This window comes from Cannabis sativa, chromosome 6 (genome assembly GCF_029168945.1).
Source record: "Cannabis sativa cultivar Pink pepper isolate KNU-18-1 chromosome 6, ASM2916894v1, whole genome shotgun sequence".
Taxonomy (NCBI): Eukaryota; Viridiplantae; Streptophyta; class Magnoliopsida; order Rosales; family Cannabaceae; genus Cannabis; species Cannabis sativa.
In genome coordinates this window covers 75,276,706-75,339,880 of record NC_083606.1, presented here as the reverse complement: position 1 = coordinate 75,339,880, position 63,175 = coordinate 75,276,706, and the positions used below count along the sequence as shown (strand labels likewise).

Below are 63,175 nucleotides of genomic sequence, written 5' to 3'. Positions count from 1 at the left end.
ATTTGATATTTCTTATTATGGTGTGATAAATTATTCTATTTTTGACATATAAAAAGGGAAAATAGTGTGATTAATTGTAATAAGTTTTCTATATCAGAACTAAAGTTGTTTGGTGTTGAATTCTTGTGTATTGAAAAATAGATGAGTCAGATGGAATGATAAAATTGCAACTTATTAAATTATTTCGATTGGAAGCAAGTGGTGGAGGATTTGGTTAAAGATTTATATAAGTTTATTAAAGGTAGTAAAAAGGTATCTAAGTTAGATGAGGAATGAAGATTTCAAATAAAAAAGTCATTGTTTATATTACGAATGGATATAAATTTTTATGAACATGAAACCAAAACTGATGTTTTTGAAGACTATATATATAATAAACAAACATGTTTTAATTAATGTTACGCGGTATTTTTTCATTAAGTAACAATAATTATTTTACCAATTAATAAATAAAGTAACCAAATTGCAGCATTATTAATTTGATGAGTAGCTAAAAACTGACGAGAAAAGTGAATAAAGGTACATATATGTACATATATTAAAAGTACCCGATGATCGTGAAGATGAACATATGAAGAAACTGCAATTATACCTTTAAATTAATTCCAGAGAAACACTTGCCTCATCTCTACTCTGCTGATCTGCCTTGGCACTGGCAGTGTTGTGTTGACCATCATCATTATCCTATACAATACACATTAATGAAATTAATTAACATCATATATATATATATATATATATATATATATTAATGCATAAAATGAATGAGAGTGAATAATGAAGTTAGTTATTTACGATTTGATGAGCAAATAAATGTTGTAATGCCGAATCGGAATCATCTCTCTCCGAAATTCGTCGGCCATCAACCCATGTCTTCAATGAAGCGTAGGTATTTATGATCCCATGTGAAAATCTCTTCATCTTAGGGCACTCACTCAAATATAATTGATCCCAATGTGGGAAACTCATAACTTTATTTCCTGAATAGAAGCTTTGGAGATTTGGCAAATTCCGAAGCTCTAGTCTCCATAATTCCTGGAAAACAAGGCAGTCATCAGTAGTCGTACTACTCTCTTCGTCATCTTCTTCTTCCTCATAGTACTCTGTATTATTAGTAATAATCTCCCTGATCCCTTTGCAATTCTCTATGGTCATTTGTTGTAATTGTACAAGAGTGGCTGCTGTTGAGGAAGAGAATAAATAAGTCAGCCCATGGCATCCCACTACACTCAGACCTCCCAAGTTGGGGAAACACATAAAGGAGGGTGCAAAGCTCTCCAATCTCCTACACTTCTGAACACTCACATATTTTAAATGTGGAAAAACAATCCTATAATTATGTGATGGTTGAGCATTTTCATGTGGATCCACCCCAAACAGATAATGAAGCATATCAGCATCCTCAATACATAGTTGCTCCAAAGAAGTAGATGTAGAAGTAGTAGTGTCAATCAATTCATCACCACCACTTAAATTCACAAAGGGGCCCCTCAATTGAAGTTTCTTAATTTTATGATATTTGTGAAGGAATAACGTCAAATTTGGTACACCAATTGCTGCTTTATCGCCAGCAGATGTACAATCTAACTCAAGTTCGAGAAGGTTGGGAAACAATATTATTGAATTACTCATCTCAAATATCTCCTTAATTCCTTCACTCCAGTCTGTCCTTAATTCCTTTACCATAGGAAAAATTACCTACAACACAAATAAAACGAAAGGATTAGAAGTTCAATTATTTAATTTTTGCAAAAAAGAAGCATCATCATATAAAATACTAGTACCTTGTTGTGTCTGAAGAGACTTTGTTTAGGGCAACCCACCATATCCATTTCTTTACCAATAATATTAGAACCACCCATAAATTCCTTTAGTTTAGGACACTCCATGATTTGTAGTCTAGACAATAATGGACATTCAATGCGATCTCCTCCATAAAACTTTACAATGTTTGGAAGACTCCAAAGCCCAAGATATTCAAGTTTTTCAAATGTTATTGTTGTTTTGCTTCCTTCTGATGAACATTCATGATCATCAACACTACTCACTACTATTACCTCTTCCATGATCTTACATTCAACCACCTTTAAAAGCTCAAGTTGTAAAAGACTCCGAGTCATGGCAGATGGTAACAGATACTTCACATTGTTACAATTACCAACAACTAACACTTTTAAGTTGGGAAATGCAATCTGAAAAATAAAACAATGCATTATTATTGATGACACTATAAGATACATAATTACATAGATTATGTAATACATCTTATATGAAAAAGTTACCTTTTCAAGGAGGAAAAGTTGTGTTGGTTCAAGCATTTGATTCTCTTCTGTGTGGTCAATAGTAGTGGGAGAGCTAACAAATGTCTTGAGTTCTGGACATTCTTTTAATCTTAGGCTTGATAGGAGTGGAAATACCACACATGAATTCGCTGCACAAAACCTTTGGAGGGTTGAAAGCTTAACAAGCTCAAGAGATTCTAATTTAGGGAACAAAATCCTTTCCATATGAGTTTCTTCTTCTCCAAGTTTCACTCCTACTATGTCTTCCATTTCCTCACAATAGTCAACTTCTAATGTTGTCAGGCTTACAAAGTTTTGAGCAAGAGAGAAAGAGAATAGATACTTTAAATTTTTGCACCTTCCCACTCTTAAGCTTGTTAATGTTTGCATGTAAGAACTTGATGATGATACAAGTCGTTCCGGCCATAAAGTTTTTATACTCATGCTCCTCACACTCAATTCTTCCAAGTTGGAAAAAGAAAGCTGCAAATATTGTAATAAATAGGAGACATTAAAACTAAATTACAATAATGCAACCTAGCTATATATTAAAAGAAATGATGTAGTACATATCAAGATAGAGAGATGGAGTTCTACCGTTTCACTAAATAAAGGCTTTGAGTGATCTATTAGTGGTGATGATGATGATGATGATGATGAAGACTCGTCGGTTGGTGTTTGTTTGGAGCAACAAAATTGGACAATGTTTGGTAAAGAATACAGATGCAAGGAGCGTAGTTGCAAAGACTCCTCAATCTTATGATCATCTTCTCTGCCGTGGCTGACTATTATCTCTTTTATCATCTCACAATTATATACTGTAATGTGATGAAGTAGTTTGGCGACAGACAGAGGAAACAAATTCTTTAATCTATCACAATTCCTCACATTTACATTTCTCAATTCATTGAAGGAGCCTCTTGGGAGTTGATTACCATGACATATAATCCTTTCCAAACTTGTTAAATATTCAATGTTTAGTGACTCCAAACAAGGAAAGGCTTCATGTTGAATGATATCCCTGGAATTAAAGATATATTTGACCCCATCATTACAACGAAGATTCAATTGCTTTAATCTACGAAAACCATCAACACCAAGATCATGAATAGCATTGTTGACCCACACAAATCCTTGTAGTGATAAATATTCAGACCCTTTCATGACCGATTCAAGTCCAGACGCATATATCTGATCCAATTGAGAGAGATCTAGGTTTAACCACCTGCTTGAATAACCTTCATATCCAGAATATTTTGAGTCATTTATATGTATACGCCAGCCAATAGATATTCTGTATCTCTCCAACTTTTCTGTAAGCAACCCCTCTGGCAAAACATGTACCGTTGGTACATATAAATATAAAGCTGTGAGTCGTTGCAAACTCTTTATCTCAACAAGACTGGCATTTCTTCTTTCATTTGTTATTTTTCCTTCTTCACTAGTATGATCCCATCCTTGAAATTCATCGGGAAGATAGAGCTCTTCCATCTGCGTCAAATTTGAAATGACATTCGCCTCTATCACTCTTAAATTATCACATCCACGTAGATCCAGCACTTGCAAACGCCGCAATTCTCCTATTTCTTTTGGCAACCGCTTGATGCAATGACACCCGGATAGATCAAGAGCTTTTAAATTCTTTAGCTCACCAATCACCTCTATGTCTTCAACATAAGAGTCGCGCAGACATAATGTTTGGAGATTTTGAAGCAAATGAAAAGACAAAGGTAGTGATGTTAAGGGTGTAGCAATTATACCCAAGGCTTTAAGCTTCCCAGTTTGTTCAAAAAAGTCATTCGGGATCAATTTCAAAGATTGAGTAGATAGAAGAAGTAATTCTAAACTAGGACATTCCAAATTTCCAGGAAGATTGCCAAAATCATCATAATCAACAAAGGAAATTGCCTTAGATGCTTTATGTCTTTCATACATAGCAACACTAGTAATGTTATTCATCATCCTATGCTCATCATCTTCCTTTCCAATAGTTAGGCAAACATCACGAATGACATCATGCATCTTCACTTCATCATGTTTGCTTGAACCATCCAACAGCAGAGAATGAGATTTCAATTTAACTACCAACGAATTCACCCTGTTTCTTGCTTCACTCACTGTTCTCACTCCTTGAAGCAAGTTCCAACCCATGCTGTATCTGATCAGGTCTTCCACTTTTATTTCTTCATCTTCCTTATGTAAAGCACATAACAATAACAATGATTTGGCCTCCTCCTCATGTTTTCCAAGAAAATCATAACTCAACCGAATACTCAAGTAGACTTTGTCATGCATTTCCTCAATCCCTGTAAAGTTCGAATTCTTCAGTCGTTGCAACGCATCCTTCCATATGAACAAGCTATCCATATTGCATTTCAAAGCATGCGCCACTGTCGCAATGGAAATTGGTAGGCCTCCACATTCAGCAACAATCTCAAGTGCCAAAGCTTTGTAATCTTCATTGTTTTCAACTTTAGTGTCTCCAATGATGCTCTTAAACAAATTTATGGCTTCACTTGACTCTAAGGCTCCAATCAAGAACACATTACTCTGAGCAATGCCCATTGAGTTGCATAAAACACGTTGAGATCTAGAGGTTAGTAGCATCCTGCACTCTTGATGGATTCCAACAGCTTCCAGATCAAGTTCCTTCCAAATATCGTCGAGGATTAATAAAATCCCACTCTCCTCTTCTTGCTTCAATCGCATTCGAAGTAGCTCTGCTCTCTTGCTTGTGCTTTCTATTTGGTTGAAACTTGTTATATCTAGCATTTCAGCAATGTGTTGTTGAATCTCTTTTGTATTAGGTGTTTGAGAAATAGTGATTTTAACCACCTTACTAAACAGCTTCTCTTCTTGAGCTCGTCTACCAATTTCATCTGCAAGCATAGTTTTGCCAACCCCACCCATTCCATGCAACCCTATCCTCCTCCTATTACCATCTCCCACAGCTGCCATTATGTTCTTCAAAATTCTGCTCCTTGAATCAAAAGTCTGGTACCCTTTGGCTGGTGTTGCAGAGGAACCTTCTGGCTGACGAGGATACGAAATTGGTACAGAATCAAATTCGTTTTTCTTGGAGACCACTGCGCGTACGATGATTGACATCTTCTTTGCTTTCCTGCTCAATTGGTGTCGCGTCACCAAATGATGAGGGGATCCACAAGAACACAAGGCCCTTGCATGGCTTTCAGGGTTAAGAAATGTGTTGGCCTCTAAAGAGATTTGTTCAGCATTGTCCTGCCATGTTCGGACATCAGCCTCGATTTCATGACAGTTATTCAAGGCTTCATTGACACGGCGTTGCATTCTTTGTCTAGCACTGTTCAAATGTTCTAACTGAGTTCGGAGGTCGCTTACGTTGGTAGTGTAGTGAAGGAGATAACCCAACTGCCGCCCCACTGGTGCCACTGTATACTCAGCCAACTTCCCCAGAATTGAAGTTGCAATTCCAACAGCAAATTCACCAATGCAAGCCATTGTCTTATCTTATGTTACCTCCTTATAAAAATGATAACACAAGATCAGTACTAATCATCAGTCCAATCGAAAATGAAACATATTTATAAAACAAAAATTTAAAAGTAGAACATCATATAAATTTAAAGTACCAACCTGGTAATAACAGCTAGCAGGGGAAACCAAGACCAATTAAACTCAAGTTTAGTAATAAATAGCAGCAGCTTGATTGGGAAGATTAATAACTGAATTATTTCAAATAATAAAATAAGAACATATATATATATATATATATATAAATAGGAGGATGTAGAGAGTGAACATGAATAAATAAGATGTAAAGTACATACCTGGTATATCTATCTATACACAGACAGAGATTGCTGAAACAAACACTACACTCACTCAGGTACTCAACTCAAGTCTAAGTAAGAAGAGAAGTAACAACCCTTCTGGCCTGGCGGGAATCTAGAGAATTAAATTAATCCTAATCCTCTTATTAATTATTAATTATTTTAACCTAAGCTGAAAAAGTATCCTAGGTTTGAATCTTTCTCTCCAATAGAAACAACCAACTACAAATTAATATATACTGTTTTATTTCTGTAGGAACACGACACAATATAATATTATATATATATTATCAAAAGACAAGATTCTCGTACAAATAAAACAAAGAGATGAAATTACTTATTCACATTTTATATGTATATAGCATTTCAGTCATGAGAATTTTCCACATTAGTAATAATTAGCACAGTATTTGTATTTGCAATTATGTCCTAATACATTTTTCTTATATAACTTGTTAATATAAATATTATAGTTCTACCTAAAACATTTCTATCAAAAATATATAGCACAAACAGTTAACCATACAATTTGTAATAGTGCGAACTTTTTACTTATAAATACGAGTACAGTCTTGTAAAAAGAAATTTACACTGTGCCACTATAACGGTTTGTTAATGTAAATTTATGGTCTGGGCTTTGTCGGAGGTGGTGGGTTTTGTTGAGGTCGTAGGGTTTTGTTGGTGTTGTGTCGGGTTGTGGCAGGTGGTGGAGATGGGCGGAGGAGAATCATATTGGTGGGTTTGGGGAGAGAGAGAGAGAGAGAGAGAGAGAAACGAGAGAGTGAGAGTTAGAGGTAGAGTGTGAGTTTTAAATAAGAAAAGTATTATTAGGATTAAGATTTTTTGAAGTATTAAATTTCTATATTGTTTAAGATGCAATATCTTTTTTTTTTTTTTGTGTATAATGGGCTACACGTACTACACATGATATGATTAATTTGAATAGTGAAATACTCACTTAAGAAATATATAAAAGCCATTAGGTAAAGAAACAGTAAATGCTATCCAAACCACATAGGTATTCTTTTTCCAATGATCACTCTTAATTCGAACTATCTTACCAATATTATAATTTTTTTTTAATTTTTAATTTCAAGTAAAGAGATTTAAAAGCATCAAAAGTATTGAATTTTTTAATTTTTCTTAAAAAAAAACCTACACATAAAAAATAAGAGAAATCATCTATACACACAAAAATATATCTACTACCATTCAAACTTTAAACTTGAATTGGACCCATCATATCCATGTGAAGTAGTACAAGAATTTTGGAAATATATATTTACATCAGGAAAACTTTTGTGAAAAAAATTTTAGTGCTTGTCAAGCTGATATGGTTCTCATTCTCCCATAAATTATCTACCTAATTTAGGGAACCCTCAAACAATGATAATTTTTTTTCAGATTTTTGTAATGAATGTGTCTAAATTTTTTATGCCATAAATTAATGGTGTTATGTATAACAACTTTTTCTTTTTGAATCTTTTTTCATTTACAAAAAAAAAATTATAATAATAATAATAATAATAATAATAAGAGAAATTATTAATAAAGATAAGTAAATAAATGAGAGTGGTAGTGGTAGAAAAGGGAGAGAAGAGAAGAGAAAGGAAAAAGAAAATCAAATGGGGAGGGAATTCGAGGAAGAAGAAGATTAATGGTTCATATAATTCTTCTGCTTATTTCCATTAATTCCAGGTACCTTAATTAATTACACAGCTTAAGTTCATCTTCAGCTGAGCTTAATTGGTAATTGGTTGATTCATTATTCTTCACTTTAATTGGTTGGTTTGGTTCTCAGATCTAACTGATTAGATCATCAATATTCAATTTTAGTAGTCTTATCTATAATATTGTTAACAAGTTAGAACATATCACATGTAATTGCAAATATTGTGCTAATATATAAAATCTGATTAAATTGCGAAATAAACAATATATTATTATCCAGTTAGTTGGTTGATTGAAATCAAATCTAATATATACAAAATAATTAATAATTAAAGCTAGTAGGGTTATTTATTACTTGATCTCATCATCTTAATTACTTGACTTGAATTGACTAGACTTGACTGTTGTTGTTGTTGAACCTAATGTATACCAATAATCACTCCTCTTTTATTCCCTTCCAATGCTTTACTTTTTATTTAATTCCATTTGGTTTCTTTAAACCAAAGAAAAAGAACAAAGTCATAGGCTTCATCCCCATATTTAACCCTGCAACAATATTTGGGTAGGATAATAGATTAAATTAGTGGAAAAACTTTTCTTTTGTATTTTTTTTTTCTATTAAAACATATTCTGTTCTGTTAATCTAAGAAAAATGAACATTATTGGCAGACACTTTAGTTAATCTCCATAATTGTACCCTCCTATTAATTTATTCATTTCTTTATTTGTTTAAACCTACAACTTTAAATTGAAATACCACATGCATGATGCATTATCTTTGTATATACTATATTCTATATGTGTTGGGTTAACAAACACATGTAATGTGTTGAGCTTTTCTTTTTCCTCTGTTTTCACACCTGTACAGATTCCCTATGTATGGATTCTTTTGGTTTTGTTTTTTATAGATATTTTATAGGAGAAATGTTAAAAGGTATTACTGGTGCCTAGCACTTTCCTCAGTGTTATGCAGTTATTGGTGTAATTAAGTATCGGGTCACATAAAACATAAGAAAAATATATTGCTAATCAATCATAGGACGTCACCTATAAAAAATACTGGCACCACTAGTGCAGCATTATTAATTTGATGAGTTGCTAACAACTGACCACAAAGTCAACCAAAAAATATAATTAATTTGAGACAAAAATGAATAAACGCACATATATACATATACATATATAGAAAGAGAAATGTCAAAAGGCACTAGTGGTGTCTAACACCCTCCTATGTGTCAATATCGCTGTTGGTCCAACTAAGTATCGGGTCCATATAATTTAATATAATAGATTTTAAGGAATATTACTAGCCAGTCGCAACGAGACATGTTGAGAAGGTGCTAGGCACCACTAGTGCCTAATAGCAATGCTCATATAGAAAGTACCCCATGATCATGAAGATGAACATATGAAGAAACTCCAATTATACCTTTAATTCCAAAAACACTCGCCTCATCTCTACTCTACTCTGCCTTGGCACTGGCAGTGTTGTGTTGATCATCATTATTCTATACAATACACATTAATAAAATTAACATCGTATATTATTAGAGACTTTCAGTTAGAAAAGAAGAGAATTATTTTATTGAATTGATTGAATTGAGTGGTACAAAGATATGAGTGTTTATATATAGTACAAAACCACTTGAGTTGGACCTAACTAACCTATAATAGAAAATATAACTAACATAACAGAATAAGCTAACTTAACAACACCCTCAAGATGGAGTGCAGAGATTTTTTACACCCATCTTAGACAAAATGTTATTGAATGAAGCAGGAAATAGAGGCTTCGTTAGGATGTCAGCAAGATTGGCTTTGGAGGATACGTGACTCAGCTTCATTGAACCATTTGTGATTTTTTCTCTGAAAATGTGGCAATCGATCTTGACATGTTTTGTGCGTTGATAGAAGACTGAGTTCTCTAATATGTGAATTGCACCATTGTTGTCGTAAAAGAGAATTGAAGGAAGGCTGTTGTTGATGTGGAGTTCCTGTAGAATGGACGTGACTGTGAGTTCACATGTAGCATTAGCAATAGCGTGATACTCTGCTTCGCCTGATGATCGAGAGACGATTGGTTGCTTCTTTGATTTCCATGAAATGAGTGTTTAGCCTAGGAAAACACAATATCTAGAGATCGATTTTTTGGTGTCGACGCAGGCTCCCCAATCTACGTCAGCAAAAGCTTGGAGTTGAAGTTTGGGTGGGGGAAAGCATAAAAATAGAGGCCTTGGCCAGGTGATTTTTAAGTATTAAAGTACTCTGATTTGACCCGACCGAGTTGCCCTGACTCTTGGTGTTCTGCCTGGCGTCCATCTAGCCTGAACAGCCTGCGAAACCAAGAGTTGGCACATCAAGTCATGATCAACGAGAGCTTACTAATGCCGCTTAATTTAGAAATTAAAAACATGCGCCTATTCTACTATCAGGCTACTAGCATGCTTTCTATCAGGTTTTTCTTATTTCATAATAATAATAAACTACTAAAGCAATAAAACCTTACTGAACCATAGAACGAGCTAACTACTGATGATGATTGTACATGTCGTGACGATCTTTAGAAGACAACCTGGCAGCTCTGATACCAAATTGTAACACCCTAACTAGCATAGGCGTATTACGTGATTTTTAAACGTACTGTGCAGCTCGTTGCTAATCAACGAGGTTTATGGAAATCGTGATTAATTAAAATTTTTTCTTTTTAATTAAACTTATATAATATTTTATACAAAATACTCTGGGATCCCATTTACAAAATACTTTACAAAAGTTTGCTGTCTAATACAAAATACTTGTCGCCTAGCGACTAATTATAAAAGCACTGCTATCCCGAGGATCGTACGCTCCAGGCCTAACCGCCCTAACATGTACAATCTTCATCGGCTCGTCCTCACGGTTCCTCAGCCTTGGCCTTTCCCTTACCTACACATAAACATAGCACTGTGAGTCGACAGACTCAGTAAGAAAAGCATAAATCATAAAACATACATAATCCCGGGTTATGATCAGACGCCCATACCCCTGACCATAACCCTAACTGCCGTGTCCCACACGATACTGAGTCCCGAATGTTCGTACGACGGTACTATTGACAAAGTAACAGCCTATACTCGGTACACTGGTCATACTCCAGCTTTACAGATGTGTTACAGTATCAGCCTATACTCGGTTCACTGGTCATACTCCAGCTGCTAGTCATACTCTAGCCTAACCGATGTGATACGGTCAAATAGCACAATACCACCAACCCTAGAATCAGCCTATACTCGGTACACTTGTCATACTCCAGTTGCTAGTCGTACTCTAGCCTAACCGATGTGATAGGGTTGGATGGTACGAAGCCAACATACATATCTAATGTAATCTAACAGGCTTCCTAACATGCACGCTAAACATGTAATACATATGCATACTGTTATACTAATCTTACCTCAATTCCGAATTCAGGTGTGCCGGTCAACCTGAGTGGAACGAACTGTACGGCAGTTTACAGGCTCCTAAACCATAACAGTCACAACACTAGATAATTGATACGCTAAATCACTTCCCGGGGACTTAAACTAGAAACTAAAAGTTTCCCTATCGATAAAAAGTATGGCAATACCCTAAATAACATAAAAACGAGAAAAACTAGGGTTCCTGAAAATCCACCAACCGGCAGACCGGTTCTGCAACCAGAATTCCGGTTCTGGAAATTCCTGAACCCCATCCAGAATTCTAGTTGCACATTCGGAATTCCGGTTCCTCGCAGGAATCAATCAAAAATTCATAACTCCCTCAAATCAAAACCAAATCACACCAAACCTTCCAGACCTGTTCTAAATACCCCAAAGAACATTTCTAAAGCAACAAAACCATCCAGAAACCACAGAAACGAAAAATGTCGTGTGAGCTCCAAGCTTTGAGTTCAAAACTCAAACTTGGCTAAAGCTCACCTACAAGCATTAAAACCTGATTTAAACTACATAATCATGCATACTAAAACTGTAGAAATCATTCTCAATCTCAAACAACAAACCCAGCAACCAATTTCACATTTTCACTTTGAAAAACCATAGCTTTTGAACCAAAACTCTAAACTAACTTAAAACCAATCAAACATGCATCAAAACAGTTTCATTCCACTTAATCCAACATGCTTAAACCTCTGAAAACAACATATAAACACAGCAACAACAACCAACTCAAAACTAAGCATGCAACCTATCATTTCTCTTCAAAAATTCCAAGAAACATAGAAGAAAGATATAGAAACCTTACCAACAAATAGAGATCACTAAATTTGATTAAAATGAGCTTGAATCACAAAGGAAACATCCACTTCCTTGCTGCTCAAGGAGGGCCAAAAAGAGAGAGAGAGAGAGAGAGAGAGAGAGAGAGAGAGAGAGAGAGAGAGAGAGAGAGAGAGAGAGAGAGAGAGAGAGAGAGAGAGAGAGAGAGAGAGAGAGAGAGAGAGAGAGCTTGAGTTTTTCTTAACTTTTCTAATTTTTCTACTTTGAATAAAAATGAGAGTAAAAGCAAATAATAAACCTTTATTTCAGCCAAAAGAAACATAACATAACATCAATTTCCAATTACTTAGTCCACTAAAGGACAAAACATAAATGGGGCAAAGGTCATTTTGCCCCTCCACCCAAAAATAACATAAAAGGGGTACTAAAGGGTATTTTGGGAAATTCTAAATTCCCGGCCAATCCCGACATTCCCAATGTCTAAATAACCGTCCCACAATACTAACATACTAAGTTGTAATTTTACTGAGCCAAACACCGAGTTCCATGTTACCGGACACCAGAAATGCAAAATTATGAAATTCCCTATATGACATAAAATGCATTTCAGAATTCAATAATAACAACATAAATAATTATTTAAATATCTATAAATAATTTTCATAATTAATCATAATTAACTACTAATTTCTAAATTAAACTAAGCGGTCTTTACAGCTATGAAGCTCAGGTTTTCTTTGAGAGAAAATAAGATGCAAGTTCATAGTTTCCTAAAGCCATCACTTTCTATTTATAGGATGCCATCTAGGTTTAGGTTAGAATTGTATGACATTAAAATAATGAAAAAATATAAATGGTAAATCCTATACAAAGTGGTCGGCCATATAAGGATAATGGGCCTCACTTTGTAATTTTGCCATTTTGTCATTTCTCAATCCTATTTTCTCAAAAATGCCGATTTTCCAATTTAACCATTTAAATGCCAATTCTAATTATTTAATAACTAAAAATTAATTTTTAAATAATATTGTCATTTAATATATTTATTAATTTAGACATATAAAGTCTCTTAATTAACAAATAAAACCTAGAATCTCTTTTCTTTACAATTTCGTCATTGCTTAGTGAAAATTCATAAACTAGACATAGTCTAACTTTAGAATTATAATTGATTAATCAAAATTAATTAACTGAGTCTTACAAGCAGTATGGTCTCAACTAGTATGGGGACCATGGGCCTATATAACCGAGCTTCCAATAAGTTGAACCGAATTTACCAAGTAAATTCCCTAACTTATTAATTCCTTATTGAATCCACACTTAGAACTTGGAATTGCACTCTCAGTCATATAGAACGCTCTATATGTTCCACGATATAGATACGCTATTAATTATCCATTGTTATAATCTTAATTTGATCAATGACCCTCTAATAGATGATCTACATTGAATAGGCACTAAATTACCGTTACACCTTCAATGTATTTTATTCTTAAAACACTTAGCTCCGTATAAATGATATTTCAGCGAAGTGAAATGAGATCTCCACCATTTATCTCTGTTTAGCCAAGCTCGAAGGATATCATCGTTTCACTTCTAAATTCCTATAGAAGTTATAGACTCCATATTTATGTTAGCGCTCCCACTCAATTATACTATCATGTTCCCAAAATGTACGTATCACCCTGACCCAAAAGTAGGCTTAACTAACAAATCAAAGAACACGTATAATACTCTTGAGATCGAACCTAACCATGTCAGGATTAAGATCATTTGATCTAGGATCAACAGGTGATATTGAATTGAATAGATATTACGGTAAATTTTAACAAATCTAATCAAAGTTCAATATCGGTCCCTTGCGATGTATACTCCATACATCCGATACTGGTAAACTTTGCCAATGTCCTGGAAAGGACATAACACTTATCCAAGGTGTAAGAATACCTATCGCTGATATTATATCATGCCAGTCTAAATCCAGTGAACTGACAAATCAGGGAATAAACTTTCGAACATATAATTCAGATTATATTCCACTGTGCTGACAACACTATAATCATTAACAAATTCATATGTTTTGGACTTAAATAGAATTCATACATTTTATGTATATAATCATGAAATAAATTATGTGAACCATGCAACATAAAATATTATTTCTGATCTTTAGTAATAAGTAAATCTGATTATATTGAAATGGGTTTTATTTAGGGCACAAAACCCAACAGATTTGTGGGAGAACCTATAAGGTTTAAGGCTAGGTTAGTAGCCAAAGGATTCACACAAAAAGAAGGGGTTGACTATAATGAGATATTCTCACCAGTAGCCAAGTACAAAACTATAAGGATCATGCTATCTATAGCAAATCAATTTGACATGGAAATTGATCAAATGGATGTCACTACAGCTTTCTTACATGGAGACCTAGAAGAAGAGATCTATATGGAACAGCCTAAAGGTTTTGAAGTTAAAGAGAAGAAAGACATGGTCTGCAAGTTGGTTAAGTCCTTATATGGACTCAAACAAGCTCCCAGACAAAAGAATAGGAAGTTTGATGCTTTTATGCTAAAGCATGGATTCAACAGAAGCTACCATGACACATGTTTGTATTACAAAGGAAGCTCTATAAAAGATGTCATCTACCTATTGTTATAAGTAGATGACATGCTTATTATAAGCCAAGAAAGGTCTAGGGTTGATACGATCAAGAATCTGCTCAAGACAGAGTTGAAATGGAAGATCTTGGAAATGCTACCAAGATCCTTGGGATTTCTATCCTAAGGCACAAGGACAAGGGTAAACTAATTCTTAGACAAGAAGACTACATTGAGAAGATCATAGATAAGTTTTCTATGAGAGATGCTAAGGTTGTTAAGCAACCAATTACTAGTCAGTACACACTTTCTAAGGAGCAAAGTCCTAAAACAGAAAAGGAGAGTGAAGCTATAAAGGATGTGCCCTATTCTAATGCTGTAGGGTCAGTCATGTATCTTATGGTAAGTACAAGACCTGATTTAGGCTATGCTATGAGTGTACTTAGTAAATATATGGAAATCCAGGAAAAGTTCACTTGTTGGCCATGAAATGGGTGTTCAAATACCTACTTGGGACAACAAAGGTTGGTTTAATCTACAAGAAACAGAATGCTAGCACTATAATTGAAGGTTATAGTGATTCTGACTATGCTGGATATAGAGATAATAGGAGATCTACATCTGCCTATTTCTTTCTAATTGGAGGTAATTGTGTTAGCTGGAAAGTTCAGCTCCAACCTGTTGTGGCACTATCAACAACTGAGGCTGAGTATGTTGCCACAACTAAAGCTATAAAGGAGGCAATATGGCTAAAGGGACTAATGAATGAGCTCAATCTACTTAAGGGTGTGCCTACTGTATATTCAGACAGCCAGAGCTGTATATTTCTATGCAAAAACCTTATGTTCCATGATAGAACAAAGCACATAGAAATCAAGTATCACTTTATACGAGATAAAGTGACTCAAGGTGAAATAGACATTGAAAAGGTGCCTACTGAGGATAACCCAGCAGACATGGGTACTAAAATTGTGACTCTTAACAAGTTCACACATTGTATGAACTTGTTAAGAATCGACTCAGGAGACTAAAGGTAGGACCTATCAAGCTAAGACTCTCAGAGATAAACATACATACATCAGAACTGGTTATAAGAGGAATTCAGGAGGAAATTGTTGAGTAAATTCCACTTATAACCAGTCCCTTTACAACAAATATCCACATCAGCAAATTTACAACAGAAATAAACAACTTGACTCAATCCTAGGTGGCTTCGCCTCTACTGTATAAGGAAATAGGAGTTAGTTACAACTGTTATTGTAACTAACTCCTAGATCTATGATAAACCGACTCAATACAAGTATATAAACATCAAATCAAAGCAAATACACATATAATATACAGATCAGAGAAGAGAAAGAGAGAGAGAGAGAGAGAGAGAGAGAGAGAGAGAGAGAGAGAGAGAGAGAGAGAGAGAGAGAGAGAGAGAGAGAGAGAGAGAGAGAGAAGGAATAAACCCTAGTTCATAGACTTCAACTCCAAGATCCAGAAACGAGAATGGAGTTCTCGTGGTGAGGAAGCAGAAGGGAGAAGTACATGCACAATGTTGTGAAAATTATATACGCAAGTATACGCAGTCACACAAGTAATAAAGTGATAAGTAAGATCGTCTCCACAGGGATTGCAAACAAAGTTTGATATAAAATCAACTAATTACAACTTAAAATAAAAAGAAATAATATGCAAATGGTTGAGTAATGATTCAAAATTAAAAATGACATGAATTAAACTTGCTAGAATTAAACTACTGCTACTAGAAAACAAATTGGTTGCAAGATAAAAAATATAATATGGCAAAAATGGCTTGAATAACTAATTCCTTCTAGTCAGGTTTTTTACAAATAAGACAAAGATTGGTTCAAAGATTACTTCGATTCGCACAGAGATAACAACAAATTCCTCTAGGCTTGTGAGAATTTTCCAACACTCACAACTTTAATTCTACCATTTAGCTTAATATATTCCTATATCAAACCAGCAAGCAGAACACTATTCAAGCATTAATTTGGTGAGTTATGCAAGGTAAATGAAATATTCCTATCCACTTACAAAGGAAAGCCTAAGTCTAGGTTTTCACTTGCTTCATTCAAGTTGAACTACTAGATCTAGCCCTTCCGGTACAAGATCTAGCTTAGCAAATTGTTATTCATGGCCAAGAAACAACAATTAATTAAAATGAAACTCACTTGAATGAACAAAGGCAAACAAATACTAAAGTAAGCTTAAAATTTAATCATACCCAACTTAGAAGTTCATAGTCATTCAAGCCTCAAAAGTTTAGCTCATATTCAAATAAGAAGATAAAATCCAAGCTAAAAATACTTCATCCATGGCTGCTGCCCAAGTTTACAATCTCAAGAAGTTTTGAATACCAAGTACAAACAACAACAACCAAGAGAAAAATAAAGAAGACTATCAAGAAAGGGTAAAAGAAAATTCAAACACTAGGCTTGGTCCCCTCTTCTTTCTTCTTCGTGTACTTCCTGCTGCAAAAACTCCTCTAGAAAAAAATATGCAGCTGCTCAAGTACTGTCCAGTCCAAGATGATGAAGATGACCCCCCGTACTTACTTCTTTCCTTTTCTTTTTCATGTTGGGTTTTTAGGGTACCAACCTCCTCACCCAAAATAGAAGCCCAAACTTTTCCACTTTGGCCCACTAGGGTGAGACTCCTTTCTTCCATGTCAGCTAGCTGATGCAATTTGAGTGATTGGACCGAAATTGATGAGGTGGATAAGTGAAATTCGTGATTCCACGTCACTGCCAGGATGCTGAATTCACTTCAGCATTGCTTTAGCATCGCTTCAGCAATCAACCCAGTTCCAGCTTGTATTCTTTTTCTTCCTTGCTTCTTTCTCTTTTACCTGTCAATTTAATTCCTCCTTTTTCAACAAAATAAGCACAGTTAATTGGAAAAACACACCCAACAATATCAATATTTACAAAACTCAAAGGTTAGATTACTAAATAGAAAATAACACTAAAACTAATTAAAGTTAAGCAAAATAAACACATTTTCATTACTCTCCTCACAATACTTTAGTTTAAAAGCATACAAATTAACTCTATACCATAGAGTTATCACACCCCAAACTTAGAGTATTGCTCGTCCTCGAGTAATGAAAAACACATAGAACTAAACAATACGAACAGAAAATGACAGCGACACTAACACGCTTGCAGTAGAGAAAATCTTGCTCTTTCACACTTGGTCTAGGGACAAAATTTGCTCTCAGAATTAGATGAAATGGAAGTGTAATTGGCAGTAGTGAATGTGCCTTGAACTTGTGTGTGTCAACAGAATTTTGCATGCTATTTATGTCTTTAAACTTATCAAGAGTAATTCAATCAATAAAGTGTGCAAATACTTCCCACCAACACTTTGAATTTCTATCACAACTACCCCTCGATCCTCAAGTTTAAAAAGTTTGCTTCCATAAGTTGAACTAGTGTAATCCTCTCCACTAATGTAGCTTAGCTTTACAACTTAGATCAAAAGGACTTGACTAGGCTTGAATGTTAGGCTTGGGTTAGGGTATGGTATAGGATGTATTTAAACTAGCTTAACACCTAACCACTTCACTTGTCAAAAACCGAGCCTCTTCCTTAAAAAATTTTCTCTTGACCCTCTTCCCTAATTCAATACTCACGAGTACTTGATATTAAAATTGACTTCTCTTGCTATGTTTACTCTCTTTTTTTTTTCTTTTTTTTTCTTTTTTTTTTTTTTTTTTGTTTTCTTTTTCGTTGCTGATTTTTTTTTTTTTTCATATATTAGAAAAACATTTATTACTATATTATACTTATATAATAAATAGCAAGAGAAGGTTAATTGAAAATTCATACTCATATACTTTGTGAGCTAATTCCCCCACCCCAAACTTACAACCCAACATTGTCCCCAATGTGGCTAAAAGTATGACCTTGAATTAGCTCGCCACAAGTTACACTCACCGCACTCACCCCAAACTTAATGTGAAACTTGGCTCTTGACAAGTGAGTAATTAAGTTAGGACATATGTGGAAATGCAAATTAAGATTGGCGTTAGATGTAGGATTGGGTTGCACAACAATAATAGGCTACATGGCTCAAACTTGGGTGACTAGGGAAAAATTGAATTCATAGGAAAGGCTAGAAAGGCTCAAACGTCCAAAGATGGCCTAAATCATTTCTAAGTCATAAAGCTCGCTAGGATTTCGCCTCAAGGGTTACACTAGCTAATTCTAGACGCTTAAACTCTCTCAAAGTGTTAGCTATTCTAAAAACTCAAGTTAAGGTGGGATAACACAAGCACACAATATTTGAAAGGATTCCTCATAAGCTAGCATTTAGACAAAAATAACACTTAAAATTAGCATTTTCAACACACAAACCAAGGCATTCCACAAATGGAGGAAAATGGATATGTTTCATCATCGAGCGCTACCCTAAACCAAAGCTGAAAATACAAGCAATATGTTTCTCATTCGCAAGCTAACACAAATTATAACACACATGACAAAAGAAATGATCGACACATTCAAAGCTTACTACACACACTACTAAATTGAACAACCACAGTAAACACATAACAAACACAAACAGTAGCACACTTAACTAACACATCACAGTTAAACTAAGGTAATTAATTCAGGAGAAAAGAAATACTCCCTCAACAATCCGAATTGCCACCACCAGAGTCCCTCTCTTCGTTGTCGACGGAGCCCCAAGGTGCAAGGATTTCTTCCTGGAAAGCAGGAAAGGCAACGGCTGTTTTGGACTGGCTGCGACGAAGATGTTGCATCATCCATGCATCTCGTTCCCTTTCATAGTTCCAGTGAGTCTGCAGCCGCTCACACATTTGTTGTTGTAAGGCCTCATGCTTGGACAGCCGCTCTTCCACTGGATCTCTTGAAGTGGAAGCTGTGGCAGTGGATGGAGTGGGGCGTCTTGGGGCACGATCAGGCCCGAAACCAATTACCCCCTTTCGTGGAACTGGATCTTCATCATTCAACATTGGTACATTGGCACATCTGCACATTTCGCACGAGGCACGGGAAAAACAATTTCCCTTTTACTCGGTGTGCACAGTCAAAAATCTCCTTCGCTATCACCTTGCCAATATTAATCTTTTTGCCTTTCACGATGCAATAGAGCATCCACATCCGTTCCCGACTCACGGTGGAGTCATGTGACGTAGGCAGCAAGGTAGTTTGCACGAAATTATAAAGACACTTGATATCATGCTTCAGATCCGTCCGTTTAAAACGGAATACACCACGCCCATCGATTTCCCACACTGCCTCTGGAGTGGCCAATTCAGGCACAATCTTGTGCATCAGCTCATCAGTGAGCTTACCGACATCTTTGGAGAACTCACACGTCACATTTTTAAGCAAGTAGTAATGGTTGATGTCTTTGTCAGAAAATTTCACTTTAGTTTTTCGCACTATAATCTCAGCTGGCAGTTCATGCGCCAAAAAAATTTGCATAGAATTCCTTTACTACTTGGCAAACTGCAGATGCCGGGTCTTCGCAAAATTGCAGCCAATTCCTTTTCTTGATGTTCTCGATCAGCCATGGCGGCATACTGCCAAAGTCATCATCCCCTATTATCATACCTCTCTCGACATAGAATTCTTTGTGACTAACTGAATCAAGGTATTTCTTTTCAGCAGCTGGTGAAACAAATTTCTTAGCCTCTCGAGCATCTCTCTCAGGAGGCTTATGAGCACACCTCTTAATTTTCGGCATGTTGACTCCTGCTTAGTAGAATTCAGCTACAAATTTTTTTCTCTCAACAGCCCAATTAGCAACAGTATAATCACAGAATAACAACACAAATCCAATGCTCCTCCACCCTAAAAATACTCAGCTACACAGGCCACAATACTCACCAAAGAACACTGTTTAACCAAATAAATTTTGAATTGAAATTCTCAAACCCGGATTCACTTTGAGTTGGCTGAAATGCACAGGCGTCAACTTCTTGCTGCTGAGGTCGAATGTGCTTGCTAGAGCTTGTGACGGTGGCTGGTTCGTGGTTGTGCTGAAGGTGTGCGAAATGAGGGCTCGGTGGTGAAGGCGAGTTCGACCCTGTGGATGGATGGACGAGTGATGGTGACTCACGGAATGGTGAAGGATGCAGAGTTGTGGTTCGGGCTGTGAGTCGATGTGGTTGGGCGGAGGATGCGAGCTTGGTGGTGCGAAGGTGAACTGGTGCGATTTTGGTGATTCGAATGGTGGGTTGTGAATGAGGTTGAGTAGTGTGCGGATGGGAGTGGTCTGTGCAGGGGTGAATGGTGCGGCTGGGTTCGAGCTTGGAGATTAACTGGGGTGAAGCAATGGTGGACGGCTAGGGTTGGCTTGTTGAAAATGATGGGCTGATTTGGGGCTTTCTTCTTCTTTTTTTTTTTTTTTTTTTTAACATAGAAATGTATCATAACGAAAACCTATTATAGATTTTTTTTTTTTTTTTTTTTTTTTTTTTAAGAAGAAAACCCCTCATTCAGTGCATGTATGTTCACTGCCAGCATTTTTTTGAAACTCAGACCTCCCAGTACAGCATCACTACAGCATTTCTTCAGCAATTTCATTTTGCAACCTTCCCTGCTACAGAAAGCTGTAGCGATGCTAATCCAATGCTGTACTGGGACCTACTGCTTCATTAAGCAATTTTGCTCACACCAGATTGCAGCAACTCTTTTTTTTCATTCCATTTTGCTTTCACCTGAAATCAAAACCACCACACCAGAGAATTAGAATTATATATATAATTATATAGGTCAGTATCTATGTATAGCTATATATATATATTTTTTCTTTTCTTTTCTTTTTTTTTTTCTTTTTTTCTTTGTGTTCTTTTTTTTTTTTCTTTTTTTCTCTCGTTTTCCTTTTTTTCTCTTTTTTTTCTTTGTATGGGGTGGCACACCCCAAACTTATTACATAGTGTATATATAACTACATATAATCTTGTTCCTCCGCACTCGGGTTGCCCAAATGTGAGTAACTAAAGCCTTGACAACCCGAGGCCTTCTTCCTCAAGCCTCTTCCAATGTGATGGAGGTCTTTGCTCGATCAACCTCCCCTCCGATGTAGTGTTTAAGTCGCTGCCCATTCACTTGAAATACTCTTCCGGACTGTTCATTCTTGATATCCACAGCTCCAAAAGGATACACCTTGACAATGGTGAATGGTCCCGACCAACGAGACTTTAACTTTCCTGGAAACAACTTCAAATTTCGAGTTGAATAACAACACTTGCTGCCCTTCTTCAAATACTCGGTGTTGAATTCTCTTATCATGCCATCTCTTAGTTTTCTCCTTGTACAACTTGGCATTTTCATAGGAGAAAAACCTCATCTCTTCAAGCTCATTTAATTGCAACAAGCGGGCTTCTCCAGCAGCTTGGAGATCAAAGTTCAGCTTCTTTATAGCCCAAAAAGCTTTGTGTTCAAGCTCTACCGGCAAGTGACACGCCTTCCCATACACCAATCGATATGGGGACATGCCCAAAGGTGTTTTGTATGCTGTCCGGTACGCCCAAAGTGCATCATCTAGGCGTTGGGACCAATCTTTTCTGTTGGGATTTACCACCTTCTCCAATATGCCTTTGATTTCCCGATTAGATACTTCAGCTTGCCCATTAGTTTGTGGGTGATAGGCAGTGGCAACTTTGTGTTTTACACTATATTTTGCCAAGAGTGCAGCCAACACTTTGTTCACAAAGTGTGTTCCCTCATCACTTATCAAAGCTCTAGGGGTCCCAAACCTTGTGAAGACATGTTTATGAAGGAATTTCATGACCACTCGAGCATCATTCTTCGGACTAGCAATTGCCTCTACCCACTTTGATACGTAATCCACCGCCACTAGAATGTAGAGATTCCCAAAGGATTGTGGGAAAGGCCCCATAAAGTCAATACCCCACACATCAAACAATTCCACCTCCAAAATACAATTAAGAGGCATCTCATTCCTAGCGGAGATATTTCCCACTCGCTGGCAGCGATCACATTGTTGAACGAAAGCATGAGCATCTTTAAAAATAGAGGGCCAATAATATCCTGATTGAAAGACTTTGGCAGCCGTGCGTTGTCCACCAAAATGGCCACCATAAGGAGCTGAATGACAATGCTCCAAGATGCTTCTAACTTCACTCATTGGCACACATCTCCGCATTATACGATCTGGGCATTGCTTGTACAAGTATGGCTCATCCCAAAAATAAAACTTGCTATCATGAAGGAACTTTTTGAGCTGCTGCTTGGTAAAATCAGGTGGATAGGCACCTCCAACTAAGTAATTGACAATGTCTGCATACCATGGTACCCGTGTTTGCTCTATCACTAGCAGTTGCTCATCTGGGAATGAGTCTTGAATTTGTATTTCTCCTTCTAAGTGGCTGCTGTGATTGTTAGTTTCCAACCTAGAGAGATGATCCGCCACTTTGTTTTCTGTCCCTTTTCTGTCTCGAATTTCCAAATCAAACTCTTGTAGCAACAAAACCCAACGAATGAGCCTCGGTTTAGAATCTTTCTTGGCTATCAAATACTTGATTGCCGAATGGTCAGTATACACAACAACTTTGGTTCCCACAAGATAAGATCTGAATTTCTCAAAGGCAAAAACCACCGCTAGCAACTCTTTTTCAGTAGTGGTGTAGTGAATCTGGGCATCAACAAGAGTTTTGCTTGCGTAATAAATGGAGTGAAAGGTATTATTCTTCCGCTGTCCAAGAACAGCCCCAATGGCAAAATCACTTGCGTCACACATGAGTTCAAAGGGCAATAACCAATCGGGTGCTACAATCACGGGGGCCGTAACAAGAGCTGTCTTCAACTTTGAAAATGCTTCATTACATTCAGCGGTAAACTCAAATGGCCTATTTTGTTCAAGCAAGCTACACAAGGGTTTGGACACCTTAGAAAAGTCTTTAATGAAGCGCCTATAGAAACCCGCGTGTCCAAGGAAGCTTCTTATGCCTTTCACCGTGGTAGGGGCTGGTAACTTCTCAATCACTTCTAGCTTTGCCTTGTCAACTTCTATCCCCTTTCTAGACACTTTGTGACCCAACACAATACCCTCTTGAACCATGAAGTGGCATTTCTCCCAGTTAAGCACCAAGTTGGTTTCTTCACATCTTGCTAACACTCTCTCCAAATTCTCCAAACAAATCCCAAATGATTCCCCGTAGATAGAGAAATCATCCATGAATATCTCCAAAATACTTTCAGCCATATCCGAGAAAATAGCCATCATACACCTTTGGAAAGTCGCGGGAGCATTGCACAAGCCAAATGGCATCCTCCTAAAGGCAAAGGTACCATATGGACAAGTGAAGGTGGTTTTCTCTTGATCTTCTGGTGCTATAGAAATCTGATTGTAACCCGAATAACCATCAAGAAAGCAGTAAAACTCTTTTCCCGCCAAACGATCCAACATTTGGTCAATAAATGGCAGCGGGAAATGATCCTTCCGAGTAGCATTGTTGAGCTTCCGATAGTCCATACATACCCTCCAACCTGTCACAGTTCGAGTAGGAATCAACTCATTGTTCGCATTAGCCACCACCGTGATTCCTCCTTTCTTTGGCACACATTGGACAGGACTAACCCATGAACTATCTGAAATCGGGTATACAATACCATAATCCAGCCACTTTATCACTTCTTTTCGCACTACTTCCTTCATAACAGGATTCAACCTTCGTTGATGCTCAATGGAGTTACTACAGCCAGCTTCTAGGATTATTTTGTGCGTGCAAATCGCTGGACTAATCCCTTTTATGTCTGCCATAGTCCACCCAATCACTCTTTTATGTTTCTTCAGCACTTCTAGCAACAAACCTTCAGCTTCAGCTTCCAAACACGCTGAAATAATTATTGGCAGCGTTTCATTCTCCCCCAAATAAGCATATTTGAGGTGGCTTGGCAAAGGTTTCAGCTCTAACTTTGGTGGTTCTTGGATGGAAGGCTTTGGAGGCTTGAAATTGCTTTCTTTCAACTCTAAAGACTCAAAAGATCTCTTGAATTTAGGGAAAGGTTGCATCGGCTCAACCCAAGCAACTTGGGTTTCTTCATCTTCACTCAAAACTTCAAGATCTTCAAGAGAGCTTATCACCTTCTCATCCTTCCACACTTCCTTGTGAAAACTTTCAGCCACAATAGAATCAATCACACTCAAACGTGAACATTCTTCAATCTCATCCGGGAATCTCATAGCATTGAACACATTAAAAGTAACCTTTTGATCATTCACTCTCATAGTGAGTTCCCCATTTTGTACATCAATCAAGGTTCTTCCGGTAGCAAGAAATGGTCGTCCCAAAATAATCGGAACTTCTCTATCGGCCTCATAGTCTAGAATGATAAAATCAGCCGGAAAAATGAATTTATCCACTTGCACCAACACATCTTCAATTTTCCCTTCCGGATGAGCCATGGAACGATCCGCTAATTGCAAAGTGATGGTGGTTGGCCTCGCTTCTCCAATTCCCAACTTTCTAAAAGTAGACATCGGCATGAGATTAATACTAGCTCCCAAGTCACAAAGAGCTCTTCCAACATCTCTACCCCCAATAGAAATTGGAATTGTAAAGCTGCCCGGATCTTTCAATTTGGGTGGGATTTTACTTTTCAACATGGCACTACAGCCCTCCGTCAAAGCGACAGTCTTAAACTCCCCAAGCCTCCTTTTCTTTGTCAAAATATCCTTCAAAAACTTCACATAAGTTGGCATTTGCTCTAAAGCTTCCACTAATGGTATATTGATGTGGAGCTGCTTTAAAACATCAAGGAATCTCCGGAATTGACCATCATCTTGTTGCTTCTTGAACCGTTGAGGAAATGGTAGAGGTGGCTTTTGCAAAGGCTTTTCTGCAGCAGAATGCTGACTGGATGCTGTAACTACTGGGGGAATTTCAGCAGCTGAAGTTGCTGGTTTTTTCTTCATTTCCCCCTCTTTTTGGATTGAAGAGGGCTCTGTACTGCCTGTTGCAGCCACATTTGACTCAATTATTTTTCCACTTCTCAAGGTTACCGCTTTGCAATGTTCTTTGCCATCTCTTCTTGGGTTTTCGGTGTCACTAGGCAAGGTGCCTTGTGGTCTATTCTTCAAATCATTGGCCAATTGCCCCAATTGAACTTCAAGATTCCGAAGAGATGCTGCCTGGCTTTGAATTACAGCGTCATTCTTGGCCATATAATCTCTCATTAAGCTCTCCAAAGAACTAGTTTGAGAGCCTTGAGGTTGGTGAGGTTGTTGAGGTCTTGGTTGTTGAGAAAAACCCGGTGGGAATGATTGCTTTCCTTGTCCTTGTGCTCCACTTGAACTTGCCCCTTGACCTCCCCATGAAAAGTTCGGATGATGCTTCCATGCCGGATTGTAGGAGTTTGAGTATGGATTGTTGTTGCGGTTGAAGTTTTGATTACCCACATAACACACCGAAGCTGGATTTGAGGGGCAATTTTCAAAAGTATGCCCATCACCACAATACACACAAGATATTTCTGCCCTTTGAATGGCAGCGGCTGGTTGTACACTTCCTCCCATATTCATATTCTTCAAAATGTTGGTCATTGAGGCCATTTGAGCGGTTAGAGCGGTCAAAGCATCTACTTCAAGAACACCCGCTATTTTTCGGCTTGTAGGAGCTCTATTAGTTGACCATTGATAGTTGTTGCTAGCTATCCTTTCCAAAATCTCAAAAGCTTCATTGTAAGACTTGGAAAGAATGGCTCCATTAGCCGAAGCGTCCAACACCATCCTAGAAGCCGCATTGAGACCATTATAAAAAGTCTCAAGTTGGATACAATGGGGAATACCATGGTGTGGGCACTTCCTCAACAACTCCTTGAATCTTTCCCATGCATCACTAGTAGTCTCATCTTCCAATTGTTGAAAGGACATGATCTCGCTTCGAAACTTTGCATTTCTTGTTGGAGGGAAGTATTTTCTCAAAAATTTTTCAGCCAAGTCATTCCAATTAGTCACCGAATCGGGAGGAAGAGTATTAAGCCATGCTCTAGCCCGATCCCTCAAGGAAAATGGGAACAACTTCAATCTTAAAGCCTCTTCACTTACTCCTTGTAACTTGAAAGAATCACTCACCTCCAAAAATGAGCGAATATGGAGGTGAGGATCTTCCGTTGGCGACCCACCAAATTGACCAACCGTTTGGAGCATTTGAAACATCACGGGCTTGAGCTCAAAGTGAGGTGCTTGGATTTCGGGTCTCACAATACCCGGATTTAGCTCATTGAACATAGGGGCTGCATACTCTCTTATTGCTCGGGCTCTATCATCGGCCAAAGCAATAGGATTGGCTTCATTATGAGCACCCCCAATTTCAAACCCATCGGCCATATTGCAGCGTTTTTTAGCCTTTTGTTCCTTTCTTCTTTGTCTGAAAGTGCGTTCAATTTCGGGGTCAATAGGAGCAAGTTCAAGGTCTTCTTCTTGCTCGTTCATACACTAGATTACACCTGAAAAAGAAAAATTCAGCGCACCAAAATAGGATTAAAACTTTAAACCAGAAAATAAATTGCAAAATAGTTGATAATACACAATTTTTAGTTTCAATCCCCGGCAACGGCGCCAAAAACTTGTTGTGAAAATTATATACGCAAGTATACGCAGTCACACAAGTAATAAAGTGATAAGTAAGATCGTCTCCACAGGGATTGCAAACAAAGTTTGATATAAAATCAACTAATTACAACTTAAAATAAAAAGAAATAATATGCAAATGGTTGAGTAATGATTCAAAATTAAAAATGACATGAATTAAACTTGCTAGAATTAAACTACTGCTACTAGAAAACAAATTGGTTGCAAGATAAAAAATATAATATGGCAAAAATGGCTTGAATAACTAATTCCTTCTAGTCAGGTTTTTTACAGTCAGTACAGCATTGGTTCAGCATTACTTCAGCATTCTGCACAGAGATAACAACAAATTCCTCTAGGCTTGTGAGAATTTTCCAACACTCACAACTTTAATTCTACCATTTAGCTTAATATATTCCTATATCAAACCAGCAAGCAGAACACTATTCAAGCATTAATTTGGTGAGTTATGCAAGGTAAATGAAATATTCCTATCCACTTACAAAGGAAAGCCTAAGTCTAGGTTTTCACTTGCTTCATTCAAGTTGAACTACTAGATCTAGCCCTTCCGGTACAAGATCTAGCTTAGCAAATTGTTATTCATGGCCAAGAAACAACAATTAATTAAAATGAAACTCACTTGAATGAACAAAGGCAAACAAATACTAAAGTAAGCTTAAAATTTAATCATACCCAACTTAGAAGTTCATAGTCATTCAAGCCTCAAAAGTTTAGCTCATATTCAAATAAGAAGATAAAATCCAAGCTAAAAATACTTCATCCATGGCTGCTGCCCAAGTTTACAATCTCAAGAAGTTTTGAATACCAAGTACAAACAACAACAACCAAGAGAAAAATAAAGAAGACTATCAAGAAAGGGTAAAAGAAAATTCAAACACTAGGCTTGGTCCCCTCTTCTTTCTTCTTCGTGTACTTCCTGCTGCAATTAAAGCTCCTCTAGAAAAAATATGCAGCTGCTCAAGTACTGTCCAGTCCAAGATGATGAAGATGACCCCCCGTACTTACTTCTTTCCTTTTCTTTTTCATGTTGGGTTTTTAGGGTACCAACCTCCTCACCCAAAATAGAAGCCCAAACTTTTCCACTTTGGCCCACTAGGGTGAGACTCCTTTCTTCCATGTCAGCTAGCTGATGCAATTTGAGTGATTGGACCGAAATTGATGAGGTGGATAAGTGAAATTCGTGATTCCACGTCACTGCCAGGATGCTGAATTCACTTCAGCATTGCTTTAGCATCGCTTCAGCAATCAACCCAGTTCCAGCTTGTATTCTTTTTCTTCCTTGCTTCTTTCTCTTTTACCTGTCAATTTAATTCCTCCTTTTTCAACAAAATAAGCACAGTTAATTGGAAAAACACACCCAACAATATCAATATTTACAAAACTCAAAGGTTAGATTACTAAATAGAAAATAACACTAAAACTAATTAAAGTTAAGCAAAATAAACACATTTTCATTACTCTCCTCACAATACTTTAGTTTAAAAGCATACAAATTAACTCTATACCATAGAGTTATCACACAACAACAAGAGATTGAGTTAGATCGAGGACAAATCAGAAAGAAACAAAAGCACAAATTGTACAAAAAAAAATAGAGAATCGAGTTTACCTGGTCGTTCTTATGTGACAGGAAGCTCCAAACTTGTAAATCGACATTGTTTTGATAGTGGATATCAAGCTAATCTCTGAGAAGAGCTTGACAGAGACGTAGCCCAGATTTTGGGTGAACTCTGAAACAACTTTTGGTGTTTTCTCTTCCTTCACTCTTGTTTTTCATTTGCTAAAACTAAATCTGTGTGTGTGTGGGTGTGATTCTGGGTTTTGTGCTTAGAATCGAGCAAGTTCTGCTAGGGTTTCGAGTGTGACGCTGAGTGAGGATAGTGTTTGAGTTTAGGGTTTCTAGACTCTTCTTGAAAGTCTTTAATCCAAGGTTGAATACGACACAAGTTTTGGTGTCGTGGGGATTTGAACGGTGCCGTTTTGTCTAAACTTAAGTTAGACTGTGGAAAGGTCAATTTTGACCTTGGATACTGATATTGTTGGTTTTGTTGGTGTAGGTCAAAGTAGTAAAATCCTACAGTGTCAAATACTTGTTTTATGCATTTGAGTTTGATTTCAGTCACTCTTCCATCTGCCAATGCTTTACTTTTTATTTAATTCCATACTAAATCATCAAAACTCTTTTTTTATCATTATAATTAGAAAATAAGAGTCAGATTTGTTGACCCATGGGTCATTTTTCACTATTTATAAACTGAAATCTCTCCATTATTATCTTTGTATATACTATGTTCTATATGTGTTGGGTTAACAAACACATGTGATGTGATGAGCTTTCCTATGGATTCTTTTGTTTTGTTTGTGTCTTTTGATTGATATATTAATTTATAAATTGTATCGTTTTTTGTATAGTAATAAACAATATATTAATTTGAATTGTTGCACAGATTAGTTCAAATCTAGTATATGTATCTTTTAATTAATTAATTAATGAGCAATTGGAGAAGAGTAGTGAGTGGGATTATTACTTTACTTTACTTATTGTCTTCTTACTTCACTTCTTTGTATGTTTGAGTTTCAGTTCAACCATTCTTCTTAACTTGTTCTCTCTCTCTCTCTCTCTCTCTCTCTCTCTCTCTCTCTCTCTCTCTCTCTCTCTCTCTCTCTCTCTCTCTCTCTCTCTCTCTCTCTCTCTCTCTCTCTCTTCCTTTTGATTACTGCACTTGAGTTAGTTGAGTTTCAGCCATTCTTCTTTCTTTTTTAATTCTATTTTCTTTCTTTCTTGCAAAAAAAAAAAAAAAAAAGAAGAAGAAAAAATCGAAAAAAAAATAGTACTTGTTCTATTTTCTTTCATAAAAGGGAAAAAAAAATTCTAGTGTAGTGTAATAGTAATATTGTTTGTTTCAGCAATCTCTAATCTATAATTAGGTACGTACATTAGTTATCTCTTATTCATTTATTTATGTTCTCTTCTCTCTCTCTAATTCTACTCTAGATCTGTTTACATATATGCTTTTTATTTATTTTTAAGAAGAAAATATACTTTTATTTATTTTGTCATCTCTTGCTTGCAGATCAATCATTTTAAAAAAAATTAAGTTTTGGATTTGGATTTGGAGCAGGTAGTTGCTTCCTTGAGTTTTCCTAGTTAATTAATTTGTTAGTGATATGTATACAGTGTACTTTTATTAATCCTGGATTTAGTTCAGTCACTATTATCTAAGTTGTTTCCCTTTCAATCATTTGCATTTCAGCTTTAATTTACTTCTCTCTATCTCACTCACATATATATATATATATATATAAATATATATATATATAAGGCATAACTTGTTTCTCTTTCACTATCAGGTAAGTGCCTTTTGCCATGTTTTTATGATCATTTTCTTATTAATATCATATTATTATTTCAATAATATTAATACTTAGTTGTTGTGTGTTGTTGTTATGTTGAATTAGTTGAGTAATAACAGAAAGAAGGAAGGCAATTGTGTGTACTTACCATGGAATTTGTTATTTCAATTGGAGCCAAAATAGCTGAGTATACAGTTGCACCAGTGGGACGCCAGTTGGGTTATCTGTTTCTGTACACAAGAAATGTAGATAACCTCAAAACTCAAGTTCAAAATTTGAATGATGCCCAAAACAGATTGCAACGCCGTGTTCAGGATGCCCAAAATAACTGTCAAGTAATCGAAGCTGATGTTACCACATGGCTGACCACCTTTGGTCAAATCTCTCAAGAGGCTAACACATTTCTCAACCATGGAGACCACGCAAAGGTCGTGTGCTCTTGTGGATCCCCTCCTCATTTGCTGATGCGACACCGTTTAAGTAGGAAAGCAACGAAGATGTCGATCCAGGTACACGAGCTCAAAGAGGAATGCAAATTCGATACCATTGCATATCCCCCTCACCTACATAGTTTGTCTCCAACAATAACCACAGCAGCAACAACAATAGAAACAGCAACTGCAACAGCAACAACAACAGCAACAAAAGGGTACGAGAGTTTTGATTCAAGGAGGGTCATTCTAGAGGACATAATGGCAGCTGTGGGAGATGCTAATAGGACGAGGATAGGGTTGCATGGAATGGGCGGAATTGGCAAAACTATGCTTGCCAAAGAAATCGCTAGACGAGCTAAGGAAGAGAAGTTGTTTAGCACGGTGGTTATCACCACAATTTCTCAAGCACCAAACATAAAAGAGATTCAGCAACATATTGCTGAAATGCTAGGTATGACAATTTTCAACCAAAACGAAAGCATAGACAAAAGAGCACAACTGCTTCAAATGCGATTGAAGCAAGACGAAAGCACGATTTTATTAATCCTTGACGATATTTGGAATGAATTTGATGTAGAAGCTATTGGAATCCACGACGGGTGCAAGATTCTAGTAACCTCTAGATATCGACAAGTTTTACTAGAATCCATGCAGATTCCCGAGAGTAATGTGTTCTTAATTGGAGCTTTAGAATCGAGTGAAGCCATCAATTTATTTAAGAGCATCATTGGAGACACTAGAGTAGATTACATTAAGGATTTGGCACTTAAGATTGTTAATGAATGTGGAGGCTTGCCGATTTCCATTGCAACAGTGGCACATGCTTTGAAATACAAAAAGGAGGAAACTATATGGAAGGATGCATTACGACGACTGAAGAGTTCAGATGTGAGTGACAAAGTCTACTCGAGCATTAAGTTGAGTTACGATTTTCTTGGAGGTCATGAGAAGGAGGAGGCGAAACCATTGTTATTGCTTTGTGCTTTACATAAGGAAGATCAAGAAATACAAGTGGAAGACCTAATCAGATACAGCATGGGTTGGCGCTTGCTTCAAGGCATCTACACAGTGAGTGAAGCAAGAAATAGGGTGAATTCATTGGTTGATACACTGAAATCTCATTGTCTGTTGTTGGATGGTACAAGTACAAGTGATGAAGTGAAGATGCACGATGTCATTCGAGATGTTTGCATAAAAATTGCAAAGGAAGATCATGGGCATGGGCATATGATGATGAATAATATTACTAGTGCTGCTATGTATGAAGAATTTGTATTCCATGAAAGACATAAAGCATCTAAAGCAATTTCTTTTCTTGACTATGATGATTATTACAATCTTCCTCAAAAATTGGATTGTCCTATGCTAGAATTACTTCTTCTGTCTAGTTGGTCTTATTTGGAATCAATTCCGAATGACTTTTTTGAACAAACAGGGCAGCTTAAAGTTTTGGGTATAAATGGTACATCCCTGAGATCATTACCTTCGTCTTTTCATTTGCTTCAAAATCTCCAATCATTATGTCTGTGTAATTCTTCTCTGGAAGACATAGCAGTGATTGGTGAGTTAAAGAATTTAAAAGCTCTTGATCTGTCCCATTCTTCTTTCATTACGCGGTTGCCAAAAGAAATAGGAGAATTGCGGTGCTTGCAAGTGCTAGATCTACGAAAATGTGATAATTTAATAGTCATAGAGGCAAATGTCATTTCAAATTTGATACGGATTGAAGAGTTGTATCTCCCTTATACATTTGAAGGATGGGATAAGATTGTTAATGAAGACGGCAGAATTATAAAAAGTGCCAGTCTTACTGAGATAAAGAGTTTGCAACAAATCAAAGCTTTACATTTATATGTACCAAGTGAACATGTTTTGCCAAAGGGTTTGTTTACAAAAAGATTGGAGAGATACGGAATATCGATTGGAGGTGGAGATTTCCCCTTTTACAAATATAAAGAAGCTTCCAGCAGGATGTTACGCCTACAAGTCTCTCAATTGGATCAAATATATGGGAGTGGGAGTGGACTGGATTTGGTGATGAAAGGATCCGAATATTTATCATTAGATGGATTGAACTGTGTCAACAATGTTTTTCATGACCTCCATAACGATGGTTTTCCTAGATTAAAGGAATTGAGTTTTGGGAATAATGATGGGTTCCATTATATCATTAATTCCACTCATCATCAAGCCTTTCCATCTTTGGAGTCACTAACACTTGAAGATTTAAGAAGCTTGGAAAGCATTATATGTCATGGTGGTAATAATAAACTCCCAAGAGGGTCCTTCAATGAATTGAGAAAGGTGGAAGTGAGGGATTGTGGAAGATTAAAGAATTTGTTCCCTTTGTCTGTTGCCAAACTACTTCATGAGATTAAGGTAAGAGGATGCGAGATGATGGAAGAGATCATAGTGATGAGAGAAGATGATGATGATGATCACTCTTCCTCTTTGGAATTACGCTCCTTGCATTTAAACTCTTTACCAAAGTTGGTCCAATTCTGTTGCTCCAACCACACGGCACCTGGGGAGTCGGATCATTCAAAGCCTTTATTCAGTGAAACGGTACACCATTAATCTCTTTATATATATATTTGGTACTACACTTGTTTTTATAGTACTAATTTATTAATGCCATATTGAACATTATTTTTCTTGTCATGAAAATATACAAACAAAGCTATACCAGTTTAATGGAATCAATAATAGATTAATATATTATTTTGTATAATACAGTTTTTGTTGATATGTAATTGATGGGTAGATTTATTGTCATCATATACATACTCTTTTTGTTCAATTATTGCAAATTAAATAATATATTTCCATACAGGTTTGTTTTCCTAACTTGGAATATTTGACTATAAAGAGAATGAACATAGAAATGTTATGGCCAGATCAACTTGTGGTATTATCATCAAGCTCTTACATGCAAAACTTAACAAGCTTGGGTGTGGAAGGGTGCCATAATGTAAAGTATCTATTCTCTTTCTCTCTTGCCCAAAAGTTTGTAAGCTTAAAGAGTATAGAAGTCAAAGATTGTGAGGCAATGGAAGACATAATAAAAGTAGTGAATCAACCTGGAGAAGAAGAAAGTACTCATGATGATCATGATCAGATGAAAATGATTGATTTGCTCCCTAAATTACAATCTCTTGAGCTTTATGGCCTTTCAGCTCTCCAAAGAATTTGTGGATCAGATTCATCATCATGTATTGCATTTCCACTCATATCAAACATACTCATAGAAGATTGTCCAAAACTGAAGACATTAGTTAAGTCTCCCACTGCTACTATACCAACACAAGCTTCCGTTGACCATCCTCAACCTCTCTTCAATGAAAAGGTAACTATATTTATAAAATAAAATGAATAACTCTTCTTTTGTCATTATGATTTATCATTTTATATTCCTATACTCCTATATCAATTTATATCATTATAATGTGAACCAGCAGGAAGATAATTATCAAAACCAGCAAGAAGATTATTAAAGAAAAATAACATGAAAACACAACAACAATGTGAATCAATAAATTTATATATACAGTTTCTGTTGATATGTAATTGATGGGTAGATTTATTGGCATCTTTTATATAACTCTTTTTTTTTTTTCACCACTTGAGGCTAGCCTCAAGTGGCCATAGGTGGGTGTGTGTTTTGGAGGTCATGTGTTCGAGTCCTAAGTAAAACATGGTTTTAATATATAAACGCTTAAATAAAAAAAAATATATAACTCTTTTTATTAAATTATTAAAATAATTAATATATTTGCAGGTTTCTTTTCCTAACTTGGAGGCTTTGACTATGAAGGGAATGAACATAGAAAAGTTATGGCCAGATCAACTTATTGTATCATCAACTTCTTACATGCAAAACTTGACAAGCTTAAATGTGGGAATGTGCAATAATTTAAGGTATCTATTCTCATCCTCTCTTGCTCAAGAGTTTGTAAACCTCAAGAATATAAAAGTCAAAAAGTGTGAGGCAATTGAAGAAATAATAGGAGTAGTGGAACTTGGAGAAGAAGAAAGTACTCGTGATCAGATGGAAAGGGCTGATTTGTTCCCTAAATTAGAATCTCTTGAGCTTGATGACCTTTCATCCCTCCGAAGGTTTTGTAGTGCTGAAAAGGTAATAAACCTAATTTATATGTATATATAAGTGTATATTATTTCTTTTGTAATAGTTTTAACTGAAGCATTATATAGAAAAATGACGATGGAAAAGATATTTTAGAGCTGATTAATGGCAATGGAAAACTTTACATAGTGAACTGGAATAATACAAATACACGAGTGATGTTATTATATTGTGTATACATATGACAGTATTATTGTTTTTTTATGGTGTTTAAATCTAGGAGCCCAATCATCATATAGAAGATTATTTATATATAATCCACTAATGTGTATAATCAAAACCCAAAATCTAAACATATTTATACATATATATATATATATATTCAAAAGAAGTAAGACATTGGTTGATTTCATGATTTCATTGGTTATTCTTATAGTGAAAGTGAGTAATAATAATTAGCATTCTTTTATGTTTCAGACTTCATTTCCCAACTTAAATGTGTTGACTGTTTGGAGATGTAATAAAATGAAGTCTCTGTTATCATCTCACATGGCTCGACAACTTGAGATATTACATGTAGGAGAATGTGAGAAGATAGAAAAGGTAATAGTGAGTGATGAGGAATATTCATCATTATCATTATCAGGTGGCAGCATTATTAAAGCAATATTACCATTTGAAAAACTTGAATCTATTCAACTTTGGAGTCTTCCAAACCTTATAAGGTTTTGTGAAGGAGATTATTGTATTGAATGTCCATTGTTGTCTGGATTGGAAATCAAGAAGTGTCCTAAACTGAAGGAATTTATGGGTGATAAAAGGGCATGGTCATCATGTACTACTACTAATAATAAGGTAATAATAATTAATACTTTGGTATAATTACATAACAAGGAGCCACCTATATATATATATATGTCAATTAATCTTTGTGTTTGAATGAGATTACAAGTAGCTAGGCTCAATATCTTTTTATTTTAAATTTTGTATTTAGTTGTTTAATTTGACAAGTTAACTACTTATTTAGATGTTTATAATTGTCATCCCATATATTATTTATTTAAATGTTTGTCTCATTTGATTTGTAGGTAATTCTCCCCAAACTAAGAGCATTGAGAAGTGATTGGAGTGAAGGAATTAAGGAGATATTTGAGATGAGTAGTAATAATGATTCTGTAATATTGTTTAACCTTGATACACTTGAGTTGACCTGCACATCTCGTGATGAACCAATTGGTGTGCCAAATTTGAAGTTATTCCTTCACAAATATCATACAATTCGTACTCTTTTGTTGTGGGGCTCCTTTGTGGATTTATGTAGTATTGGTGATGGTGAATTCATCAACGACAATGCTACTACCACTCATTTTACATCTACACCACCTTCTTCTTCTTTGGAGAGACTACATATTTGGAATGCTGGTATGGTTGATAATGTGTTTGGGGTGGAATCATCATCACATAATAATACTACTATTCTCTTGTTTCCACATTTAAAACGTATAGATATTTGGGGATGTAGGAGATTACAGAGCTTTGCACCCTCCTTTATGTCTTTCCCCAACTTGGAAACTCTGAGAGTAGAGAGATGCCATTGGCTGAGGTATTTATTGTCTTCCTCAACAGCAGCCACTCTTGTACAATTGGTAGAAATGGAAATAAGAGATTGTGATGAAATGAAGGAGATTATTAATATTGATAACGGTAATGAAGAAGAAGACAAGAGTACCCATCATCACTCCCTAATTGTTTTCCAGAATTTGAAGGTACTAAAGCTTCAGAATTTACCAAATCTCCAAAGCTTCTACTCAGGAAATAAAGTTATCATGAGCTTCCCAAATTTGAAAATATTATCTTTAAAGAAATGCCCTAAGATGAGGAGATTTTCAGATGGGATCCTAAATACCTCTGCATCATTATTGAACACAATCAAGGTTGATGAAGAAATAATTCCTCTGCTAGAAAGAGATGTTAATGCAAACTTGACAAAACTTTTCAAGGAGCATAATAATAATAATTTGGGATTACCACATTTACTGGCTCATCAAAAGGTATGTACCTTCATTCGTGCATTTATTTATTTTTCCCTTTACTGTTCTTCATCTTCTAATGAATATTATTAATATGACATTAATTTGTTTAATAATTGAGTATGTAGGATGGTGATGGTGATGATGATGATATGGTTGATGATGATGTTGATGATGAGGTAATCATATCACTATTATTATGATTATTATTATTGTGGAGGAGTTTATTGCATTGAATGTCTATTGTTGTCTAAACTGGAAATCTATGGTTGTCATAAATTGAAGGAGTTTATGGGTGATAAAAGGACATGGTCATCATGTACTAATAATAATAAGGCAATTACAATCAATTAATCTTTGTGTTTGAATGAGATAACACGTAGCTAGGCTCAATATCTTTTCATTTTTAATTTTGTATTTAGTTTTTTAATTGACAAGTTTATTATTCCATATATAATTTTTTTAATTGTTTTGTTTCATTTGATTTGTAGGTAATTTTTCCTATGCTTAAGACATTAGAGACAGATTGGAGTGAAGTAATTAAGGAAATATTTGAGTGAATAGTAATAATGATTCATTATTGTTTCCCAACCTTGATACACTTGAGTTGACTTGCACATCTCCTGATGAACCAATTGGTGTACCAAATTTGAAGTTATTCCTTCACAAATATCATACAATTCGTACACTTAAATTGTGGGGCTCCTTTGTGAATATGAGTAGTGGTGATGATGAATTGACCAACAACACTACTACTATTACTCATCTTACATCTACACCACCTTCTTCTTCTTTGGAGCAACTGTATATTACAAGTGCTGATATGGTTGATCATGTGTTTCGGGTGGAACCATCATCACATAATAATACTACCATTCTCTTGTTTCCAAATTTAAAAAGAATTCATGTTCAGTACTGTAGGAGATTACAGAGCTTTGCACCCTTCTTTATGTCTTTCCCCAATTTGGTGTCTCTGGAAGTATCAAATTGCCATGGGCTGAGGTATTTATTGTCTTCCTCAACAGCAACCACTCTTGTACAATTGCAACGAATGGAAATAACAAATTGTGATGAAATGAAGGAGATTATTATTAATCATAATGGTAATGAAGACAAGAGTACCCATCATCACTCCCTAATTCTTTTCCAAAATTTGAAGATACTACAACTTAAGGATATGCCCAATCTCCAAAGCTTTTTCTACTCAGAAAATAAAGTTATCATGAGCTTCCCAAATTTGGAAGAATTATATATCACCAGGTGTTCTAAGATGAGGAGATTTTTAGATGGGATCGTAAATACTTCTGCATCATTATTGAAGACAATTGAGATTGATGACGAAATAATTCCTCTACTGGAAAGAGATGTTAATGCAACTTTGGCAAAACTTTTCAAGGAGAATAATAATAATAATGATTCTGATTTGGGATTACCACATTTATTGGCTCATCAAACGGTATGTACCTTCATTCATGCATTTATTTATTTATTTCTCCCTTTATTGTTCTTCATCTCCTAATGAATATTACTAATATGACATTAATTTGTTTAATAATTGAGTATGTAGGATGGTGATGGTGATGATGATATGGTTGATGATGAGGTAATCACATCACTATTTTTATTATGATTATTATTATTATTATTATTGGCCAAATTCTCTCTCCCTTCCTCCATATGTATATAATTCATCATATTCATATTCAACCTTAATAATATATATGTAAATATAGGAGAAGGATGATGATGAAGACTGCCAAGGGAATGCAATGCATAATCAAGCTTAATCATATATCTAATTAATTTCATCTTTCTTATCATGCACCAGGTAATTTTACTTTAAACTATAAATACTTTCATTTAACACGTGTTGGTTGGTTTGTTTAAAATTAAATGTTTTGTGCCTTTTGTTTTTGGCAGAGGATTTGTTTTTTGAATGGAGGAATATGCAGTGCAGTGCAGGGAGCTCTCTTATATTTTAACATATTATAATATAATATTTGTTTGAGGCTTAATTCCAATCAGTCCCTTCACTACCAACCAAGCCTTCCTACTTTTTCTTAGTTTTTGAAATGAATAATTAATAAATAGATGAGCATCATTGTATGTAAAAAAACAAAATCGAAGATATACACTATATTTCTAGTAGTGTAAGAAGAAGAGAAACCTGAAGAGGAATATATTGGCTTCTTCCCAAGAGTCTAATAGCATTCAAGTACCCACTCTTAACTGTGTATCCCTAAGAAGTTGTAATGCCAAATCAGTCTGTCTTGAGAGCTTCATCACACGAAAAATAGGTCCTTAAGAACTTTGTTCCAATCCCCATTAAGAAGCTTAAGATCACTAACCATGGCAACATGCGGTTGCGGTTGGGGGCAAAATGAATAAGAGATACCCGCATACTTGATATTCACATTAGAACCATCCCCAACTCTACTCTACCCCAAGGGAAAAGAGCTTCTAGACGTATCTTCCAAATATTTATGATGACACTTATTATGATGCTCAATTTTTTATGTAATGGATTGGTTGGGAAAACTAATATGATCTATTTGGCACAACACAACATATTAGACAACAAGAGTTTAGAACTTAATATAACTCTCCCACTTAATTGCTAAGATGATTCATGATTACTACTATAATGGCATGTGTACTTAAGAAAAATAGAAATCAATTTTCATTTGTTTACTAAATATTGTAATGGGAGAAGCTAATGAGGTCCACTTAAATTAGGGAGAAAATAAAGGAAAAGTTCTCTCCCTATTTTTCCCTATTTTTACAGAGAACTCACTTCATTTTTATTTTTAATATGCTACTTTTGTCGGCGCACTTAGTATTGCTGGCAAAAGTGGAATTGAACTGCTAAAAGTTCTCACTTTTTGGCTGTTGGTTTGGCCACCTTTTGCGGGCAAAACTAAGATACTTCACCGACAAAAGTTACTTATGACGGCAACTTATCTCACCGACATAAGTAATACATGCATGATGGAATGATCTGGCTACCCTTTACTGGCGATAACTGCACCGGTAAAAGTGCTTTTTCTTATAATGAAATGAAAGTTCAAGTTTATCCAAAAGCAAATAATCAATTTCAAATTTGAATCTAAAGTATTAAAATTAAAATTGTAAATCAGTGAACACAGAAATTACAATCTTCCTCTCACATTAGAAATACATTCTAACCGAGTATTGTTTGGGTCCCCAAAAATTGGGTAAAATAACCTTCACTATGAAGTCATTCAGAATACATTCTTCAGTTTAATTTACAAATCAAACGAGGTATACTGAAATGATTGCATACGAAAGTTACTGATAGACTTGATTAACAATCAAGAACAAAGATCTAAGTCCTCTTAGATCCGAAAAGACAAGATCTCCTTGCTTCCGATAAGTTGAACTCCCTCCAACAAATTAGTCTGAACTCCCTTCAGATATTGCAGATCAACATTCTTTCTTCAATCCTTGAAAATCCAATGATTGACAACCTGCAAACACAAAGATTATACAGAAAAAAAAAAAAAAAATTCCCTAGCAAAGCAAGAATCTCAAGAAGATAATTCTATCAAAGATGAAGAGGTTAGTTAGAAAATGCTTGATCGACTTTTTATAACCACCACTTCAGTTATACCGACTTAATAACCAACAATAAACAATAAACATCTCATTACAACTGGCAATGAGCTGTACCAACTAATAAATTGAACTAAAAACTGGTCTGTCAAAAGTTAGATGAAAACAGATTTATCAGACGCATCTAAAGTCTTAAATGAACAACTATCAAAGCCAAGAAAAATACAACTAAAGACCCAACGGATAAACTAACAACCAACATAATTTACCATAAAAAACATAACACTTACAAAATATTTTAAATACTAGTAATAATAATATTGTTTGTTTTGAAAACTCCCCTATAAATTATACCCCTTTCCACATATATTAGGAGCCTCACTCTTTTGCGTCCGTTTTATATATACCTAAAGCTGAAACTGCTAAGTTGTGTGGATATCATCTTATATAGACTATTTTTATTCAATTATTACAAATTAAATAATATATCTGCAGGTTTCTTTTCCTAAATTGGAGGATTTGACTATGATGGGAATTAACATAGAAAAGTTATGGCCAGACCAACTTATGGTACCATCATCATCAAGTTCTTACATGCAAAACTTAATAAGCTTAGAAGTGGAAGGGTGCCATAATTTAAAGTATCTCTTCTCTTCCTCTGTTGCTCAAAAGTTTGTAAACCTCAAGAAAATAAAAGTCCGGAATTGTGAGACAATGGAAGACATAATAAGAGTAGTGGATCAACTTGGAGAAGAAGAAACTACTCATCATAATCAGATGGAAAGGGTTGATTTTGTTGTATTAGACCTCACCTGGACCACTTATTAATAAAGCTTACAGAGAAGAGAAGAAATACAAATAAATACAAGACCAGACCAGATCCTATGTGGCTTCGCCTCTAGTGGATCAAGATCTGGTAGTTAGTTACAACCGAAATTGTAACTAACTCCCTGATCTTGATCAACCCTAATCTACATCTATAAAAGCAGAATCAGAGACTTACCAATCTCTCAGTTGAGAGATACCAGAAGCCAGAAGCCAGATCTGAGAGTTTTACTCTCAAAGTTACAGATCCAGATTGTACATGCAAAAGAAAACACAAGAGAGTTAGTGAGATAGTGAGAAAACCAAAAGAAAAACACAGAAAAGAAAGATCGAGTGAAAACCAGAAATACCAGTCGAGATTGTGACTTGGATTTCTCACCTGTTTGTAATACTCTTCTCAAAATAGTGCAGATCCTGAGAAACGTCTTCAAGGCGAGCTCGAAAGAGGATGTACCCCTGATTTAGGGCGAACCTCTACAAACTTTGTGTTCTCTCTCTTTATTTTTCTCTCTGTGTTGTGTGTGTTTGTTGATCTATGTGTTTGTGTGTTTATGGTGATTGTTTGAGCATGGATTCTGGGTAAGATCGATCTATTGATCGAGTGAGATCTCTGGTTCTAGGGTTTGAGAACCAGAGAGAAAGGAAAGGAAGAAAGAGAGTTTGAGAAACTCTCGAATGTTCGAAGGTGCAAATGAGCTAGGGTTAGCTCTGATTGAACTTAGTTTTGTTCAAGTCAGAACGACAAATCGTTTGGTTTAAAACGATTTGTCGTGCAGGCGAAAACGACAAGTTCCATTGTCGTGTGAAAGAAACGACCAAGTACTTCTCTTTCTTTCTGTTCCATTGTAAGATGTTTTAAAAAAATTACAATGTACACTGTCATAAAATAATTAAGATTAATTAAAACTATCTAAATATCAAAAATACAAAAGAAGTGTTTGGCACACTTAATTTTAGAGAGTGAAACATAGTTTCCCTAAATTAATTATAGTACTATTTTATTATTATCTATATTTAATTTCTCGTAATTATTTGAGTTGTATGTTAATTTATTTTTTTCATAAGTTCATTTTTTAGCTTTAATTATAAATTTAATAGAATGGGAATATAATATTATATTTTTTTTATTCAAGTAATAATTAGTATTATTATAGTAGAAAAGTAATTATATAATAAACTTATTTTATGTTGTTAAAAAAATTAAATATGTTTTATGTATTTTTTATAAATAGATTATTTAGAAATTTTTTTTGATATATAATATATATGGATGAGAGAGAAAGACACTAACTTTCTCAAAATATTTAAGGAATTTTTTGTAAATTAATAATTGGAGGACTAAAGCTGTTGGGACTTTTATTATAGTTATAAAAAAAATTCTTTAAATATATAATACATATGTGACGAGCGAGAAAGACACTAATTCTCTCAAAATATTTAAGGGACCATTTTGTAAATAATGGTTGGAGGACTAAAGCTTTTGACACTTTTATTATAGATATAATACATATAAATTAAATGAACTCAATGCCTTTAAGTATTATTTGATGACAGCAAGAAACCATGAAATTAAAAAGAAAAATTATAAGAATGAATAACACATGTGAATGTGATGAGCTTTTGTTTTTTCTTTCTCTGTTTTCACACCTATGCTAACTTTTCTTATTTGTGTTAAATGGAAAAGCAACATTAGTGGCAGACATTATAATTGCAACATGGAAATTAACTTTAATTAATTAATAAGTCGTTAAATATTATCAAGAATAGTTGCTACTTTCCAACTTTACTCTAATTCATTAGGTGTTTGAGTTTCTCACTTATTTCATCAAACATTCATTGTAATTTAATTTGTAATATTGTCTATTAATTGAGTTTAATTAATTAATTTCATCCATTCTTCTTTCCATCTTCCAATTAATCTTTTTTCATTATTCCATTCTCTTTCTTTGAACAAAATCATCAACAATAACCTCTCTTCACTTGAGTTGAGTTTCAGCCAATCTTCTTTCTGTTAAAAAAAATAGTAAAAATCCAGTGTATTGTAGTATTAGTGTTTGTCTCAGCAATCTCTAGTCTCTATACATAACATACCAAGGTACGTACTTACTGTATCTATTTATAAGTGCTCTTATTAATCTATATTAAACTTTGTTAGTGATATGTATATAGTGTTACTTTTATTAATCCTGGATTCAGTTCAGCCATTATTATATATCTAAGTTGTTTCCCTTTCAATTATTTGCATTTCAGCTTTTACTTCTCTCACAGTCTCTGTCTCACTCTCACACACACACACACACATCACATATATATATAAGGCAATTGTTTCTCTATCATTATCAGGTAAGTGCCTTTTGCCCTGTTTTTATGATCATTTTCTTTTTAATATCATATTATATTATTTCAATAATATTAATACTTAGATGTTGTGTGTTGTTGTTATGTTGAATTAGTTGAGTAATAACAGAAAGGAAGAAAGAAAGAAGGAAATTGTGTCTGCTTACCATGGAAATTGTAATTTCAGTTGTAGCCAAAATAGCTGAGTATACACTTAAACCTGTGGGACGCCAGTTGGGCTATCTGTTTTACTACACAAGAAATGTAGAGAAACTCAATACTCAACTCCAACAATTGAATGATGCCCAAAACAGATTGCAACGCCGTGTTCAGGATGCCCAAAATAACTGTCAAGTAATCGAAGCTGATGTTACCACATGGCTGGCCACCTTTGGTCAAATCTCTCAAGAGGCTAACACATTTCTCAACCATCCAGACCACGCAACGGTCGTGTGCTCTTGTGGATCCCCTCCTCATTTGCTGATGCGACACCGTTTAAGTAGGAAAGCAACGAAGATGTCGATCCAGGTACACGAGCTCAAAGAGGAATGCAAATTCGATACCATTGCATATCCCCCTCACCTACACACTCCGTCTACAACAACTGCAGCAACAGCAACAACAACAACATTAGCAGCAGCAACAACAGCGACAACAGCAGCAGCAACAACAACACTAGCACCAACAGCAGCAAGAACAACATTAGCAACAACATCTGCAACAGCAACAGCAACAACTTCAGCAACAACAACAACATTAGCAGCAGCAACAACAACACTAGCAGCAACAGCAGCAACAACAGCAACAAAAGAGTACGAAAGTTTTAATTCAAGGAGGGTCATTCTGGAGGGCATAATGACAGCTGTTAGAGATGGTAATAGGAGGAGGATTGGGTTGCATGGAATGGGTGGAATAGGCAAGACTATGCTTGCCAAAGAAATCGCTAAACTAGCTAAGGAAGAGGAGTTGTTCAGTAAAGTGGTTATCACCACAATTTCTCAAGCACCAAACATAAAAGAGATTCAGCAACATATTGCTGAAATGCTAGACATGACAACTTTCAGCCAAAACGAAAGCATAGACAAGAGAGCACAACTGCTTCGAACGCGATTGGAACAAGATGAAAGCAAGATTTTGTTAATCCTCGACGATATTTGGAAGGAACTCAATCTAGAAGAAATTGGAATCCATGACGGGTGCAAGATTCTAGTAACCTCTAGATATTTGCATGTTTTACGTAACTCCATGGGTATGGCTGAGAGTGATGTGTTCTTTATTGGAGCTTTAGAGTCGAGTGAAGCCATCGATTTGTTTAAGAAAATCATTGGAGACACTAAAGTTGAAAATAATGCATATTACAAAGCTCTGGCACTTAAGATCGTTGAAGAATGTGCGGGCCTGCCAATTGCCATTGCGACAGTGGCGCATGCTTTGAAGTGTTATACGGACGACTCATCCATGTGGAAGGATGCATTGCAAAGACTACGGAGTTCCAACTTTACAGGAATTGAGGGAATGCATGACAAAGTTTACTTGAGTATTAGGTTGAGTTACGATTTTCTTGGAAGTCAAGAGGAGGAGGCCAAACTTTTGTTATTGCTTTGTGCTTTACATAAGGAAGATGAAGAAATACAAGTGGAAGACCTGATTAGATACTTTGTGGGTTGGCGATCACTTCAAGGCATCTATAGAGTGGAAGATGCAAGAAACAGGGTGAATTCGTTGGTTGTTAAATTGAAAGCTCATTGTTTGTTGTTGGATTGTAGGGATAAAGGAAGAGTAAAGATGCACGATGTTATTCGTGATGTTTGCATAACTATTGGAAAAGAAGACCATGGGCATAGGATGATGAGTAACATTGTTATGTATGAAGATGAAAGACCTAAAGCATCTAAAGCAATTTCGTTTGCTGATTATGACGATTTTTATAATCTTCCTCCAGAATTGGAATGTCCTAATTTAGAATTGCTTCTTCTATCCAGTGGGTCTACTTTGGAATCTATTCCAGATGAATTTTTTAAGCAAACTGGGCTGCTTAAAGTTTTGATTATGAATGGTACATGCCTGAGATCATTACCTTCGTCTTTTCCTTCTCTTCAAAATCTTCAAACACTATGTCTGTGTAGATGCTTTGTAGAAGACACAACCATGATTGGTGAATTAAAGAATTTAAAAGCTCTTGATCTATCCTGGAATGATTCTATTAAGCGGTTGCCGAAAGAAATAGGTGTTAGACTATATATATAGTGTATGTAATATAGCATATATAAATGATATGAAATGCGGAAAATAAAACTGTAATCATATCTATAATATATGCAATGAAAGGATCGATGTACCTCCAGCCATTGATCTTTGAGCTTCAATCCCTGCGATAGCTTCAGTATTGGAGTTCGGGCTTCCTCGCTCTCTCAACTCTCTTTAGATGGAATTTGCTGAATGAATTCAGAATGAGTGAGGAGCTCGGGGACCGAGACCCTATATTTATAGGTGAGATACTCCATCAGTATCTGTGCCACATTAATTGTCAGAATATTTTGACAATTAATTCAGGAAATCAAATCAGGTAATGAATATAGAAATCTGACCATATATAGAATATTACATAATTGATTTTGTCCAGATTTAATGAATATAAAATATTCATTTATCAGAAAATCAATTATTTATTTATTTCCTTAAATAGAAAATCATTTTCTTAATTAGAAAATAATTTCCATAATAAAAATATTCTAATATTCTCCCACTTGGTCAGCATTTAAACTAAAATATTCAAACCCAACGTTCCTCATTATATAATAAACATACGAATCATAGCGACATGTCCTCATTATGAATCGAGTATTATCTTCCATGTATTACAATACATTTATTATATAACAATGTACTTTATGTGGCAATGAACTTAAGTGAATAAACCCTAAACCTTATGTTTATTCAGGTCCTCTGAAATTTTTCTCAAATGTAAAATTAAGATGCGCATAAATATGAGAAAAATCAAAAATAAGAGTTTCATTAATAATAACTTTATTTGTACAAATTACATAAGGGAACCAAGTCCCATGTTCTCTACATGATCCTTGAATTTATGAGGTGGCAAGCCTTTTGTCATAGGATCGGCAATCATCAATTCAGTGCTAATGTGTTGAATGACCACTTTATTTTCCTTAACACGTTCTCTAATAGCTAAGTACTTAATGTCGATGTGCTTGCTTCGACTTCCACTTTTGTTGTTCTTAGCCATGAAAACAGCAACTGAATTGTCACAGAACATCTTTAGCGGCCTTGCAATGGAATCAACCACTCTAAGGCCTGAAATGAAACTCTTTAGCCATACACCATGTGATGTAGCCTCAAAACAAGAAACGAACTCAGCCTCCATAGTAGAAGTAGCAGTTTGTAATCCTTAGTACCCTGAAGATACCTCATAACTTTCTTTGCAGCTTTCCAGTGGTCTATCCCCGGGTTACTCTGAAATCTTCCTAACATTCCGACAGAATAAGCAATGTCGGGTCTTGTGCACACCTGAGCATACATTAGGCTTCCAACAGCAGAAGCATAAGGAATGTTCTTCATTTGTTCTCTTTCAAAATCATTCTTTGGGCACTGGCTCAAATTTAATTTATCACCCTTCATAATTGGTGCAACGCTCGGTGAACAATCTTTCATATGAAATCTTTCTAAAACTCTGTTGATGTAGGCTTCTTGAGATAAACCTAAGATACCTCGGTATCTATCTCTATGAATCTTAATGCCTATGACATAGGATGCTTCACCCATGTCTTTCATCTCAAAGTTCTTTGAAAGAAATTGTTTCACTTCACGTAGCAACCCTTTATCATTGGATGCAAGAAGAATATCGTCCACATATAAAACAAGAAAACAAATTTTACTCCCACTTTCCTTCAGGTATATGCATTGATCCATGACATTCTCTTCAAATCCAAAGGAAGAGATGACATCATGAAATTTTAAATACCATTGGCGGGATGCTTGTTTTAATCCATAGATGGACTTCTTGAGCTTGCATACCAAATCCCGACCTTCACTAGAGGTGAATCCTTCGGTTGTTTCATGTATACCTCCTCCCCTCACAGATCACCATTCGGAAAAGCGCTTTTACATCCATCTGCTTCCAGCTCTAAATCAAAATGAGCAACTAATGCCAAGATGACTCTGAGGGAATCTTTCTTTGATACAGGAGAAAAAGTCTCCGTATAGTCAATTCCTTCCTCTTGAGTGAATCCTTTAGCAACAAGTCTCGCTTTGTACCTCTCAGTGTTGCCTAATGAGTCTTTCTTAGTTTTATAGACCCATTTACAGCCAATGGCTCTCGCCCCATTAGGCAACTTTACAAGTTCCAGTACTCGTTGCACCTCATAGAATTCATTTCATCATCCATAGCATTGTACCACAATTTTGATTCTCTACTGTTCATAGCTTGTAAAAACGTTTCTGGATCATTTCCAATTCCAATATCAGATTCTAATAAATACACAACATAGTCTTTATAAATCCTTGGTTTGATAGGTCTAGTAGATCTTCTTAAGACTTCACCAACAGGCTCTTGGGGAGCAGCAGCAGGTTCAACAGGTTGTTCAACAGTTGCAGGCAACTCTTGAACATTTTGATCTACTGGATTATCATTACCAACTTGTGGATCTTCAGTGATTGGTAATGGTTGTTCAACATTCGTTTGAACTATAGGAGTGTTAACCATTATCAATCTTGCTTTTGAAGTGGAAGGTTCTGAAGGATCTTTCTCAGGACCTAAGTCCTTTGATTGATCACTCCCACTGATCAAGGCATTCTCAAGAAATTTTGCATTCCTTGATTCCACAATTCTTGTGCTATGAGATGGACAATAAAACTTGTAACCTTTAGACTTTTCGGCGTACCCTATAAAGAATCCGCTTATGGTCCTTGGGTCCAATTTCTTCTCTTGTGGATTATATATTCTGACTTCAGATGGACATCCCCAAATGCGTACATGATTCAAACTTGGTTTCCAACCTTTCCATAATTCAAAAGGAGTTTTTGAGACTGCCTTTGTTGGAACTCGGTTTAATATGTACACGGATGTCTTTAATGCTTCAGTCCACAAGGATTTAGGAAGATTAGAGTTGCTACTAAGCATACTCCGCACCATGTCCATTAATGTTCGGTTTCTTCTTTCTGCAACACCATTTTGCTCGGGTGTACCGGGCAAGGTGTAATGGGCAACAATCCCATTTTCTTCAAGAAACTTCGCAAATGCACCAGGTGCTTGTCCATCTTCTGTGTATCTACCATAATACTCACCTCCTCTATCTGATCTCACTATCTTAATTTGCTTGTTGCATTGTTTCTCTACTTCAGCTTTAAATATCTTAAAGACATCTAATGCTTCACTTTTATTATGAAGTAAGTAGATATACATGTAGCGTGAGTAATCATCTATGAATGAGATGAAGTATTTCTGACCATGTGACTCCATATCTGGACTACATATATCAGTATGTATGATTTCTAATATTTCAGAACTCCTATGGACACCAGTTTTGACAGACTTGGAGGTTTGCTTTCCCTTAATGCAATCCACACAAGTATCAAAGTCAGTAAAATCTAAGGTATTGAGTACCCCATCTTTTACCAACCTTTTAATTCTATCAGTATCTGTGCCACATTAATTGTCAGAATATTTTGACAATTAATTCAGGAAATCAAATCAGGTAATGAATATAGAAATCTGACCATATATAGAATATTACGTAATTGATTCTATCCAGATTCAATGAATATAAAATATTCATTTATCAGAATCAATAATATTATTTTATTTCCTTAATTAGAAATATTCTAATATCCAAAGCTTCTACTCAGGAAATAAAGTTGCGATGAGTTTCCCAAATTTGGCAACATTATATATCAACAGGTGTCCTGAGATGAGGAGATTTTCAGATGGGATCGTAACTACCTTATTGAAGACAATTTGGGTTGATGGTAAACACGAAATACTAGAGACAGATGTTAATACAACCTTGGCAAAACTTGTTGAGAAAGTTGATAATAATTCTGATTTGAGAAAATTAAGCAATGGTTAAAGATAGAAACAATAATGTCAATTAATTATCTCTGATGAAATATTATTGTTAGAGATATTATTAAGAATCTCTGATATTTTAGATGTTTGGTAGAATCTGCATCTGTATGCAAGCTTTGGTACTCAATCATTTTCAGTTTTCATGATTATTTCAAACACCAATTCATCTAACAATGTATTAGGCACAACACAATGACACATGTTAAACAACATTAGAGTTTAGAGCTTAATATAATTCTCCCACTTAATTGCTATGATGATTGATGATTCCTATTACTATAATTATAATGTTAAGAGTCATTTACTCTGTCATTTATATGCCATTTTTGGGTACTTACACAAACTTTATTTGTCCATTTGTGAATTCTTTTTTTTTCTTTCTCAGTTGTCACATCTCAGATGATATGTACATGTGTTAAAAACAAAAGCAACATTAGTGGGTGACTGGCTTTAATTAATCACAATAATTGCACTTTGGTATTATTAATTAATTGATTCTTTTATTTGAGCGTGGAAATTAACTTTAAATAATCAGTGTTTTCTCACTTGTGTTGGATTTAGGCTAGTAAAGTGTCAAAAACTTGTTTTATGCATTTGAGTTTGATTTCAGTCACTCTTCCCTTTTCCAATGCCTTACTTTTTATTTAATCATCAAAACTCTTTTTTTTTTTTTATCATCATAATTAGAAAATAAGAGTCAGATTTGTTGACCCATGGGTCATTTTTTATCTTTGTATATACCATATTCTATGTGTTGGGTTAACAAACACATGTGATGTGATGAGCTGTCCTATGGATTCTTTTGTTTTGTTTGTGTCTTTTGATAGATATATTAATTTTATAAATTGTATTGTTTTTTGTATAGTAATAAACAATTTATTATTTTGAATTGTTGCAGAGATTACTTCAAATCAAGTAGATGTACCTGTTAATTAATTAATTAATGAGCAATTAGAGAAGAGTAGTGAGTGAGTGGGGTTATTACTTTACTTATTGTCTTCTTACTTCACTACTCTCTATATTTCAGTTTTACTTCAACCATTCTTCTTAACTTGATCACTCTCTCTCTCTTCGTCCTTTTGATTACTGCACTTGAGTTAGTTGAGTTTCAGTCATTCTTCTTTCTTTTTTAATTCCATTTTCTTTCTGTCAAAAGAAAAAAAAATACTTGTTCTATTTCTTTCATAAAAGAGAAAAGAAAAAAGGAAAGATTCTAGTCTAGTGTAGTAGTAGTGCTTGTTTCAGCAATCTCTAATATATAATTACCAAAGCCAAAGGTACGTACTTTAATTATCTCTTATTCATTTATGTTCTCTCTATATTTCTACTCTAGATAATATGTTTACATGCATATATGCTCTTATTTATTTGTAACAAGAGAATATTTGTTTAATAATTTACACTTTTGTTATCTCTTGCTTCATATCAATCATTATATTTTTTCGAAAAAAAAGAAGGATTCATAGTTTTAGATTTGGAGCAGGTTGATGCTTGCTTGAGATTAATTTTATTGAATTAATTTGTTAGTGTTATTTTTATTAATGGTGGATTATTAGCTGAGTTGTTTCCTTTTCAATCATTTTCATTTCAGCTTTTACTTCACTCGGTCTTACTCACATTACATAAGACATAACTTGTTTCTCTTTGATTATCAGGTGAGTGCTTTTGCCCTGTTTTTATGATCATTTTCTTATTATTATCATAATATATTATTTCAATAATAATGCTTAGTTGTTGTTGTTGTTGTGCTTTGTTAAGTAATAACAGAAAGAAAGAAAGAAGGGAATTGTGTCTCTACTTACCATGGAATTTGTTATTTCAATTGGAGCCAAAATAGCCGAGTATACAGTTGCACCACTCGGACGGCAGTTGGGTTATCTGTTTCGCTACACAACCAACGTAACTGAACTCCGGACTCAATTGGAAGATTTGAACAATGCCACTCAAAGAATGAAACGCCGTATAATTGAAGCCTTGAATAACTGTCATGAAATCGAGGCTGATGTCCAAACATGGCAGAAGAACGCTGAACAAATCTCTGGAGAGGCCACCACTTTTCTTAACCCCCAAACTCATGCAAAGGCCTTGTGCTCTTGTGGATCCCCTCATCATTTGGTGACGCGACACCGACTCAGTAGGAAAGCAAACAAGATGTCAGTCAATGTACGTGCAGTGGTCTTGAAGAATAAAGAATTTGATTCCATGCCAATATCCTATCCTCAACAGCCAGAAGGTTCCTCTGCAACACCAGCGAAAGGGTATGAGAGTTTTGATTCGAGGAGCAAAATTCTGAAGATCATAATGGCAGCTGTGGGAGATGCTGCTAATAGGAGGAGCAACAGCAACAGAATAGGGTTGTACGGAATGGGTGGGATTGGCAAAACTATGCTTGCCAAAGAGATTGCCAGACTAGCTGAGGAAGAGAAGTTGTTTAGTAAGGTGGTCATGACAACTGTTTCTCAAACACCAAATATAAAAGAGATTCAACAACATATTGCCGAAAAGCTTGGTTTAAAGTTGGACGAGAAAGACAGTACGGGTAAGAGAGCAGAACTACTTCGAATGCGAATGAAGCAAGACGAAAGCAAGATTTTATTAATCCTTGATGATATTTGGAATGAACTTGATCTAGAAGCAATCGGGATCCACGAAGAGTGCAGGATGGTTATAACCTCTAGAGATCAACAAGTTTTACGCAACTTCATGGGTGTGGCGGAGAGTAATGTGTTCTTAATTGGAGCTTTAGAGTCGAGTGAAGCCATCAATTTGTTCATGAAAATCATTGGAGACACTAAAATAGATTACATTAATGATTTGGCACTTGAGATTGTTAATGAATGTGGAGGCCTGCCAATTGCCATTGCAACAGTGGCACATGCTTTGAAATACAGAAAGGAGGAGGCCATATGGAAGGATGCATTGCGACGACTAAAGAGTTCAAATGTGGAAAAAAAAGTCTACTCCAGCATTAAGTTGAGTTACGATTTTCTCGGAAGTCATGAGGAGGAGGCGAAACCATTGTTATTGCTTTGTGCTTTGTTAAAAATCATTATCAAATCTAGAATATGTTAGAATGTTTTACAATGTTCTAAGAAATTTGTAAGAAAAATCAAGAACACTCTAGAAAGTTTTAGAGAAAACTTAGAATCACTAGAACTAAGATTAGATAATTCTAGAGTTGTTTAGAAAATAGTAAGAAGTAATTAATTAGCTAGTAAATTAGAAAAATCTAGAAATCTTTAGATACATCCTTTGTAGCCTATAAATATAAGTGAGGTGTGTGCTTAAGATGCAAGTTTGAGCAAGAGAGTTCAAGTGTGAGAAAAAGAGTCTAAAGTGTGTGAGTTCTTAATAAGTGTCTAAAGACAAAGTATCCCAAAAGTGTGAGTTATACACAAGTGTGTAGTAAAGGTGTCTAGTGATAAAATAAAAGAGTGAGTGCTTAGTGTGTATTGTGGTCAAGTTAAAGTGTTCAAGTCTTGGTGTAATTGCTTTTACAATAATAAAGTAATTACGTTTTTCACGTGTTGTGGTGTCCAACAAGTGGTATCAGAGCCGGATCGAGTTCGTTCCGAAAGAGTCCTTTGTTGAGTTTCTTAAAGTGATCGTGTGTGGTTTGGTACTATAGAGTTTGCACGATGGGTGACCTTCAAGTGGTCGGCGGAATTAAGAAACTTAACAACCAAAATTACAACACGTGGTCGATGCACATGGAGGCATATCTCCAAGGCCAAGACTTATGGGAGATCGTTGGTGGCAATGAAGTCACACAACCAGAGGATGCATCCGCTTTAAAGAAATGGAAGATTAAAGCGGGCAAAGCCATGTTTGCGATTCGGACCACAGTCGAAGATGAGATGTTGGAGCACATCAGGCCGGCGAAGACACCGAAGGAAGCATGGGATACTTTTGCATCGCTGTTCACCAAGAAGAATGATACAAGATTGCAGCTTCTGGAGAATGAGCTTCTCTCAATCAGGCAGCGCGACATGACGATCAACCAATACTTCACCAAGGTAAAATCTCTTTGTCGCGAAATCTCTGCATTAGACTCTGGTGCTGGCATGTCAGATGCTAGAATTAGAAGAATTATTATTCATGGATTAAGGCCAGAATATAGAACTTTTATTGCTGCAATACAAGGTTGGCCAAGCCAACCTTCTCTTGTTGAGTTAGAAAACTTGCTAGCTGACCAAGAAGCGTTAGCTAAGCAAACGTCTGGAGTCTCATTAAAGAGTGACGAAGAAGCACTCTTTAGTAGAGATAAGAAAGGACGACCCCGACCAAATACTAGTAGAAATACTAGAAAACATGATGACAAGGATAGTCATCATGGGAGCTCCCAAACAGGGGGAGCTCAGAATAAAGACAAACGGGATGGTCAATCAAAGAACAACAATAAATTTGATGGAAAATGCTACAACTGTGGCAAGTATGGCCACATGGCTAAAAGTTGTTGGTTCAAGAAGAAAACTGCAGAAGGCAATGCAGCCACATCAAATGCAGAAAGAACAAGCGATGAAGAATGGGACGCAGAAGCATCATTCGCAGTGGAGGAAGAAGAATTAGCTTTGACAGCTTCTGTTCCAGGAAAGATCGACTACAATAACGATTGGATAGTCGACTCTGGCTGCTCAAATCATATGACAGGAGATGAAGAGAAGCTGCAAGATATGACAGAATATAAAGGTGGTCGCGTTGTGGTGACAGCCAACAACTCAAGATTACCGATCGCGCACATCGGTAAAACAACAATCATCCCGAGATTCAGCCCAAAAGAAGTTTCACTCCAGGATGTCTACCATGTACCTGGGATGAAGAAAAACTTGCTATCAGTGGCGCAACTTACGGCGACAGGTCACCATGTCGTATTCGGTCCTCAAGATGTCAAGATCTACCAAGATCTTGAAATCTCTGGAACACCGATGATGAGAGGACGACGCTTAGAGTCTGTCTATGTAATGTCAGCAGAGTCCGCTTATGTAGACAAGACTCGGAAGAATGAAACAACAGATTTGTGGCATGCAAGGCTAGGACATGTCAGTTATCATAAACTCAAGGTGATGATGAAGAAGTCTATGCTGAAAGGTCTTCCTCAACTTGAGGTCAGAACAGAGACTATATGTGCTGGCTGCCAATACGGTAAGGCGCATCAATTACCGTATGAAGATTCAAAGTTCAAAGCTAAAGCACCATTGGAGCTGGTCCATTCTGACGTGTTTGGGCGAGTCAAACAACCATCAATCAGCGGCATGCGGTACATGGTTACATTCATCGACGACTTCTCAAGGTACGTATGGGTTTTCTTTATGAAAGAAAAATCCGAAACTTTTTCAAAATTTAAAGAGTTTAAAGAAATAGTAGAAGGAGAAGTCGGCAAGAAAATCCAATGCCTCCGAACAGACAACGGTGGCGAATATACCTCAGATGAATTTTCTGAGTATCTTCGAGAATGCCGCATACGCCATCAATTCACATGTGCAAATACGCCACAACAAAATGGAGTAGCCGAGAGGAAGAATCGCCATCTTGCAGAAACATGTCGAAGCATGCTACATGCAAAGAATGTTCCAGGGAGATTTTGGGCTGAAGGTATGAAGACAGCTGCTCATGTAATCAATAAGCTTCCCCAGGCTAAGTTAGGGTTCGTTTCACCCTTTGAAAAACTGTGGGGTTGTAAACCTGCAGTAAATCACTTTCGAGTATTTGGTTGTGTGTGCTACGTATTCGTGCCAAGCCACCTACGTAGCAAATTCGACAAGAAGGCGATACGATGTATCTTTGTGGGATACGATAGCCAACGGAAAGGGTGGAGATGTTGCGACCCTACAACTGGAAAGTGTTATACATCAAGGAATGTGGTCTTTGATGAGACATCATCATGGTGGTCATCGCAAAAGGAAGCATTACCAGATTCTATAGAAATGGAAGATGAATTACAGAAGAAAATGGGGGAGCAAATTGTTGAGTTACCTACAACTCAAGATACAGATGAAGAAGAAAACACCGAGGATGAGGCACCTCAGAATCCATGGCAAACGGGGGTGCATCAAAGAGAAGGAGATGATGATAGTCAACCAGAACTTCGGAGATCAACAAGAGCACGAAAGCCAAATCCGAAATATGCTAATGCGGCTGTAGCTGAAGAAGAAAAGTTCAGAGAACCAGAGTCATATGAAGAGGCATACCAAAACTCCAAGTGACTAGGAGCTATGAAAGAAAAAGATTTGATAATGAGGGGGAGTGTTAAAAATCATTATCAAATCTAGAATATGTTAGAATGTTTTACAATGTTCTAAGAAATTTGTAAGAAAAATCAAGAACACTCTAGAAAGTTTTAGAGAAAACTTAGAATCACTAGAACTAAGATTAGATAATTCTAGAGTTGTTTAGAAAATAGTAAGAAGTAATTAATTAGCTAGTAAATTAGAAAAATCTAGAAATCTTTAGATACATCCTTTGTAGCCTATAAATATAAGTGAGGTGTGTGCTTAAGATGCAAGTTTGAGCAAGAGAGTTCAAGTGTGAGAAAAAGAGTCTAAAGTGTGTGAGTTCTTAATAAGTGTCTAAAGACAAAGTATCCCAAAAGTGTGAGTTATACACAAGTGTGTAGTAAAGGTGTCTAGTGATAAAATAAAAGAGTGAGTGCTTAGTGTGTATTGTGGTCAAGTTAAAGTGTTCAAGTCTTGGTGTAATTGCTTTTACAATAATAAAGTAATTACGTTTTTCACGTGTTGTGGTGTCCAACATGCTTTACATAAGGAAGATGTGGAAATAGAGGTGGAAGACTTAATCAGATACAGCATGGGTTGGCGCATGCTTCGAGGCGTCTACACAGTGAAAGATACAAGAAACAGGGTTAATTCATTGGTTGATTCACTGAAATCTCATTGTCTTTTGTTGGATGGTAGGAGTAAAAGTAGAGTGAAGATGCATGATGTCATTCGGGATGTATGCATAGTAATTGCGAAGGAAGAGCATGGGCATAGGATGATGAATAATATTACTAGTGCTGCTATGTATGAAGAATTTGTATTCCATGAAAGACATAAAGCATCTAAAGCAATTTCTTTTCTTGACTATGATGATTATTACAATCTTCCTCAAAAATTGGATTGTCCTATGCTAGAATTACTTCTTCTATCTAGTGGGTCTTATTTGGAATCAATTCCGAATGACTTTTTTGAACAAACAGTGCAGCTTAAAGTTTTGGGTATGAATGGTACATGCCTGGGATCATTACCTTCGTCTTTTTCTTCTCTTCAAAATCTTCAAACATTATGTCTTCGTTATTCTTCTCTGGAAGACATAGCAGTGATTGGTGAGTTAAAAAACTTAAAAGCTCTTGATCTATCCATGTCCTATTCCATTACGCGACTGCCAAAAGAACTAGGAAACTTGCAGCGTTTGCAAGTGCTGGATCTACGAGGCTGTCATAATATGAAAGTCGTCGAGGCGAATGTCATTTCAAATTTGACACAAATGGAAGAGCTCTATCTTCCTCGTACATTTAAAGGATGGGATGGAATTATTAATGAAGAAGGAGAAATAAGAAATGCTAGTGTTATGGAGATAAAGAGTTTGCAACGGCTGACAACTTTAGAATTATATGTACCAAGTGAACATGTTTTGGCACAGGGTTTGTTTACTGACAAATTGGAGAGATACCAAATATGTATTGGAGTTGAACATTTCTCTTTTTCCAGAGATGAAGTTTCAAGAAAGTGGTTGGGCCTAAGCCTCTCTCAATTGGATCAAGTGTATGCACGTGAACTGGTATCCTTGATGAGAAGGTCTGAATGTTTGTCATTAGCTGGATCAATGTCTATCAACAATGGTGATCCGTCTTTGGTTAATGAAGGTTTTCCTCGATTAAAGCATTTGGAATTTGATGATAATGATGGGGTCCAATGTATCATTAATTCGACTGAGGTAGCCTTTCCGTGTTTGGAGTCACTCAGACTTGGAGATTTAAGAAGCTTGGAAAGCATTATATGTCATGCCAATAAACTCCCAAGAGGCTCCTTCAATGGATTGAGAAAGGTGGATGTGAGTGATTGTGATAGATTAAAGAATTTGTTCCCTTTGTGTGTAGCCAAACTACTTCATCAAATTACAGTAAGATACTGTGAGACGATGGAAGAGATCATAGTGATCAGAGAAGATGATGATCAGTCGACTTCTTCTTTGCAATTACGCTGCTTGCATTTAGAGTCTTTACCAAAGTTGGTCCAATTCTATTGCTCCAACCACAGGCCAGCTGAGGAGTCAGATCATTCAAAGCCTTTATTCAGTGAAACAGTACACTTTTTTTTTCTTTATTATTGTCATCTTATATATACTTTTTTTTTATTCAATTATTACAAATTAATTAATATATTTCCATGCAGGTTTCTTTTCCTAACTTGGAAGATTTGATAATGAAGGGAATGAACATAGAAATGTTATGGCCACAACAACTTATGTTATCATCAACATCAAGTTTTTACATGCAAAACTTAACAAGCTTAAAAGTAGAAGAGTGCAATAATTTAAAGTACCTATTCTTTTTCTCTCTTGCTCAAAAGTTTGTAAACTTAAAGAGTATAAAAGTCGAAGATTGTGAGGCAATGGAAGACATAATAAGAGTAGTGGATCAACCTGGAGAAACTCACAATGATCATGATCAGATGGAAAGGATTGATTTGTTCCCTAAATTAGAATCTATTGAGCTTCATGGCCTTTCATCCATCCAAAGATTTTGTAGTGCGACAGATTCATCACCGTGTATGGTATTTCCACTCCTATCACAGCTACTAATAAAAGATTGTCCAAAATTGAAGACATTAGTTAGGTCACCCACTGCTACTATACCAACACAACCTCTCTTCAATGAAAAGGTAACTATATTTATAAAATGAAATGAATAACTCTTCTTTTGTCATTTATATTCCTAGCTATATCAATTTATGTCATTATAATGTGAAACCAGCAAGAAGATTTTAAAAGAAAAATAACATGAAACACAACAATGTAAATCAATAAATTTATATATATATACGTTTTTAGTTGATATGTAATTGATGGGTAGATTTATTGTCATCTTATACTCTTTTTTATTCAATTATATATTACAATTAATATATTTGCAGGTTTCTTTTCCTAAGATGGAGCAATTGATTGTGGAGAAAATGAATACAGAAAAGTTATGGCCAGAACCACTTATGGTACCATCAAGTTGTTGCTTTCAAAACTTGATACGCTTAAACGTGGGAATGTGCAATAATATAAGGTATCTATTCTCTTCCTCTCTTGCTCAAGAGTTTGTAAACCTCAAGAAAATAAAAGTCGAAAAGTGTGAGGCAATGGAAGACATAATAAGAGTAGTGGGTCAACCTGGAGAAGAAGAAAGTAGTTATGATCAGATGAAAAGGATTGATTTGTTCCCTAAATTAGAATCTGTTGAGCTTAATGACCTTTCATCCCTCCAAAGATTTTGTAGTACAACAGATTCGTCATTATGTAAGGTATTTTCACTCCTATCAAAGCTAGACATAAAAAAAATTGTTCAGCAAAAAAGGCACAAAAAATATTATCAACACAAGAACTTTTCTTCAATAAAAAGGTAATTACTTAATTATTTGTGGTGAAACCTCACTCTCAAAACAAATTGTTACAGCAGTAACAATGTCTAAGAAACACATTTCTCACTTTGAGGGAAATCACTTCAAGAGTGATACTCCCTTTTACATCCCTCCACACACACTCATTATGATCTTGGACTCTCTCTCTTTCTAAATTGAATCTAAAGTATGAACTTTGGAGATTAGAACTCAGAACTCTCTTTGTGAATAGAGAAACACCTATTTATGGTTGTAGTATAGAATTTTCTTTCATTTTTCCCACTAACAAAGAAAAGATAAAGAACTTCTTTCATTAATTCCTTGTTTGATTGTTGTCAACCTAAATTATTATATTTAATTATTTATAGAATTAAATACAAACGAGTATTTTTCTATATATTTACGAATTTTACACACAGCATTTTCAAGTGAGCTATGTGTAGGAGCAAGACTCTATTCTGGATGAAGAAAACTCTGTAATTTTACACACAGCAATATAGTTTGTTTTCTGTTTGTAACTAACTCAACCACTTTACTGGTTTTGAAGTTAGTTAGAGCTTGTTGCTCTTTGTATAGATTGCTCTGTAACAAACACTCTTGATTGAATAACACTAGACAGTCTTTCTCTCTCTCTCTCTGGATCGAATCCCAGCTTTTACCGGCTCGTATATATCTTTTTCTCTAATGTTCTTGCTGTTAACTTCTGGTGTGATTATCTTCTTCACTGATATTAATTCTTTGAGTTTTTTATGTTCTTTATAAAAGAAAAACAACATGGAAACAGCAACAATGTAAACCAATAAATTTATATATACATACATTTCTTTGTTGATATGTAATTGATGGGTAGATTTATTATTTGTTATCTTATATATACTCTTTTTATCCAATTATTATAAATTAATTAATTTATTTCCATGCAGGTTTCTTTTCCCAACTTGGAGGATTTGACTATAAAGGAAATGGACATAGAAATGTTATGGGCACAACAACTCATGGTGTCATCATCATCATCAAGTTCTTTCATGCAAAACTTAACAAAGTTAAAAGTGAGAGGGTGCAATAATATGAAGTATTTATTCTCTTCCTCTCTTGCTCGAAACTTTGGAAGCTTAAAGAGTATACGAGTTGAAGATTGTGAGGCAATGGAAGATATAATAAGAGTAATGGATCAACCTGGAGAAGAAGAAAGTACTGATCATGATCATCATCAGATGAAAAGGATTGATTTGCTTCCTAAATTAGAATCTCTTGGGCTTTATAACCTTTTATCCCTCCAAAGATTTTGTAGTGCTGAAAAGGTAATAACTCTAATTTATATATATGTATATAATTAGTTGAGTGTATATTATTTATTTTATTATAGTTTTAATTGAAATTTTATACAGAAAAATGACAATGGGAAAGATATTAGAGTTGGTTAATGAACGAAAAACATAGTGAACTGAAATAATACACATAAACGTCATGTTAATATAATGTGTGTACATATGACAGGAGTTGGAGCCCAATCATCATATATAGAATATTATTTATATATAATCGACTAATGTGTATAAACTCAAAATCTAAACATATATATATTGAAATAGTTGTAATAGAGGGAAGAGTAGTGAATAATGAATGATTCATCTCAAAAGTAAGCCTTAGATTGATTTCATGATTTCATTAGTTATAAGTTCTGAAAGTGAAACAAGTGAGTAATAACAATTAGTATTATTTTATGTTTCAGATTGCATTTCCCAACTTAAAAGAGTTGGCTGTTTCGCAATGTAACAATTTGAAGTCTCTGTTATCATCTGCCATGGCTCGAAATCTTGTACAACTTGAGAAATTAAGTATATATGGATGTGAGAAGATGGAAGAGGTGATAGTGAGTGATGAGGAATATTCATCATCATCATCATCATCATCATCAGGTGGCAACAATATTAAAGCAATAATACCATTTGAAAAACTTAAATCTCTTAAGCTTAGTAATCTTCCAAACCTTATAAGGTTTTGTGATTTAGGAGATTATTGCATTGAATGTCCATTGTTGTTTGAATTGGAAATCATGAATTGTCCTAAAATGAAGGAATTATTTATGGGTGATAAAAAGACATCATCATCATCATCATGTAGTACTACTACTGACAATATTATTGGTGAAGAAATGGATAGGATGGAATCCACTTCTACTACACAAAGTCTGTTCAAACACAATAATAAGGTATATTATTATTCTAATTTTAATTTCATCAAAATAATTCAACTGCATATCCAACATAAAAACAGAATACATACTAGCATGTAGTCTCTAAGTTTTTTTTTCTTTAATTGTGTTAATTGTTTTGCAAAATTAAATATATAATAATAAATTAGCTAGATGTTTAATATAGGCTACTTGCAATCTTCTTAATTTTGTAGGTAATTGTCCCCATGCTAAAGACATTAAATACAGATTGGAGTGAAGTTATTAAGGAGATATTTGAGATGAGTAGTTATAGTGATTCAATAATATTGTTTCCTAACCTTCATAAACTTACGTTGATCTGCAAATCTCGTGATGAACTAATTGGTGTACCAAATTTGACATTCTTCCTTCACAAATATCACACAATTCGTAGGCTTGAATTGAGTGGCTCCTTTGTGAATTCAAGTAGTAATGATGATGATGATGATGATGAATTGACCAACAACACTACTACTACTCACCTTACATCTACACCTTCTTCTTTGGAGGAACTACTCATTAAAGATGTTGATATGGTTGATGATGTATTTGGGGTGGAACCATCATCATCACATAATAATACTATTGTTCTCTTATTTCCAAATTTAAAATATGTGAGATTTCTAGCATGTAGGAGACTACAGAGCTTTGCACCCTCCTTTATGTCTTTCCCCAACTTAGAAACTCTGATAGTAGGGAGATGCGATGGGCTGAGGTATTTATTGTCTTCCTCAACAGCAGCCACTCTTGTACAATTGCAACGAATGGAAATAACAGATTGTGATGAAATGAAGGAAATTATTATTGATCATAATGGTAATGAAGAAGAAGAAGACAACAAGAGTAGTACTCATGATCATCACTTCCTAATTGTTTTCCAGAATTTGAACCACCTAAATTTTGACAGTTTGCCCAGTCTCCAAAGCTTCTATTCAGGAAATAAAGTTACAATGAGTTTCCCAAATTTGGCAGCATTCTATATCAACAAGTGTCCTGAGATGAGGAGATTTTCAGATGGGATCGTAACTACCTTGTTGAAGACAATTTGGGTTGATCATGGTAAGCAAGAAATACTAGAGACAGATGTTAATACAACCTTGGCAAAACTTGTTGAGAAAGTTGATAATGACCCTGATTTGAGATCATAAAAGGTAATTAACTAACTCATACTAATTATATATTTATTCTATATAAAATGTGCCTATATAACAGAATTCTTGGTTTATGAGAAATTATTAGGTAACTTTTTTTTTTAAAATTTTTTTATTCAAAAATAACAATTTTTTTTCCTGAGGTTAACGGGGTTAAATCCCCCAAAACCCAAAAACCCATGTTGCTATTTAATACGCAGAGCACATTCTTTTTCGAACCCTAAAATCGACACTCTCGTATCTCTATTTGTTCCACTATACTCAAATATCATGATCGACTTC

General features: G+C 35.4%; 5 protein-coding genes, 1 long non-coding RNA gene and 1 other non-coding gene across 8 annotated transcripts; 6 read left to right on the top strand and 1 right to left on the bottom strand.

The window, feature by feature from the left end:
* Positions 1–594: 594 nt before the first annotated feature.
* LOC115695609 (disease resistance protein At4g27190-like) lies at positions 595–5,762 on the bottom strand. The gene is made up of 5 exons (XM_061118369.1): positions 2,880–5,762; positions 2,283–2,765; positions 1,785–2,192; positions 796–1,698; positions 595–684 (listed from the first exon to the last, which is right to left on the bottom strand). Exons 1-5 carry the CDS (start codon positions 5,760–5,762, stop codon positions 595–597), a joined length of 4,767 nt encoding a protein of 1,588 aa, XP_060974352.1.
* A 20,635-nt stretch (positions 5,763–26,397) lies between these two features.
* LOC115696055 (small nucleolar RNA R71) lies at positions 26,398–26,504 on the top strand. Its single transcript, XR_004007653.1, has one exon. It is a non-coding gene; the product is annotated as a small nucleolar RNA R71 (small nucleolar RNA).
* A 4,189-nt stretch (positions 26,505–30,693) lies between these two features.
* On the top strand, positions 30,694–37,668 carry LOC115695606 (uncharacterized). The gene is made up of 8 exons (XM_061118368.1): positions 30,694–33,559; positions 33,828–34,340; positions 34,773–35,129; positions 35,556–35,933; positions 36,167–37,129; positions 37,237–37,287; positions 37,394–37,444; positions 37,600–37,668. Exons 1-8 carry the CDS (start codon positions 30,710–30,712, stop codon positions 37,666–37,668), a joined length of 5,232 nt encoding a protein of 1,743 aa, XP_060974351.1. The 5' UTR covers positions 30,694–30,709.
* A 155-nt stretch (positions 37,669–37,823) lies between these two features.
* LOC115695605 (uncharacterized) lies at positions 37,824–38,627 on the top strand. The gene has a single exon (XM_061118367.1). It carries the CDS (start codon positions 37,824–37,826, stop codon positions 38,625–38,627), a length of 804 nt encoding a protein of 267 aa, XP_060974350.1.
* Positions 38,628–38,674: 47 nt separating this feature from the next.
* On the top strand, positions 38,675–39,593 carry LOC133038955 (uncharacterized). Its single transcript, XR_009688537.1, has 3 exons — positions 38,675–38,711; positions 38,842–38,936; positions 39,029–39,593. It is a non-coding gene; the product is annotated as an uncharacterized LOC133038955 (long non-coding RNA).
* Positions 39,594–43,332: 3,739 nt separating this feature from the next.
* Positions 43,333–47,019, top strand: LOC115695604 (disease resistance protein At4g27190-like). Of its 2 annotated transcripts, XR_009688576.1 has the most exons (3): positions 43,344–43,601; positions 43,757–43,849; positions 43,960–43,993. XR_009688576.1 is itself a non-coding variant. In XM_061117845.1 (2 exons), exon 2 carries the CDS (start codon positions 44,012–44,014, stop codon positions 46,088–46,090), a length of 2,079 nt encoding a protein of 692 aa, XP_060973828.1. In that variant the 5' UTR covers positions 43,333–43,601; positions 43,960–44,011; the 3' UTR covers positions 46,091–47,019. The 2 variants fall into 2 exon arrangements, 1 of the variants encoding a protein (XP_060973828.1); XM_061117845.1 differs by lacking the exon at positions 43,757–43,849 and having other exon boundaries at positions 43,333–43,601; positions 43,960–47,019.
* Positions 47,020–49,719: 2,700 nt separating this feature from the next.
* Positions 49,720–62,890, top strand: LOC115695603 (uncharacterized). The gene is made up of 11 exons (XM_061118366.1): positions 49,720–49,921; positions 50,020–50,044; positions 51,517–51,580; positions 51,693–52,963; positions 53,554–56,124; positions 56,579–58,226; positions 58,316–58,804; positions 59,057–59,431; positions 60,451–60,828; positions 61,242–61,739; positions 61,937–62,890. Exons 1-11 carry the CDS (start codon positions 49,720–49,722, stop codon positions 62,888–62,890), a joined length of 8,475 nt encoding a protein of 2,824 aa, XP_060974349.1.
* Positions 62,891–63,175: the final 285 nt, after the last annotated feature.

Excerpts from the sequence above, each read along its gene's own strand:
- LOC115695609 (XM_061118369.1), bottom strand. The coding sequence starts at position 5,762 with ATGGCTTGCATTGGTGAATTTGCTGTTGGAATTGCAACTTCAATTCTG. Across the intron at positions 2,193-2,282 it reads AACTTTTCCTCCTTGAAAAG|ATTGCATTTCCCAACTTAAA; the intron begins GTAACTTTTTCA and ends TTTATTTTTCAG. Across the intron at positions 1,699-1,784 it reads GTCTCTTCAGACACAACAAG|GTAATTTTTCCTATGGTAAA; the intron begins GTACTAGTATTT and ends TTTGTGTTGTAG.
- LOC115695606 (XM_061118368.1), top strand. The coding sequence starts at position 30,710 with ATGGAATTTGTTATTTCAATTGGAGCCAAAATAGCTGAGTATACAGTT. Across the intron at positions 33,560-33,827 it reads AGCCTTTATTCAGTGAAACG|GTTTGTTTTCCTAACTTGGA; the intron begins GTACACCATTAA and ends ATTTCCATACAG. Across the intron at positions 37,288-37,393 it reads ATGATGATGTTGATGATGAG|GAGTTTATGGGTGATAAAAG; the intron begins GTAATCATATCA and ends CATAAATTGAAG.
- LOC115695605 (XM_061118367.1), top strand. The coding sequence starts at position 37,824 with ATGAGTAGTGGTGATGATGAATTGACCAACAACACTACTACTATTACT.
- LOC115695604 (XM_061117845.1), top strand. The coding sequence starts at position 44,012 with ATGGAAATTGTAATTTCAGTTGTAGCCAAAATAGCTGAGTATACACTT.
- LOC115695603 (XM_061118366.1), top strand. The coding sequence starts at position 49,720 with ATGAGTTTCCCAAATTTGGCAACATTATATATCAACAGGTGTCCTGAG. Across the intron at positions 51,581-51,692 it reads TGTTTCTCTTTGATTATCAG|AAAGAAAGAAAGAAGGGAAT; the intron begins GTGAGTGCTTTT and ends AAGTAATAACAG. Across the intron at positions 58,227-58,315 it reads AGCCTTTATTCAGTGAAACA|GTTTCTTTTCCTAACTTGGA; the intron begins GTACACTTTTTT and ends ATTTCCATGCAG.